Source organism: Meles meles, chromosome 19, assembly GCF_922984935.1.
Source record: "Meles meles chromosome 19, mMelMel3.1 paternal haplotype, whole genome shotgun sequence".
Classification (NCBI taxonomy): Eukaryota; Metazoa; Chordata; class Mammalia; order Carnivora; family Mustelidae; genus Meles; species Meles meles.
The window spans coordinates 58016703-58077650 of record NC_060084.1 but is presented as its reverse complement, the minus strand read 5'-3'; the positions used below and the strand labels follow the sequence as shown (position 1 = coordinate 58077650).

General features: G+C 45.4%; 5 protein-coding genes across 5 annotated transcripts; 3 read left to right on the top strand and 2 right to left on the bottom strand.

Moving 5' to 3' along the window:
• Positions 1–9506: 9506 nt before the first annotated feature.
• LOC123930633 (olfactory receptor 10A7-like) lies at positions 9507–10496 on the top strand. The gene has a single exon (XM_045986826.1). It carries the CDS (start codon positions 9507–9509, stop codon positions 10494–10496), a length of 990 nt encoding a protein of 329 aa, XP_045842782.1.
• Positions 10497–18694: 8198 nt separating this feature from the next.
• On the top strand, positions 18695–19633 carry LOC123931002 (olfactory receptor 5-like). The gene has a single exon (XM_045987604.1). It carries the CDS (start codon positions 18695–18697, stop codon positions 19631–19633), a length of 939 nt encoding a protein of 312 aa, XP_045843560.1.
• Positions 19634–31290: 11657 nt separating this feature from the next.
• LOC123931000 (olfactory receptor 5-like) lies at positions 31291–32265 on the top strand. The gene has a single exon (XM_045987603.1). It carries the CDS (start codon positions 31291–31293, stop codon positions 32263–32265), a length of 975 nt encoding a protein of 324 aa, XP_045843559.1.
• Positions 32266–39049: 6784 nt separating this feature from the next.
• LOC123930632 (olfactory receptor 5-like) lies at positions 39050–39994 on the bottom strand. Its single transcript, XM_045986825.1, has one exon. It carries the CDS (start codon positions 39992–39994, stop codon positions 39050–39052), a length of 945 nt encoding a protein of 314 aa, XP_045842781.1.
• A 15643-nt stretch (positions 39995–55637) lies between these two features.
• Positions 55638–56576, bottom strand: LOC123931003 (olfactory receptor 5-like). The gene has a single exon (XM_045987605.1). The coding sequence runs from the start codon at positions 56574–56576 to the stop codon at positions 55638–55640; it is 939 nt and encodes a 312-aa protein (XP_045843561.1).
• Between the last annotated feature and the right edge of the window lie 4372 nt (positions 56577–60948).

Below are 60948 nucleotides of genomic sequence, written 5' to 3'. Positions count from 1 at the left end.
GTACTTATGTTTGGTGAGATGTCCAACTATGACACCATGTCCTCCTTTGGCCAAGGGATGGCTCATCTATTCCTTCTTGTGCCTCAAGGATGGAAAACATTCAGAGTCAACTTATCACAAAGATTCCAGAAGAGAATCCTTTAGTATTCTTGAAATTGTCTCAGTTCTGTGTGTAACGTGATTTGGCTTTTCCACAGATTTTACCAGCTGTTCTGAGGACGGGCGATACTGTAGTGAATGAAGCAGACTAAAGCCCTACCCTCATTCTGGTAGGAGAGTCACACAATGTACAAAATGCATGAAGTACATGGCATGTTTGATGGTGATGAGTGCAATGGAGAGCAGGGTTGGTTTCAGGGATGGCTGAATCTTGCAGCTTCAATGATCCCAGACTATAAAAGCTAGAAAGGGAATAGAGAATGCTTGGGTGTTTTGCCTCTCTGCCCATAGATATGTAAGGGAATTCGAGTCCAAAGAATAAGAAATAGCCCAGGAGACTCGATTTTCATATGCTGAGTGAAAAGGACCCAAGGAATTAAATCCTGTTAGTTTCAAGGCAGAAAGCAATGGCAAAGTTGAGAGTATTAGAGTAGAAAGGGAGAGAAGGGGGAATTCTTAGAAGGAGTGTGCAGATTTTAGGGGGTCGTCCGCTCCTGCTGATACAGACATGGAGGCCTGGACTTCCTTTGCTCTTGACAGAGTTGGTTGCTGTTGCTTGCAACTGAAGACTTCTAACAGACACACACCTGTGCTGTGCCAGGCTCTGTGCTGGGCACCGAGGACACTGAAATAAATCAGACACAGACCCTGTCCCCAAGAAACTCCCAGCCTAGAGGAGGAGCTAGCCAGTGACATGTCAACCACGACTCGCAGGGCATCCACTGTGTGCCAACCCCAGTGACACATTTCATCTATGTCACTTTTTAAATTCTCATCCTAAGCTTCATGAAAGGAACTCAGAATGAACCTAAATAGATCATGTCCCTTGCTGAATTAAAATTCTGCAGTCATCTCCCATTGTAACAGAAATAAAATCCCCCCAAATACAGACACTTTGCCACAGCTCCTGACCTTATTTCCTGCGAATGCCCTCCGTCCTCAGGATCCTGGAAAAGTAATAGCAAAATCCTGATAATGACCATCATCACCATCCCCACCACCACGACCACCATCATCCTCACCATCACCACAAACACCATTGTCATCACTATCATCCTTATCATTATCGCCATCATCATCCCCATCATGATCACCGTCATCACCATCATCATCATCATCTCCATCACCATCATCATCTCCATCATCATCATCTCCACATCTTCTCCAGCATTTGTTATCTCCTTTTCCCCCCTTCTTTTTGATAGTAAACATCGTAACAGGTGTGAGATGCATCAGGGAAGGCAGGCTTTCATTTCCCGTCTGTCTGCTCACCCACCAGCATGGCTGTGTCAGTTGGGGCACCTGCCAGAGGAATAGTAGCTAGAAACAGACCTGTTTGTTCACACCCTTGCCAACATCAAGCCCCCTTGCCATGGAACTGGGTTTTTGCACTGTGGAGAGGTATATTGCTTTTCAGCTGTGTCAGAGAAGGGGTGGATAGAAAGCAAGGGCCATGTCCCCACTGCTTGTGAATGAGCCCTGATTCTGAGGTCTTCAGGGAGAATGACAGCCTCAAGGTCCCTGGCCAGAAGTTTATATCTCGTTGAGCCTGCCTTCAGCCAAGTTTCTGAGCGGTGGAAATACTGGTTGCAGAGAGTCTTCTTGGCAAGTAGAGCATCATTTTGTTATTCAGGGAGGAAAAGATGGTTCTCTGAGGATCTGATGGGGGCGCAGGAGGTATGGATACCCCCAGTTTGCTTTCTGAGTTGGTGAAGTTCTTTGAGCTTCTGTTTCCTGCTTCATCCATCATCTGAAGATAACCCTACAGAACAGGATGACAGTAGGAGCATGGGGGTGGGGCGAAGGGACCACTGGGTCATGTAGGCAGACTGACCCTCTCTGAGCTTCACCTTTTCTGTCCCAAAGTGATGGGCATTGGCTGATCTTCTAGAAAACTTTACATCCTGTAACTGTAAAATAATTCTTCTCATCCTCCCACTCTCCTTCCCTTCCTTCCCTCTGTCCCCCCTATCCTGTTTCCTCCTTCATCCCTCCATGCATCCTCATTCTCTCAACACTTTTTTACCATAACTCATTTAAAAAGACAAAACAATCTCCACACTTACCCAAAAAGATATCCATTGTGGCATTCTCTAAAGTTCTAAAAAAATCGAATACAACTTGATCACAGAGCAATGATGATAAGACAGCACACATCAAATGTTCTCCATATGTTAAATTAACGGGTTAATTAACAGGTTAAATTCTTAACCCGTGTTAAGAATTTTGATGTGTGAGCTCCATTTGTTCCTACCACAACCTCGAGGTAACTACTTTTACTCACTTCATTTGACTGGAAACAAAACTTCCTCATGTCACTTATGTAAATTAGACTTCTTTAAATATTATTTGCCAACATCATATGACAAGATATTGTGACTAATTAAAATCATGATCATGAATATTTTTATTAATATGGAAAAATCTTCCATGGACATGCTAAAATGTAAAATGTGATTGAACATTAATTTCATTTTCAAAATGAAATCTGTATCTATGTATGTAATGCATTGAAAATCCATGGGGATGATCTTTTTAGAATTACAGGTCAATTTTCATAACCCTAATTTTTTTCTGATTCTGAAGTGTTAAATGAAATCATATAAAACATTTCATGTACATAAAAATCTGAAGGCTCCAAGGCCAGATTATAAATCCTGGTTATTACTTCGATATGGGCACTGGTTTCTGGGAAATGCTCTGTTTGTTTTGTACATACTTGTGTTATTTCAAATGTATTTAATTTTTTTATTTTATTAAATTGTGGTAAAATACACATAACATAAATTTACCATCTTTACCATTTTAAGTGTACAGTTCTGTAGTTAAGTATGTTCACATTGTACAACCAACTTCCAGAACTTTCTCATCTTGCAAATTAAAATTCTGTGCCCCTTAAGCAACTCCCCATATCTCCTTCCCCCAGCCCCTGGCACCCACCATTCTACTTTTGGCCTCCATGATTTCGACTCCCCTGGATACCTACTATAAGTGGATCAAATGTTTTTATAGCAAATATGTTTGTTTGTGAAGGCTTTCATTCCTTCTTGTCTAATGTCTAAAATTTCTGCAGAAGCAAAATTTTTCTAAGCAAAATACATACCCACGGATGAAGTTTAAAATGTCCCAAGGATGTAAGATGACAAATATCTCTTGCGTCTCTGACTCCCAGTGAGACTCCCCAGAGGCAGCCCCTGTTAGCAGAATCTTTCATGTCTTTCCAGAAATATCTGTTGCATATATATGTACATATGTGTGTGTTTGTATGCATAACTTCTCCTGCCGTTCTAGAAAGGATAGCATAGCCTGCAGGGCTGTGCACCTGCTTCTACACGCTAACGCCGCTCATGCGGGCGGACTGTGGAGTTGGGCACTGTAAGCATCCAATACAGTGCATACCCCAGGCCCATCAAGGGACATTAGGTTCTTTTCAGTCTTCAGTTCTTCAAAACAGCTCAGCTCTAACTAACCTCACACACAGACCTTTGTGTGCATACGCACATCTATCAGTAGGAAACATTCCTAGAAGTAGAATTGCGGGGCCAGGAGGTTTCCTGAGTGTTAACATGGGCAGATATTGTCACTGTGCCCTTCAAAGAATCTGTTCCAGCTTCCACTGCGGCCAACCATATATGTGAATGCTGCTGGGAAGGTCTTTGTGATCATTCTCAAAGTCTAGGGATGGGGGGGGCTGTCATGAGAGGTGATCAGTTCCCTGTCACGAGAGAGATGTAAGCAAAGGCTCAACGAGCACTTGGTGGGGATGTTGTGTTAGTCACGGCTCTAGAATCACAGAATGGAAGTGAGAGAAGTCGCTTGAAGGAACCTAAGATTCTTTAACCAGGAACCCTCTCCATGCTGCAGGAAGTGTGGTTCACAACCCGCCAAATGCTTCCTGAGTTCCCACCCTCAACACGTTTGTGCGCGAAAGGGCGAAAGGCCAGAGACCGGGTACCAGGCCTCTCTCGGACTTTCCCAGCGTCCAGAGGAATGTCAGGACTCACGTCTGACAAGTGCCCGCATATCCGCAGAAACGAAACCTTGCCCTGCCCACGTGGAATCTTAGATCTTCTTAGCCCAGTTTGCTTGTGTGGCGGCAGAGGCTCCGTGAGGGACAAAACTGCCCACAGCTGCGCAGTTCGGAGGGCACGGGGGGTGATTCTGTGTAACAGTAACACGGTCACTGCCGCTCTGGCTCTTACTGGGGGCCAGGTGCTGCCGTACTGATTAATCTAGGGTAAAAACCACCATCATCCCCACTTTACAGAAGGCAAAACTGAGGGATATAGTAATAGTGTATGAACACATGTTCCTTGAAAATATTCAATTTTTGTAGTGCAGCGAGCTTCTCATTTCGCTACAACCTGCATGTGTCTTGTCGGCCGTTACTTGGTGCTGTGTTTTTCTAAGCTGGGTTTTACAGGTGTTGTTGTCTCTGACATGGAACCTCATCGGATTCCCATGACCCTGCAGATGGGTCTTTTTAAAAAAATTTTTTTTTCTCCCAGTTTCTTTACTAGGGAGTGGACATTCAGAGAGGCAAAGGTCCCTGCCCATGCTCACGTGGTCAGAAGAAGGTGGGGCTTGGATTCGAACCCTGCTCTGTCCGAGCTCGGCTCATGATCTCGTGGTTCCAGGGGAGCAGAGGCCCTCCTTCTCAGCGCAAGTGTGAGTACTCCACGGCTGCCTTCATCCTCCAGGACTGAGGGAGGCGAGAGGAGGGGTGCTCTGCGTGGGCTTGCGGTAAACAGGGCAAGCATGCGGGAGGAGACTAAGGTGTTCCTTTATAAACTGTAGTCTGCGGCGTGTAGAGGCTGCATGGGACAGAGCTCATCCCACAGACAGACACCGGGCTCAGGTCCATGCTTGTCCATTCACCTAGGCAAGCTCACTTAACATCTCTGGCCTCAGTTTCCCCACATGGGAAACAAGGAAGATAGGACAACAGCAATTCACATAGTTGAAGTGAGTGCCCAGGTAAGGGGAGCAAGTCCCATGCCCTCCCCCTACTGCAGAGGAGGAGATGGAAATCGGAGAAATTACCTCAACATCTCCCCAAGTAAGCTCATTCAATCCATGATGGGACGTTCTCTCTGTCCTGATGCTCAGATGCCCTGAAGCTCTCATCTGAACCCCAGACCTGCAAACCCAGCGGTCTCCATGACAACCCCACTAGGGGCTCCTGCAGAGCTCTCATGCTCCCGTCGGGGTGGAGTGTGGACCGGGTAGACAGAAGGGCTTGAAGGGGAACATCTGGTCAGCGGCTTAATGGCGGTGGGACTTCGGGGAAGTTGTTCGGTGTAAAGAGTGCTGGTTTCCTCTTGACTTTGGGCAGAACAGTTATGTTCTTCAGTCTTAGTTTTCTTTCGTTTTTTTTTCTGCTTTGTTTTATGGATTTTTTCCAGGTTTATTAAGACATAATTGATAAATAAGATTGTATATCTTGAAAGTGTACAAGGTGATAATTTGATCCAGGTCTATACTGTGGAATGATCACCAAATTAAGTTAACACATCCGTCATCACCCTCAATTACACTTGTGGGGGTACACTGTAAGGACACTTAAGGTTTACTCTCTTAGCAAATTCAAAATAATACAGTACAGTGTTATTAACTATAGCCACCACGCTGTGCACTCGATCCTCAGAAGTTATCCATGTCTAAGAGGAAGTTTGTACCCTTGGCCAACATCTCATTCCTTTTAATTAACTAATTAATTTGAGAGAGAGAGCGAGACGAGCAGGGGGAGGGGCAGAGGGAGAGGGAGACGCAGGCTCCCTGCTGAGAGGGGAGCCCATCACAGGGCTCTGTCCCAGGACCCCGGGCACATGGCCTGAGCTGCAAACAGCCACACAACTGACTGAACCACCCACGTGCCCCCAACATCTCATTTCTGCATGCTCCAGCCTCTGACACCCACCGCTCCACTCTGTTTTGATGCATTCAACTTTTTTTTTTAAGATTCCATATATGGGACACTTGGGGGGCTCAGTCCATGAAGCCTCTACCTCTGGCTCAGGTCATGATCCCAGGGTCCTGGGATCGAGCCCCTCATTGGGCTCCCTGCTCGGCGGGGAGCCTGTGTCTCCCTCTCCCTCTGTCACTCCCCCTGCTTGTGCTCTTTCTCTGTCAAATAAATAAATACTTTTAGAAAATAAACACTGTCTCTGAGGGATGTCCCGCAGTATTTGTATTCCTCTAACTTACGCACAAGATGCTCTAGCTTTGTCGTGGTGCCCCAAGTGCCAGATTTTCCTTTGATTTTTTTATGGCTGAATAATCTCGCATTGCATATGGAATACATACATTCTGTGGGATTTGTGCTCTATGTACCACATTACATATATGCGTACATTGTTTCATATATAATATGTGTTTTATGGATGTTATTTTATATATGTGTGTCCCATTCTCTTGGTCCACTTGTCAGTCCGTGGACACTCAGGCTGCTTGCGCGTCGGGGCCACGGTGAGCGATGCCGCCATGGGGAACGTTGTCTGTGCGTGCAGATGGCTGGGAGAGAGTGGTTTCACTGACTTCAGGGCACTTCGGTTTCTGGGTTTTATGCCTGTCACCCACGGCCCTGAGTCAGGTTTCTGAATAGAAAAGCCACCTATAGCTGAGACGACGAGGCTCAGAGGGAGAGAGTCGTCTTACTGGAATGGCGAGACCAAGAGATGGCACACGTCGAGCTTCGACACCTGTTCCCCAGCCAGCCCTGCGCCCGTCAGTCAGATGCCACGCGGTCTGAGCTTGGCACGATTTGGGGCTGCGTGGACACGCGTGGGGACGGCCAGCGTGAGGCTGGATGTGCGTGCCGTGAGTGAGCACCCGGGGGCGGGGGGGGTCAGAGGAGTGTGCTTAAGTGCAGGGATGTGGTGAGAACTGATAACACATCCTCTCCTTAGCTATTCAACAGAAGTTTTTTAAAGTTTTATTTATTTGTGTTTCAGAGAGAGAGAGAGCACAAGCAGGGGGAGCAGTAGGCAGAGGGGGAAGCAGGCTCCCCACTGAGCAGAGAGCCCGATGCAGGCCTTGATCCCAGGACCCTGAGATCATGACCTGAGCTGAAGGCAGATGCTCAGCTGACTGAGCCCCCCAGGCGCCCCTCAACAGCTGTGTCTGAGCCACTTCTGTGTGTGTGTCAGACCCTGACGTACGTCCTGGAGAACGTAACTGTATGAGGTAGATGTTCGCCACTCGGGCTTCATGTTAGGTGCCGGGAGAGAATCGTGGGCAAGGCAGACGTTCTTGCAGAAAATGCTGAGGGACTCTGAAAAACAACCAGAGGGTTTTGAAGGGGTGGGGGGGGGGGTGGGAGATTGAGGAACCAGGTGGTGGGTAATAGGGAGGGCACGTACTGCATGGAGCACTGGGTGTGGTGCAAAAACAATGAACACTGTTACGCTGAAAATAAACAAAAACAAAAAAAAAGAAAATGCTGAGGGAGCATCTGATGGGAGCGAGGCGGGATGCCAGGTGTCGAGCTGCCGTTCCAGAAAAGTCTCATCTCCTTCTTCTCCCTTTTTATTTAAATGCAGTTAGCCAACACATAGTACATTGTTAGCTTTTAATGCAGTGGTCTACGGCTCATTTGTTGAGTGTAACACCCAGTGCTCATCACAACACGTGCCCTCCTCAGCCCCCCATCACCTGCTTGCCCCTCCCCCACTCACCTCCCTCTCCGCAGCCCTCACGTTGTTTCCTGGAGGCCGAAGTCTCTCATGGCTTGTCTCCCTCTCTGATTTCTTCCCACTCAGTTTCCCCTCCCTTCCTCTGCAGTCCTCTGCTCTATTCCTTATGTCCCACATACAAGTGAAACCCTATGATCATTGTCTTTCTCTGCCTGACTCAATTCACTCAGCATAATCCCCTCTAGTCCCGTCCATGTCATGCAGACGGTGGGTGTCCATCCTTCCTGATGGCTGAGGATACTCCATAGTGTATATGGACCACATCTTCCTTATCCATTCGTCTGCTGAAGGGCATCTTGGCTCTTTCCACAGTTTGGCACCTGTAGCCATTGCTGCTATGAACACTTGGGTACAGATGGCCCTTCTTTTTACTACATCTGTATCTTTGGGGCAAATACCCAGTAGTGCAATTGCAGGGTCATAGGGAAGCTCTGTTTTTAATTTCTTAAGGGATCTCCACACTGTTTTCCAAAGTGGCTGCGCCAACTTGCATTCCCATCAATGGTGTAAGGGGGTTCCCCTTTCTCTACATCCTCACTTCTGCGGAAGGCATCCTTCTGTTCCCCCAAGGAAGCACGATGTCAGGGAACAGGCCTGATTTTCCTGTTCATCCCCAGATCCCAGCTCAGTGCATACTACAGTGGCCGGTGTGGGGAATTCTCTCAGGCTAAAGAATCAATGTGGGAGCCGTGCCTCAAGGGAGCTTGAAATGCCGGGACAACATATTTAAGCTTCATGTTGTATGTAACAGGAGCATAAAAACAGCTGCATGATGTGGGTTAATCTGGATTCATGTAACGAACACGGATGCCTGTGGACTCACTATGTGACTGCCCCAGTGCCCAGACGTCTATGTACTATGTCATTTGTTCTTCACAAAAACCCTGTGTGAGAGAGAGGTTATCACACTATATAATGGAGAATAAATTGAGCTGGGCATTAAATGGAAAGGTGTCTACTCTCATGATGCTCACAGTCTATGGAAGGAAATAGATTATTGAAGAAAAAGTAAAGTCAATTTAATTCCAAACTATGTATAGTGAAGGAGGTGGCTGGTTATATTATTTCTGGCCCTTCAGGTAGGGGATCTTGAACGGTGATATCTGAGTGGAGACCTGCCTGATGAGAAAGGTCCAACTATAGCCACAGCTGGGGGGGAACTAATTGTGCAAGTGCAAAGGTCCTGGGGTGAGAGGGAGGTCTTTGAAGCTGGACTTAGAGAGTGAGAAGATCAGAAGAAGATGGGGATGGAGAGGTAGCCAAGAACCAATCCTCACAGACCCTGGAAAAGAAAACCAGTGATACAAACATTCAGGGAACAGCATCTCAAAGGGCGGGGATGGCAAGTGCAAAGGCCCTGAGGCAGGACCAGGCATTGTGGATGCAGCTCCATGGAGAAGAGGTCAGAAGGTGGGAGGGCCAGGCCAGTCAGGGCCTCGTGGGCCTCCTGAGGCCCTGGATCTCCTCCCAGGCTCATGGAGGGCATTCAAGGAGGACCTGTGTGTGGCCCGCGCTGATTTGCCTTTGGACAGATGCCTCCCCTGCTCTGTGCAGCGCACTTTGGGGAGACAGAGCCCGCGTAGGCCCAGCTCTGCCCTTCACGGCCTCTCCTTACCTCTTCTCCTCCCAGAGCTGCTGCGCCCACCCAGGTCCATGCCAACCACCGGGGCTCCCCAGGACACCCCCGAAGCCCCACCCTGCGCCAACCGGAGCTGTGCGCCCCACGACCTGGTCCTGCTGGGCTTCGCGCACGTGCCGGCGCTGCGGCCGCTGCTCGCGGCGCTCTTCCTGGCCATGTTCCTGTTCACGCTGCTGGGCAACGCGCTTATCGTGCTGCTGAGCGCCCTGGACCCCGCCCTGCGTGCGCCCATGTACTTCTTCCTGCGCCACCTGGCCCTGCTGGAGATCTGCTTCTCGCTGGACATCGTGCCCCGGCTGCTGGTGACCCTGCTGCGGCCCGGGCGGGGCGTGTCCCCCGCAGGCTGCGCCCTGCAGCTGCTCCTGGTGCTGTCGTGCGTCACGTCCGAGTGCTTCCTCCTGACCGCCATGGCCTGGGACCGCCACGTGGCCATCTGCAGGCCCCTGCACTACGGTGCCCTGGTGAGCCCCCGGCTCTGCCGCCTGCTGGCTGCCACGTGCTGGCTGGCTGGAGTCCCCGTGTCGCTGGTCTTCACCGTCTGGCTGTTCAGCTTCCCCTTCTGTGGGCCCCATGGCATCCGCCACTTCTTCTGTGACATAGCCCCCCTGCTCAGCCTGGTGTGTGGGGACACCAGCGTCTTCGAGGCCAATGTGTTGGCGGCCACGGTGCTGGTCATCATGGTTCCCTTCTGTCTGATAGCCACGTCCTACGGCAAGATCCTGGCCACCGTGCTCCACATGCCATCTGCCACTGGGCGCCGCAAGGCCCTGTCCACGTGCGCCTCCCACCTCATGGTGGTGGTTCTGTTCTACGGCACCACGGGGGTCATCCACCTGCGTCCCAAGGCCAGCTACTCCCCCGAGAGCAAGCAGGTGGTGTCCCTGTCCTACACCCTGGTGACCCCCATGCTCAACCCCCTCATCTACAGCCTGCGGAACAAGGAGGTGAAGGCCGCCCTGGGGCGCGTGTGTTGCCGTCGCCAGGAATCTGGACCCCGTGAATGACCTCTTCAGAAATTGTTGATGGAGGTTTGACAAGGGTATGTATGCAAATATGTGGTACAGTACTCTGACTTTTTTCTGGGAAACTGTATCTTTTTCCTCTTGCAGTCATGGTGGTGCTGGTTCTTAGAAAGGCTCCTGACAGAGAATTCAGTCCCTGATTACAATTATTTGGTAGTGGCGGACAAATGAGCCTAATTTGGGTCAACTAGGGTGTATTAGGTAGGAAGTGCCCCAAGAATGCTAGTATGTAGTGTGTGAAAGCATATCATTTAGTCCCGTGAATCTTCGATCAACTAAGGGTTAGCTAATCTAGGTTGAGGTCTTCTGGGTGGTTCTTCTGATCTGGGGTAGGCTTGATCATGCAAATGCGTGTTGACTGTCATACACTTGGTTTAGTTAGTTTGGGCCACACGTTTCCCATCCTTCTCCTGGGTCCAGAGTTCTGGCATGATTTTTCTCATTACAGTCACTGAGTGAGAAGGCCCAGTTTTTTAACTGATTTTCAAAGCTTTGGCCATGCCACACCTAAGAAGATGGCATTAACCAATGCAAGTCACATGGCCATATCCATAGTCACCGGGTAAGAAAATACACTCTGTCTCTTTGTGGGAGGAACCATGAGGTTATATGACAAACGATACTGAAAAAGGGAGGAGTGGGCCTTTAGAACTTCCTTTAGAGAGCCAGACACTGAGATTTCTGTTCCAACTTCTCTTTGTTCATAGCTGTGAAGGATGTAAGCTTGTAGATGCCATCAACTATCTGGTCTTTAACAGGGGAGTTCCTGCTTGATAATGGCATTATTGCAAAGAAAATCAGAACCAGTAGTGGTAGATGGGGGGAAAGATGTAGTTCTTATGATTTTGTTGAGTTCAGCCATGCTTGAAGACTGTTCTGCCCTTGGAGATTCCTACTAGATGAGCCAGTAAATTTGTCTTTTACTTAAGCCATTTGGTTTGGTGTTCTGTCCCTCTCAGTGCCCTGATTTACTCATCTCTCCTCTAATAATTAACCTGGTATGTGAGTGACATCATTTCTTCTCCCAAGCTCAGTAAGAATATTTTTTTGAATATAGGTAAGTGTATCAGAGAAGAGGTTGCTTCCCTTTAATTTATGGTCTACGTTTGAAGGCACCTGGTTTTCCTAGAAGACAAATCTGGATGTGAATTGTCACTCTTTATTTTCTAGGTTGTACAATCTAGGACTTGACTTCTTTGAGCCTCAGTCTTCTCATCTGTGAAGTGGGAATAGTAACCATACTTACCACACTGGATTGTTACTATTCAACAAGGGGATATGTGGAAGCACCCGCATGGTGCTTGGAACACAGTTGGTGCTCAGTGATCCTCATTCATTATTCCCATAGCTGTCCACATAGATTAGAAGCCCAAAGCTCTATCTTCAGGAGGAAACATCCTATAATATTCCCAGGAGGCTGGATTTGGCACTGGGGGACTTGGAGTTCAAGTATGGAATGAAATCCTTCAATATAGGTTGTTAGACAAGTCTCTCTGAGGCTCAGTCTCACCCTGACTAAATGGGAAAGGGTTTGAGGAAGAACACCTGCCCTTCCTCCACCCAGGATTATGGTGGCGATCAATGACACAACCGGTCTAAAAGCACAACTACTGCACGAGGCTGAATGAGTTCCTGTTCTTTGTTATCAGACCAGTTCTGCCAATGTTTCCACATTGGCAACAAATGTGTATCGAACACCAACTATGTGTCAGGCACCTCTTGAGGCTCTTGGGACACTGTGACGAACAGGACAGCATTGTCTGGGCCCTCATGATCTTTCAGGAATGTGCAGAATTTTCCTAAGATGTGGTTCAGAAATGCCTGGGGCGATCATTAAGCACGGAGATGTCTCACCCAATGTGGGCCCCACCCCGATCTACCAAATCAGAAACTTCGAGAGCACATCCCAGAAATATGTATTCATGAAAAGTGCCCTGGGCGATTGCAATGTAGAGCTGTGGATATGATAGCCTAGCAGATCCCTCCTAAAAGGGAGAGGATAAGGAAGGCCACACATCAATCCCGAAGCAAACACTAAAGGGAAAGTGGTCTACAATCTAACCAAACTCTCTTTCCTACCTTGAAACTCCGAGGTCTTCACCACTGAAATCCACTCAACCTACTTCTGTGGAGAGTTATGACCAAGAACCTCAGTTCTACTATCACGTAGAATATGGAAGTGGTCACTGGGCCATCAACCCCATGCGCAGTACAGCTGAGAAGGGGAGGAGGTAAAAGGCTGGGCCTCCTGGTATGCGATAAACCACCAATTTAGTCAGCCATAGGGCATCTCTCATGACATCTGTTGATTCTCCTGTTGTGCACTCATTCACCCTTCTTCCCATAACCGTAGTTGGACTTGTCTTTGGGAAGCTATATGTACCCTATTCCTTACAGTCTTTTGTCTTTGACAGTTTGATGGAAGTCTTTCCCTCTGCCCTCACCACATATAGGGTGTTGGCTTGGTGTCCCCAAACTAAGTCACTCCCACACTTTCTCCCTGGAATTGGGTCACTGAGCGAAGCAAGGACTGAATATGGAACCAACTCTTCTCTGTGGTTGGCCTGGTACTTCTTATCTAGTTTGCCAAAACTGTCCTGGTCCGTGATCCTGGCAAAATATGGCCCTTCAACAATCCCACAGTCTCCAACCACTTCCTTGACTTAAGTGACCCAAAGTTAGCTTCTCTTTTTAGTAACCAAAGGACTTAAAATGATACAGCCTTGGCCCCAGTTTCCCTGCCTGACACTGCAATTATGTGTTCGGCCTGGCCCCAGCTGTTGCCAAGGTCACTTTACAATGCTCTTCTCAAGATGTCCTTGGGTTTTTTGTCCTTCTCACCATTTTTTTGGGCTCTTCTTGGAAACATGACCCAATGGGTACTGGATTTAAGAACCTCACGGCCTCATAAACCCTGAGTTTTAAGTCCTAGTCTCTAATTCAGACCTTCCGACAACCAAAGAACCCAACAAAACCTTGGGACATTTAGTTCCAGGCCACCATTCTCCCAGATCCCTCCTCTTTCCTCCTGTCTCCTCTATCCCTGAATGGATCATGAGAAAGCCTTCTGAAGTCAAACCTCTATTTTATGAGACCCAGAACTTTCTAGGAAGTGAGAAGCAGACCTCTAGTTTTACCCTACCCATGCGCCATCATCAAACATCCCCAAAGTATGCACTGTGAGTCAAAACCTGTGCTTGCCTCTGTGGATACAGAAAGAAAAGACAAATTTCTTCTTCTGAAATAAATCTTTGTAGTTGAGGACACAGAAAAAATTTTTTTAAAAGTTGTAATTCAGTGTGAGGGGTGTTGTAGTAGCACACTGGGTCATTATTTTGAACATTGAGATGGAGATGAGCTAGTATGTATTGAGTATCTACTAAGTATCAATTACCACACTGAACATGGGACACATACTTGCTAATATAATTTTCCAAGATGTCTTGGTTTCATACCTGTCTCATGGCAATATTATGGCATCTAGGTGCGGAGTATATTTGCACTGAGCTCAGAGACTTACATGCATTAAATACTTTTATCCCCTCAATGACCCTGGCAGGCAGGAAGGGTTATCTTATTTTATAGGGAGGTTCAGAGACAGAATAAGTCATGAAGGTTCTGCAGCTGTTGAGATTTGGGTCAAGAGCTGAATGTCATGTATCAGGCTCCAACTCTGCAGAATATTCCTAATAACACGGAGGACATGGAAAGATGGAGAGGAGAAGGGAGTTGGAGGAAATTGGAGGGGGAGACGAACCATGAGAGACTGTGGACTCTGAGAAACAAACTGAGGGTTTTGGAGGGGAGAGGGGTGGGAGGCTGGATGAACCTGGTGGTGGGTATTAAGGAGGGCACGGATTGCATGGAGCACTGGGTGTGGTGCAAAAACAATGAATTCTGGAACACTGAAAAGAAATTTTAAAAATAAATTAATTCATTAAAAAAACAAAGCAAAACAAAACAAAAAAAGAATATTCCTACAACCTCATTTGGAGCGTGAATGTTTAACCAACACTGACCAATTGCCTACCATGGTCGCAGAAGTAATCACATCACCATGCTATTTTATCAGAGAAGGGAACTAATTCTGTGAGGCTAGAGAAAAGAGAGGGTTCATAAATATTTTTTGGAGACTGAAGTTTCCTGTGAAGTGTAAAGGGTTGAATTGGATTTCATTGGGAGGAAAGGCAATGTCTTAGCAGAAAGAATAGTTTGGAAGGTTCCTCAGGAGTCAATGTACTTTAGACCTCCAGATGTTTGTGTGAGCAAGGATAAAGGTGTGGAAAGAGTCACACAAATGTCTTGAGGTTGGATATAGAGGTTATAGTGATTCCAATTGTGGAAAAATGTATGTAACACCAAATTTGCCCTTGTTAACCATCTTTAGGTGAACAGTTCTCTGGCAGTAAATACAATCACAGTGTTGTGTAACCATCGCTGCCATCCATCTCCAGAAGGCTTCGTCTGGAAGAATGGGCGCTCAGTACCCATTAAACACTAATTCCCCTTTCCTCTCTCCTCCAGCTACCATTCTACACTCTTTTTCTAGGAATTTGACTACTCTAGGCACCTCATATAAATGACACCACACAACATCTTTTTGTGACCAGTTTATTTCACTTAGCATAATGTCTTCAAGGTTCACTGTGCAGTAGCGTGCATCAGAATTTCCGTCCTTGTTATGGAGAGCTAAATTTCATTCTATGTATATGCCGCAGTTTGGTTGTCATTGCCTCCATCCACGTACACTTGGGTGACTCCCATCTTTTGTCTGTTGTGAATGACACTGATGTGAACACGGAGGTGCGATACCCACACCTGCCACCACTTTCAATGGGCAGCACTGTCTTAGCCTCCAGTCTCTCCTGGCAAATCCTCTCCTGGCAAATCCCGTCCTCAGATGCATTTGCTCTTCTCAGAACAAGTTATGAACACGTGTTTCCATAACCAAACTTATCAACCAAAGGCAAGAACGATTTTACCACTCATCCCTATACCTCAAGACGCAAACACAAGACCAGGCATTCGGGAGCAAGTCAGTCAATGCATGATGGCTCCTTCTCCCCTTGAGGCTCCACAGAGTATCAGTAAAAGTGTTTTTCACACCAACTCTTCTCCAAATCTGCAGAGACCATGGAAGGTCTCTAAGGTCCAGAGCTCCAATTTAAGCCAGCCTCCCTGCCTCCTTCTTACTGTGAGGAGAGTCAACTCGGCAACTTAGAGCATCCAGAACCACGAAGAGAAACGAGGGTGGGAGAAGTGGGTGCCTCATTCAGAACCAGGAACAGCTTCTTCCAACATGGACTGAACTACTCTTCAGTATCTCCTCTGGACAGGAGCTGAGTGCATCTGAGCATCTTCTAGGAGCGGCATCAGCCAGAACAGATCTGAAGCTGTTGTCCTTCAACCGTCACAGGAGGAGACCAGATGTTCGTCTTGGGGGGTGAGGACAAGGAACAACAGAGAGAGACAGTCTTTTATAGAATATCCAAAGCATCCCAGGTACTGACTCTGAATACTTTGGAAATATTAATGATCTAACCCTCCCTTAGTACTTATCCACATATTGTATGTTAATTTATAGGCAGGATTAAATGGATTGAGTGACTTTCCCAGAGTTCCACTGCTTGAACGTTCTCGAACACTTGGAGGCTAAAACCAGTTTGGTTCGTGCCCATGTGGCTGTCATTTTGGCGCACTGCTTCTTTGCACAAAGCTCCTTGCTTAATAAATAATGATCGCTAAAGACTTCACCAGCCAAGGGTCTGTCTTCTGAGTTTCATTTAGAACAACAGAAGCGAAACCCACTTCTGTATAAATCTGAGCTCAGGATTTAACCACTACACTATGTCACCCCTGTCCTGAAAGTGGGGACACTGTACAGTTCAGAGGAGAGGTGGTTATCTATTCTTTTGAATAACATACGACTGAAGTTAAGTAGAGTGCTTGAGATGGCAGATAAAAAAACCGTGGCCCAGACTGCTCTGGGGACCACACCGCCACAGCTCCCTTGAACCTAGCACAGCTCTTAGTGAAGAAGTCATGAATGACAATGAGTTTTGGGATGGAATAGTGTCTGAATATCTAGTTTTGGGATTCGGGATGCTGCTGTGGCCTCCAGGGCTGCTCTCACTGGTCTTGCTGCACATTATCCAGGGGTCTCTTGGTTCATCTGAAGTCCTAGATTAGGAAAGGCAACTCAGGAAAGGATTGGCGGAGGAGTATTGAGTGGGTACGGATGAGAAGATAATGACGATCAGAGCCAGAACCAAAAAGATGAGGAGCGAGAAATCTCAGTTGGGGGGAAGGACTGAGGTGGACGGGAAATGGAAGGTGAGTGGACTCCTGTCCAGGAAGTGCTTACTGGGGTGCAAGCTCCACTTGACAGCTGTGAAGTGGGTGGTGGTCACAGCTCTGAGCCACGGCTGCCCCATCTGTGTTTGTGCAGTAACATACATAACACCTGTATGTCCTGGGCATTGAATTAGCTTGTGCTCCTTGTGCCTTTGCAAAGAACCTTAGGATCTACAAATCTGTCCTCTCGGAAGACTCTGGCGTTCTGCAGCTAGGAGAAAACTTAGAGCAACAAATTCTTTCATGCAGGAAGTTCTCCCAGGTTCCTGCTAACATAGCTTGAGAGGATGACTCTCAGGACACCTCTCTTCCCTAACATTGCTGTGCAGAGGAGACATCTTATGAAAGCTTGGCAGATGCTGACCTCTATCACAAGTTCATCCTCAATTATTTTTGCTTGTATAGCCTTGAATACCAACCTCACGGCCCCCTCTAATTGGAAATGGATTTTTTTTTTTTAAGATTTATTTATTTGACAGATAGAGATGACAAGTAGGCAGAGAGGCAGGCAGAGAGAGAGAGAAGAGGAAGCAGGCTCCCAGCCAAGCAGAGAGCCCGATGCGGGGCTCGATCCCAGGACCCTGGGATCATGACCTGAGCTGAAGGCATAGGCTTTAACCCGCTGAGCCACCCAGGCGCCCCGGGAATGGTTTTTTTTAATTGTTTTGTGTGTTTCATTGACTCTTTCTCCTAGGAAATCAGTGGCCACAGATTGGACTATATGTGTCTTCTTCACCCATGTACTCCCAACACCTAGCATACAAAGGGAAGTTTAATGAGTGCCATCAAGTGAAGTCTGTGAATGACAGCGTAGAGTCAGAAGGATTCTCTAGTTGGGTCACTTGTCACTTCTTTACTCCCCATGTCCCAAGTGAAGACTTTACAGGCTTGATAGTGAAGATGAAATGTAATGGAGTTGGCACAGCATAGACGTCTGGCCCAGCTGTGTGTCTTTCTTTGTGTTGTTGCGTCTGGCTGTATGGTCTCGGGCAAGTGAATTTATCTGTTTGGGCTCCACATCTGTGTTATGGCATAAAACCAATGAATATAAGTAGGTTTTATGGCAAAGTTACTAATGCATCTGAGGGCCTCAATGAGTTATGGAAGTTTCCATTATGAGATCGTATGTTCCAGGGCATAGTAACAATTTTTTCAGTCAGCCTCAGCTTCTTGAAATGGATCAGGGGGAAATAATGCCCATGTGTATTTGTGATAACACACACATTGCTACAATAAATGATATTTCCAATGTCAGTCTTTTGGGGGATTCCTCCCTCTTCGCTCTTCTTGAACATCATCATTGGTGACCTACAGCCTAGTACGATTCTCAAAATAAATTTGCATTGAGAAGAGGACCACTTTCAAGCAAAAGGGCTGACCATCTTGCTCTACTCCAGATTTATAGACTACTTCCAAAGTCCTACACAGATTACACAAAGAAAGGAAAAATATAACCTACAATAATCACATTTTTGGAACAGAAATAATAACAATCCCAATTTCTTATTTGGTATACCAATTCCCATCCATTCCTTTTTTATTAAAACAAGCTCATGGGAAGCCAATGATTCTCTCCCAATTTTCAGGAGGTCTGATTGTATAAGGACACAGACTTAGTAAGGCCAGTCCGAGTAATGACTGTGATCTCATGCTCAGAGTTTGGCTCACAGATTCTACTCAGCACTTGTCTGTAACAGTCAGTTTCCAACAGAAGCTGGCTAACCCATTCCTAGGGTCTCCATGCACTGTGAACAATTTCCTAATTTTTTCTTAACTACTGTGTCTCTGAAGAAACCAGGATGTCAACAAACTTTGTCTCTCCTCAGATGGAGAGGTCTCTGGAGTCGGGCAACATGACCAGAGTCCAGGAGTTTATCTTGCTGGGCTTGTCCACCAGGGCAGACATAAGGGATGTCCTGTTTGCCGTCTTCCTGACCCTCTACGTGCTGACCCTCCTGGAGAACACGCTCATCATCTACCTCGTGTGCAGTCACAGCGAGCTCCGCAAGCCCATGTACTTCTTCCTGGGCAACCTCAGCTGCCTGGAGATATGCTACGTGTCAGTGACCGTGCCCAGCCTGCTCGTGGGGCTGAGGACTGGACCCTGCCATGTGCCCTTCACAACCTGCATGACCCAGCTCTTCTTCTTTATAGTCCTCATCTGCACGGAGTGCACCCTCCTGGCATCCATGGCCTATGACCGCTATGTGGCCATCTGCCGCCCACTCCACTACCCTCTGCTCATGAGGCCCCAGGTCTGCCTGGGCTTGGCCCTGTCCTCATGGCTTGGGGGGCTGCTGGTCTCGGTGGCCAAGACATCGTGCATCGCCAGCCTGTCCTATTGTGGTCCCAACATCCTCAACCAATTTTTCTGTGACGTCTCCCCTCTGCTCAACCTGTCCTGCACCCATGTGGCCCTGACCGAGCTGGTGGACTTCATCTCTGCCATCGTCATCTTCTGTGGGACACTGTTGGTAGCACTGGCTTCCTACTCCGCCATCGGGGTGGCCGTGCTCCGCATGCCGTCAGCCGCAGCCCGGCGCAAGGCCTTTTCCACGTGCGCCTCCCACCTGGTGGTGGTGGGCATCTTCTACTCGGCAGCCCTCTTCATCTACTGCCGTCCCAGCCGCATCAAATCCATGGACCTCAACAAGGTGCTGTCCGTCGTCTACACGGTGCTCACGCCCATGTGCAACCCCGTCATCTACTGTCTGCGGAACAGGGAGGTGCACGCGGCGCTTCGGAAAACTCTCCACTGGCCTTGATCCCAGTCTCGGGTCATGGAACCTCTTGTCTCCAGACTGAGGATTGGCCATGGCCGCGAAATTCCACACAGAATACTGGAAGGTGGAAGAAAAACAGAAGGACTATGTTTCCATCTAATAAATAAGGAGTTCACGTCGATGAAGAACAAAGTCTGAATTACCCATGAGAAAAGTGAACAATGTCTATGAGAAAGCAGTTCATCACAGATGAATGACAAGTGACTGGTAAACTCACATGACAAGATGGTCCACCTTATTAGTAAACCAAGAAATGCAAATTTAACCCCACAAGTAGAGCTAGGTAACAGATATGGAGATATTTATAGCAACTTTGTAAGGAAAAGAGAATGATAAACAACATAATTTCCATCCACGATGGATGGAATAAATATAACATTTGGAGATAAACACTTGGGCTATTAAATAAAAGGAAATAGAATTGTATCTTTAGCATGCTGATATGCTGATATATATATATAGAATAAAAAATTAAGACAGGGCTTTTTCTCAATTCCTTCCCCATTTCTCTGTTACTAGCAATTACTTATCTAGAGTCCCTTTTTAAAGATTCATTTATTTATTTATGAGGAAGTGCATGCACACATGGGCGGGGGAGGGGCAGAGGAAGAGAGAGAAAATCTCAAGCAGATTCCGTGCTGCTTAGCCAACTGAGCCACCCAGATGACCGACCTACCTGTATTCTTAATAGTGCCTTCTTAAAAAGGATTTTATTTATTTATTTGAGAGAGCAAGTGCATGAGCAGGGGCGAAGGACAGAGAGAGAGGGAGAAACAGACTCCCTGCTCAACAGGGAACTGAACACGGAGCCTAATCCCAGACCCCAGGACCACGACCTGAGCTGAAGGCAAATGCTCAACCAACTGAGCTGCCCAGGTGCCCCAATAGTCCCCTTTAATAAAGCTTTCAATTTTGGTGAAGTCTAAATGATCAATATTTAAATTTACAGTTACTACTCTTTATATCCTAACATAATCTGCCTATTTCCTGGTCACATGAAACCATTTCCTAGATGGTTTATAGTTTTAGCTTTCTAATTTGTGTATATGATGCCACTCAAAAAATGTGTGTGTGTGTGTGTGTGTGTGGTGGAAGTTGAGCTTTATTTTTTCCATACATAATCCAGTTTTACCAAAATGATTGTTGGGGGGCACCTGGGTGGCTCAGTGGGTTAAGCCACTGCCTTCGGCTCAGGTCATGATCTCAGGGTCCTGGGATCGAGTCCCGCATTGGGCTCTCTGCTCAGCGGGGAGCCTGCTTCCCTCTCTCTCTCTCTCTCTCTCTGCCTGCCTCTCTGCCTACTTGTGATCTCTCTCTGTCAAATAAATAAATAAAATCTTAAAAAAAAGTCTAAAAAAATGATTGTTGGAAAGACCCTCCCATTAAATTGCATTGGCAATTTTGTAAAAAATCAGATTAAGTATAAAATGTGGCTCTATTTCTTTTTAAAATATTTTATATGTTAACATATAGTATTAGTTTCAGGAATGGAATTTAATGATTCATCAGGTGCATATAACACCCAGTGGTCATCACATCACGTGCCCTCCTTCATGCCCATCCCCCAGTTACCCCATCTCCCCCCCCCCACCTCTCCTCCAGCAACCCTGTTTCCTAGAGCTAAGAGTCTCTTAGAGTTTCCCTGCCTCTTTATTTCATCTTATTTTATTTTCCTTCCCTTCCCCTCCGTTCATCTGTTTTGTTCCTTAAATTCCACATACAAGCTAAATCATATGATAATTGTCTTTTTCTGACAGACTTATTTTGCTTAGCCTAATACCCTCTACTTCCATCCATGTCATTGCAAGTGGCAACGTTTCACTCTTTTTGATGGCTGAGTAGTATTCCATTGTGTTTATAGACCACATCTTCTTTATTCATATTAGTGGACACCGGGGCTCTTTCCATAGTTTGGCTATTGTGGACATTGCTGCTGTAAACATTGGGGTGTATTTTTGTATTCTTTGGATAAATACCTAGTAGTGCATTTGGGGCTTTTTTTTGTATCCTTTGGATAAATACCTAGTAGTCCAATTGATAGGTCATAGGGTAGCTCTATTTTTAACTTTTTGAGGGACCTCCATGCTGTTTTCCAGAGTGGTTGCACCAGCTTGCATTCCCACCAACAGTGTAGGAGGGCTCCTCTTTCTCTGCATCCTCTCCAACATCTGTCATTTCCTGACTTGTTAATTTTAGCCATTCTGACTGGTGTGAGGTGGTATCTCATTGTGGTTTTGATTTTTATTTCCCTGATAATGTGGCTCTATTTCTAAACTCCGTATTTATTCCCTATCAATCTATTTGTTTATAATTTCACCACTAAGAGGTTGTCTTCATTACTGCAGTGTTATTGTAAGAATAATGTCAGGAATTTTAAGTTTTCCCACTATGTTCTTTTTCAAGATTGTTTTAGGGGGTGCCTGGGTGGCTCAGTGGGTTGGGCCTCTGCCTTCAGCTCCGGTCATGATCTCGGGTCCTAGGATCGAGCCCTGCCTTGGGCTCTCTGCTCAGCAGGGACCCTGCTTCCCTGTCTCTCTGCCTGCCTCTCTGCCTGCTTGTGATCTCTCTCTCTCTCTCTCTGTCAAGATTGTTTTGGTACTTCTAGGTTCTTTACATTACCATACAAATTTTAGACTCAGTAGTACATTTTTTAAATTTATTTGAGGGAGAGACAGTGAGAGCATGAGAGGGGAGAAAGTCAGAGGGAGCAGACTCCCCATGGAGCAGGGAGCCTGATGCGGGACTCGATCCCAGGGCTCTGGGATCATGACCCAAGCTGAAGGCAGTTGCCCAACAAGCTGAGCCACCCAGATGCCCATCAGCAGTACATTTTTATTTAAAAAATGCCTCCTTCGATTATAATGATGATTGGATTGAATCTAGACATCCTTTTGTGGGAGAACTGACATTTTTGACAACACTGAGTCTTTCAAATCATAAATATGGCCCACCTTTCTATTTATTTAGCACTTAAAATTTTTAAAAATTTTTATTGTGTTATGTAAGTCACCATAAAATACATCATTAGTTTTTGATGCTGTGTTCCAAGATTCATTGTTTATGCCCCACACCCAGTGCTCCATACAATCCGTGCTTTTTTATTTCTTAGATGCCACACAGGGGTGAAGTCATATGGTATTTGTCTTTCTCTGTCTGACTTCTTTCGCTTTGCTTTGTCCCCTCCAGGTCCATCTACGCTGCCATGATCTCATCTTTCCTAATGACTATGTAACATTCCAGTGTGTGTGCGTGCACATGCGTGCATGTACATGTAAACACCACACATGTCCATGTCCATTCATCCGTGGGGGCTCTGTGGTGGCTCCCATATTTAGCACTTTAGCTGTCCTGTCAGCAACGCTTCAGATTTCTTACTGTGGAGCTCACGTGTGTCTTTCCGTCAATTTATTTCCATGTATTTAATGTTTTCAATACTTTTGTGTACTTAATCGTTCTGTAAATTTTATTTTCCCATCGCCGCATCTAGCATTTAGAAAGAAAACTGGTTTGTGTGCATTTGTCCTGATCCTACAATCTTCCTAATCTCAGATACTAGCTCTAATGTGTGCTCCGTAGATTCCTTGGGATTTTCTATCAAAATTGACAAGTTGCCTACAAATAGTAATGCTTTTCCTTCTCTTTTCCAACTTCTATACCTGTTCCATCCCTCTTCCTGGACTGTGTGCAGTGTACACACCGAGCCCTGGGAGCTGCAACCTCATGGGAACCTACTCAGCACTCGTGCATCCGCAGCTCCCAGGGCTCTGTGTGTGAACTACACACGGTCCAAGAAGAGAGACGGACACGCGTGCAGACCCACGAGGGCTGAGTGGGTTCCCGTGGCGCTGCTTCTGGTCCTGTTGGACACAGCCGGGGCATAGCCTGGAGGTGTTGTGCTCTCCAGTCACCCTGTGTGCGGCTCATCAGAGTCTGGAGCAGGGGCACGCTGGTTTGTGTCTTGCCTGTGCCATGAGTCCGTGCAGCTTGCCAAGGGGTGCCCTCCCTCCTGCAGCTGCCCAGGGACCCAGGGTCTTTCCTTATAGCACCCGTTATCCTCCAGAGCCTTGGGGCTCCCACTTAAACTCTGATCTGTAGACAGGCAGGGAAAGACAGAGGGAGAGGCAATGAGAAGGAGGCATCACCCGAGGTCTGCAGGGCCAGCTCTGGCAGTTATAGGTGTCACTGCTGCCCACACGTCATTGGCCAGGAAGGAGTCACATGGTCATACCACCGTGCAAGGGACGCTGGGAGATGTAGTTTAGCGGCACGCTCCCGATTCTGCCCCATCACTACTAGACACACAAATGTGCACAGAAAGAATAGTGTCGTTTCTCATCCATGAGTTCTAAAACTGGAGACCATTTAAGAGAGTGAGTGTGACTAAAGGGGTATAAAACGTGCATTCTCAGATGTCTTTGATGGGAGTGTAAATCCATGCAGTATTTTCAGAGAGTAGTTTTAACGTGGATAAAGATGTTGAATGTACATTGACCAGCAGTCCGACTTCCTAATTGTGTATTACAGATCTATTTCTGCGTGTGGGCAGAATGAGCATGCCAGGAGATCTATGGAAGCAAGGTCTGCACTAGCAGAAACTGGACAGCTCTACAAATATCCCCTAATACAGGATTGGAACATACATTAGGGTCCATTACGGGCTATCCCTGTTCCAGACTTTCCTTCTTCCCTCCAGCATTCCCTCTGACCACACATCCCTCATGTTCCATGGTCAAGTATTCCAAAGTTTAAGCAACTGCCTTTAAGAAAATCTTCATCAGGGCGGGGGCCAGATATTAGCCTCCCCCAACCCCCAAATCAACAAACATCTCATTGCCAAGAATACAGAAATAAGAGTCTCTTCTCTGCAATCATTTTAGTGGTGCAAGAAAAAGCAAGGAAGGACTGATAATAAAGCCAATAAGAGCCATCTTAGTGTCAGGAGCTAAGCAGGTTTTAGACTTAAGGGAAAGACTTAACATAAATTGACTGTTGTGTGTCCATGACTGGGCTAGATCTGTATACATCTGTATTAATGTAACTTTAGATCCTCTCTGAGAAGGGCATGTGATCTCCATCTGACAGGTATCAGTAACACAATCAATGACTACCACTCCTGAGCTCCTAATATGTGCTAGGAACCATCATAGGTGCTCCATGGGCACTGACGAGCTTCATCTTCACGAGAACTCTTCCTGGGGGACCATCATCCTCCCTGTTTCATAGATGGGGACACGGAGACTCAGGGAGGTCCAAGTCACACAACCTCTGGATGATAGATCAGGAATTCAGATTCTCGTGCTCCAAGTTCTAGGACATCTCTCCAGCTGGAGATGGAGCCCAGGCATTCCATCAAATTCCTGGATACCTGCTGGGGACCAAGCCATGTTGACGTTAACACACTTCTCCCTCAGGGGGGAGGAAAGGGTTAATTCCTGGTGTCTGGCACAGGAATCGTGAATGAGAGCTTCTCTAAGCAGGTGAACATGAGCTTGAGAGGAGTTGGATTTCATTTGGAGGGGAAGGAAAAGGAGTCTGGACGGAAGGACCGACACGGGCATAGACCTTAAAATGCATCGTGTGGTGCTTGTGTGTCTAGGATAAAGCTATGCAAGTACTTGCACAAGTAGTTAAAGCATTTTAATCATCATTCCCTTAAAGGATGGGAGGAGCAGAGGACATAGTGGAGAGAACGTGGTCACACATTAGCTCAGAAGTATTTTGTGGTGTTTGTTGACTGCAGCATATGATAGACCAATGGTTTTACGGTTCCTGAAAGAATGCTGTGTTATTGCTATGGGCGCATTACTTTTAAATCTGTCTATGTCATCTGATCACACAAAAGGAGAAAAGAAAAAGGTAAAATTGAATTTGAGAGTTTGCTCTCCAGTTTTGTGTCGTTTTGTATTCCAGGAAAGGAGAGACCTGTTCAGTGGGCGTCCATAGCCTAGAGAGGAAAAGATGTGCTTCAGGCATAGAATGCCTAAGAGTACATGCTAACTCCGGCCGCTAAGATATCCAGCAGGCTGTGGGGAAAGGCTATTTCGACTTTCTCTGTGAGCTGGAAGAATGTTCTGTCTCTCCGTTCCTTGTCCTGTTTCAAGCAGAGTTGATCTTGTAACACTTCTGAGAGACTGAGCTCAGACCTCCCTCCTGCACTGCGGTTCCAAATCTCCAGGTTCCCATCTCTGAACACACACAGTTTGCTCATCTCTCGCTGTGATATGGGTACTTGTCAGTTTCGGGGTCGTTATCTCAGACTCCTGGGAGCAGCTTGAGAGCAGGAATTACGTCTCATTCAGCACTGCCATGCCAGCACCTGCACAAATCCTCACGTCTATTATGGGCTCCATCTGCATGAGAACGGACTTGGAGCCAACCTCAGCGGCGAGCCCCCTCCCAAGCCCCAGTACAATTCATGAAAAGTTTTCTCTTCCATCTTCTCTCTAAATCCACAGAGATCAGGACAGCCCCCTAAGGTCCATCTGTTGGATTTAAACTGTTCCTCCGCTTGCAGCTGGCTGGAAGGACAGAGATCTCCTGGCAGCTCAGAGAACACAGGGGTGCGGACATGGAGAGAGGCGGGTGAAACCATCGCTCAGGACCAGAGACAGTGTCTCCCAAACCTTTCTGATGTCCTTGAATTGACGGGCCAACTTTGCAAGTCACTGGTGTCTTCACTCAAGTTCAGGGGCAGAAGCTGAGTATTTTTGTTCCCCAGAGTCTCCCTTAGAAAAGAAAAGCAGGACCTGCATCATCCTAGCTGAGAGGTAAGAAAACACCATCACTTGATTTGGGAAAGAAAAAAAGAGAAGAGCAGAAAAGTTCTCCCTCCTGCCGGCCACCTGTGGGGTGCTTGGCACTGCTGGTCCCATGGAGACTCCCCAAGATGCAGAGCCCAGGATCGTGTAGACGGTCCCGACTGCAGATGAAGACACAAGGGGCAGAGAGTCAAAGCCCTTGTCTAAGGCAGGGACTGAGCCTGGGCTGGAACCAGTTTCAATCTGATCCCCAAGCCCTTCTCTTAACCCGAATGACAGGATATTTTATACTGAGGCTTCTAAAGGAAATGCATCAGGTTCATACTGGCTGTAAAGACCACACGGCGTGGCACACCTAGCTGGCGGGCCGTGGAGTGTATAGCTCCTGGTCTCGTGTGTGTGAGCTCGCTCCCCGTATTGGGTATAGAGATTACTTTAAAAAAATAAAATCTTAAAAAAATATCCCATGGCACAGAACATGAGAGGAAATATCAAAGGGAATCACATAGGATAAAGGTAAGTGTTCTTTGTTAGGTTTCTGTTTTAAGTGTGTGTGTGGGCGCATGCGTGTGCACACATCATCGCGATGGGTAACAGCGTGAATGTGTTTCTTAGCTGCGACAAGGGTAGAAGCTCATGAGAGCGACCACACTCCATTTTCCTGCGTGTGGATCTTGTGCACATAGAGCGCAGGGAAGAAATGAAAGCCGAGTTCACACAGTATCTTCATTCCCGATGGAAATATTGTTACCATCATGAGTGCAGTTAACTGGGGCTGAGAGAGATTAAGTATCTAGCTCATGGTTACACAGCGAGCAAGCTGCTGGTCGTAAACTTCTCTGCAGGGGTGAGAACCGGGTCAGCCTCAAGGACCTCTCAGGTCCTCAGTATTAGAGATCACAGTTTATCACTTGGGATGTGTGCAGTCTTTTTCCTTTTTTGCTAGTAAAACAGTGTTGCTGTGAATAGCACTTACTCTGGATATATGCTTGGACATGCAATTTCTGGGACATGGTCACACCTTACAACTTACTACGTGATGCCAAGTTGTCTTCTTTTTTTTTTTTTTTGTAAAGATTTTATTTATTTATTTGACAGACAGAGATCACAAGTAGGCAGAGAGGCAGGCAGAGAGACAGGAAGGGAACCAACTCCCTGCTGAGCAGAGAGGCCAATGTGGGGCTTGATCCCAGGGTCCTGGGATCATGACCTGAGCCGAAGGCAGAGTCTTAACCCACTGAGCCACCCAGGTGCCCCACCAAGTTGTCTTCTGAAGAGAGCATGCAAGTCAGATTCCCAGCAATTGTGTATGAGAGTTCTCATTATTAAATTTAATATTTTCCGACATCTATATTTGTTCTAATTCCATGGTTGTGAAGTGGCACCTAATTTTCATTTTAATTTCCATTCCTTGGCTCCTAGGAGATTAGCATATTTCCACATTTCGAGTGATGGAATTCTTTGGTGAGATACACTTGCAGGCCTTTTTCCCCATTTTTTTTTTCTTTCCTTTCTTTCTTTCTTTCTTTTTTTTTTCTTGGAGAGAGGGCCTGAGTGGGTGGTGTGATGTAGGAGCAGAGGAGAGAATCTTAAGCAGGCTCTATGCTCCCGGGGAGACTGATGTGGGATCAATCTCACAACCCTGAGATTAAAATCAGGAGTGAGACACCTGACAGACTGATCCACCAAGGTGCCCCTCCCTAGTTTTCTATGGAAGAGACTGTTTTGCACATTAATTGACCGATTTCTTTGTAGATCCTACATAGGGAACCCTTGTCACTCTTACCTATTGCAGGAATATTTTTCTAGTTTGTCACTTTCCATCTTTTTTGTAATGACCAGATTTCCTTTTGGTGATTAGATCCTTACATTTTAAAGCATCCAAGTGGGGGCACACCGGTGGCTCAGTGGGTTAAAGCCTCTGCCTTTGGCTCAGGTCATGATCCCAGAGTCCTGGGATCAAGCCCCGCATGGGGCTCTCTGCTCAGCAGGGGGCCTGCTTCCTCTTCTCTCTGCCTGCCTCTCTGCCTACTTGTGATCTCTGTCAAATAAACAAAAATCTTAAAAAAAATATAAAGCATTCAAGTGTTGAAATCTTTCCCTAGGCTCTTACGGTTTTCTATACCACCAAGGCCATACAAATATACTTTTATTTCGTTTTTTACAGTTTCAAAGATTTGCACTCTACCCTGATGTTGTCATTCACCTGAAATTGATTTACATCATGTGATGTGATGCATGGCTCCAATTTCTTTTTATTTTTCTACAGAAATAACTAATCACCCAAAACCATTTTTTTTAAGATTTTATTTATTTGGTATATAGAGAGAGATCACAAGTAGATAGAGAGGCAAGTAGAGAGAGAGGGGGAAGCAGGCTCCCTGCTGAGCAGAGAGCCCCATGTGGGGCTTGATCCCAGGACCCTGAGATCATGACCTGAGCCGAAGGCAGAGGCTTAACCCACTGAGCCACTCAGGCGCCCCCCAAAACCATTTTTTGAAGACCCATCTCCTTCCCGCTTATCTTCAGTAAAAGTTCTGTCCTGAGCCGGTGTGTATACAGGTGTGAGCATGTTTCAGGGCTCTGTCCCACCCGGTTACTCTGTGTCGAAGACTTCATTATTTTGCTGGGTGTTTGACCCAGACCCGATGCTGCAGACAGAGTACACGAGGGTGGGGATGAAGCTCCAGGAAGTGGACTTTGCCCAGTGCTTGGTGGGAGGAAAACCACTTTCTTCCCCTCTCATTTCTCTCTTCAGCCATACTGGCTCTTAGTGTCTCTGGCAATGCTAACCTCTCCCTGACTTAACAGCTTTTGCCCTTGCTTTTCCCTGTTCCGCCTCAAATGCTTTTCCATCAGCTCAGTATTCCGCTCGTTCCTCCAGACGTGGCAACAATCCTGTTTTGCTTTCTCTGTCGCATTTACCCGATAAGATTTATTTCTGCATTTGTCCTTTTGTTCGCTTCCTCTATTCCTCAGCACCAAGAATATAAACTTTTCAAGTTCACAACCGTTGGTTTTGTTCACTGTTTGATTTCAGGCACCTTGTGCATAATATATACTCAATAAAGAGTTGCTATTTCATGTATATGATCAATGATAAGTTAGAAATAAATCCAAAGAGCATGTTTTCTGCATGCCAGTCACCTAAAAATCACACTGGTTCCTCAGAATTAATGACAGAGGCAAAGGACCACGACTTCTACAGCTCTGTCCCTTTGGACAAGTTACTTACTACCTATGAGCCTCAGTACAGTTGTGTAGGAATGGGTAAAACCAGGCTCTTTTTTTTTTATTAAATTTATTTATTTTTTTTCAGCATAACAGTATTCATTGTTTTTGCACAACACCCAGTGCTCCATGCAATACGTGCCCTCCCTATTACCCACCACCTGTTCCCCAACCTCCCACCCCCGACCCTTCAAAACCCTCAGGTTGTTTTTCAGAGTCCAGAGTCTCTTATGGTTTGCCTCCCCTTCCAATTTTCTTTTATAAACATATAATGTATTTTTATCCCCAGGGGTACAGGTCTAGATCGCCAGGTTAACACACTTCACAGCACTCACCATAGCACATACCCTACCCAATGTCCATAACCCCCTCCCCCTCTCCCAACCCCACCTCCCCCCAGCAACCCCCAGTTTGTTTGGTGAGATTAAGAGTCATTTATGGTTTGTCTCCCTCCCAATCCCATCTTGTTTCATTTATTCTTCTCCTATCCCCCTACCCCCCCATGTTGCTTCTCCATGTCCTCAGGCTCTTTTTGTAGGATTGTGAACATTCATTGATCTCCATGTGTTTGAAAGTGCTGGGTGTCAGTTAAGTGTCTGCCTTTAGCTCAGGTCATGATCCCAGGGTCCTGGGGTTGAGCCCTGTGTCAGACTCCCTGCTCAGCAGGGAGCCTGCTTCTCCCTCTGCCTGCCACTCCCCCTGCTTGTGTGTGCTCTCTCTGTCAAATAAACAAAATAAAATATTTTTTAAAGATTTTATTTATTTATTTGCTGAGAGATATCACAAGCAGGCAGAGAGGCAGGCGGGGTGGGGGGCAGGCTCTCTGCTGAGCAGAGAACCCAATGCGGGGCTTGATCCCAGGACCCTGGGATCATGACCCGAGCCAAAGGCAGAGCCTTAATGCAGTGAGCCACCCAGGTACCCCCAAATAAAATATCTTTTAAAAATAGAAATTGCACTACAGTATATAGGGGCACATAAGTGATGTTCACACATTACTTATGTGTGATGTTCACACATCACATGTATTTTCTTTCCTTAAAAAAAAAAGAACATGTTTTTAGGAAAAAAAACATTGTTTTTAGAAATATTCACGAAGGAAATTACTCATTGGTTTTTCTTAGAAAAACCGTATTGATGGTACTTTTCTCTAATAAGCAATGGCAAGTTTCCTCCAGAAATCCAACCAGTTAAAAGAGGTATACATCTCAGAACAAAGAAATGGTGGTCCTTCCTGTCTTGAGAACAGTGCAGACAACCATTTAGATCCTGGGAAACTTTTCAAGAAGGAAGGAAGGAAGGAGAAAGAAGGAAGAAGGGAAGAAAGGAGGGAAGGAAGAAATCCAATCTAGAAAAGACCACTTAAAATCATCAAAAGAAAAGAAAGAACGATCAGCGCTCTCGCCTCCATTTTATAGACAAGATAACTGAGGCTCATGAAGGTTGTCTTGCTGAACATCACAGATTTGCTAAGTACAGGTGGAAGTTTTCTGATTCTGGTTTTGCAACGTCCCAGCTCAGCGGTCCTCCTGACAACAGTCAGCCTACAGCACGCGCAGTGGCTCTCGGTGCCCCGATGCTCTTCCTCTTTTACCATTTTGCTCCTGCCTGGATCGCGGTCTCTACTAACCTATTTCTTTCTGCACCCAGATGGAGAGGTCCCTGGAGTCAGGCAACATGTCCAGAGTCCAGGAGTTTGTCTTGCTGGGCTTGTCCACCAGGCAAGGCATAAGGATCGGCCTGTTTGCCATCTTCCTGACCCTCTACGTGCTGACCCTCCTGGAGAACACGCTCATCATCTACCTCGTGTGCAGTCACAGCGAGCTCCGCAAGCCCATGTACTTCTTCCTGGGCAACCTCAGCTGCCTAGAGATGTGCTACGTGTCAGTGACCGTGCCCAGCCTGCTTGTGGGGCTGAGGTCCAGTCCATGCCATGTGCCTTTCACTGCCTGCATAATTCAGCTTTTTCTATTCATAGCTCTCATTAGTACCAAGTGCACCCTCCTGGCATCCATGGCCTATGACCGCTACGTGGCCATCTGCCGCCCACTCCACTACCCCCTGCTTATGAGGCCCCAGGTCTGCCTGGGCTTGGCCATGACTTCATGGCTTGGGGGGCTGCTGGTCTCGGTGGTCAAGACATCTTGCATCGCCAGCCTGTCCTACTGTGGCCCCAACATCCTCAACCACTTCTTCTGTGATGTCTCCCCTCTGCTCAACCTGTCCTGCACCCATGTGGCCCTGACCGAGCTGGTGGACTTCATCTCTGCCATCGTCATCTTCTGTGGTTCGTTACTGGTTGCTCTGGCCTCCTACGTGGCCATTGGGAGGACCATATTTCACATGCCATCCGCAGCCGCCCGCCGCAAAGCCCTCTCCACCTGCGCCTCTCACCTGGTGGTGGTGGGCATCTTCTACGCCGTGGTCCTCTTCATGTATACCCGCCCCAGCCGCATCAGCCCCACAGACCTCAACAAGGTGCTGTCCGTCGTCTACACGATGCTCACGCCCATGTGCAGCCCCGTCATCTACTGCCTGCGGAACAGGGAGGTCCACGCGGTGCTGCAGAGAACTCTCCACTCACGCTGGGTCCCTTCAGCGAGAACTGACCTTGCCCACTCCTGATTTGAAGAGAGCAAATGATGATCACCAGATCGGAGGTGGCTGCGGGGAAGGGTTAAGGAGATGATGGGGAGGAAGGAGGGCACTCGTCATGATGAGCACTGGGTGATGGATGGAAGTGGTGAATCTCTCTGTTGTGCACCAGAAACTATTATTACACTGTGCATTCACTATACTGGAATTCAAATAAAAACTTTAAAAAAACAATAAAACTATCACAACCAAACGCACACACACAAGCTCAAAGGCAAAGAGAAACCCGGAAGAAAATATTTGCTACAAAATGGATAAAGATGTTCTTAAAAGAAATGAGAAAAATAGGAATACTCCAAGAGAAAAGCAAAAGAAAAATGGTCATGAAGAGGAAGGTTAGTCAAGGAAAAAGGTGACTGATGGTCTACCAAAAAAAATGTGCAACCTCTCTGGTAAGTTTAATTCGAGGACAGCAATTTACTCCATGCCTCCTGAAGAATATTGTGAAAAATACTATCATTCAATACATATGTACAAGGAAGTCTATTGCAAACTTGTAACTTTGGAATAAATGTTATTTTATTGGAAATTACTGGAAATAATTCAAATGCCCACCAACATGATATGAGTTAAATATATTACATTGTATCCATACTATGAAATAACACGGATCCATTGAAGAAATTGAACTAAACTACTGATAACTACTAAATACTGTGGTGGGGATGTGGTCTGTTGTTGAGTTAAAGATGGAAGAAGCAATATATGAATATGTCAAAGTTTTGTGAAACAGTGATGATAAAGACACTAATTACAATAGTTATTCATGCTACCACATACCTAGAAAGGTGTCAGAAAGGGTATATACCAAACGGTTTTTAGGCGTGAGACCACAGGAGACCCATATTTTCCATTTTATATATTTAAATATTTAGCAATAAGCTTGTATGACCTTTATAATTGAATAAATAAATGTATCATAGGAGAAAATAGAAATTCAAAGAGTGACCTTCTATGGGATGACTCATCACACTAGCGCATCTGAAATTTATTTTAAACTTATTTTTACCTTTTCCCACATTGTTGAGATATAATTGGCATATAATGTGTAAATTTAAGGTGTACAGTGTGTTGATTTGATCCCCTTATCTATCGTCCATACTTTAATTTTTAATTTAAGTAGTAAAAATTCATGTTGACCATACCTCCGGGGAAGGAGCATGTTCTGCTGTTATTTGTGACTGTATAGACTGGTGCATTGTAAAAGGGCACATTGTTAATAAATACAGAAATTCTTGAGAATCTGAATGCCCTTGCATCCAGCAAGTCCATGTTGAGAATTTATCTTGAAGGAAAAAATGAAGGAAATGAGCAAAATCTGAGCTACAAAGATATCCATTCAGGACTATTTTCACAAAGATGAATAACCTAATATTTTGGGTTTTTAAGTAATAAGAAAGGCCAATAAACCTATGGAATGATACTCAACTTGCATCACTACTTTCATTTCTCGTGAAAATCAAAGTAACCGCAGAGCAAATTAAAAATTATTTGAGAAAACCCATTGTTGGTCGATGGGGGGGTGGGGAGGCACTCCCTGAGACACTGTAGGACTGTGGATTGAGGCAGTGTCTTTGTAGAAAAATTGGCCAATAGTAATCAAAGTTAAAATTCACATACACTTGGAGACAGCAATTGCCGTTTTATCTTTGTGCTATAGATACTGAGATAGTGGTTAATGCTCTTCATCAGTGATTCCAGCCCACCACCTGCCGGGGACATGTAAGATGGCACTTTCTGGGCTCTTGGTGTATGAGTGCCATCATGTGAATTCTTCGGGCCAACAAACAATTACGTCACTTACAGGCCAAATCACTGAATTCCTCCTGATCTCTCTGTTCTGTCTTGCACGGTGATGCATTAGTTGCGTATAACACCCAGTGCCTGTCACAACTTGTGTCCCCCCAGTACCCACCACCTTGATGCCCCCTCTCCCTGCCCCCCCCCCACATGAAACCCTGTTTGTTCCCTGGATTCCATAGTCTTTCATGGTTTGTCTTCTGCTCCGATTTCCTCCCTTCAGTTTTCCCTCCCTTCCCCTAATGTCCTCCGTGTTATTCCTTACATTCCACATATGACTGAAACCATATGATAATTGTCTTTCTCTGACTTATTTCACTCAGCATAATCTCCTCCAGTCCCATCCATGTCCTTGTAACTGGTGGGTATTCATTCTTTCTGATGACTGAGTAATATTCCACTGCATATATGGACCACATCTTCTTTATCCATTCATCTGTTGAAGGGCATCTCGGTTCCTTCCACAGTTTGGCTATTGTGGACATTGCTGCTATGAACATTGGGGTGCATGTGTCCCTTCTTTTCACTACATCTGTATCTTTGGGGTAAATACTTAGTAGTGCCATTGCTGGGTCATAGGGTAGCTCTATTTTTAACATCTTGAGGAACCTCCATACTGTTTTCCAGAGTGGTTGCACCAGCTTGCATTCCCACCAAGAGTGGAAGAGGATTCCCCTTTCTCCACATCCTCGCCAACACTTGTTGTTTCCTGTTTTGTTAATTTTTGCCATTCTAACTGGTGTGAGATGGGATCTCATTGTAGTTTTGATTTGGATCTCCCTGATTGTTAGTGATATTGAGCATTTTTTCATGTATCTGTTAGTCATTTGTATATCTTCTTTGGAGAACTGTGTGTTCATGTCTTCTGCCCATTTTTTGACCAGTTTATTTGTTTTTTGAGTGTTGACTTTGAGAAGTTCTTTATAGATCTTGGATACCAAGTATCCAAGTATCATCTGCAAATATCTTCTCCCATTCTGTAGGTTGCCTCTTAGTTTCGTTGACTGTTTCCTTTGCTGTGCAGAAGCTTTTTATCTTGATGAAGTCCCAAAAGTTCATTTTTGCCTTTGTTTCCCTTGCCTTTGGAGACATGTCTTGAAAACCTTTAAAATGGTCATGGAAATTCTCTGTGTGTCACACGGGCATTGCTAAGTGACAGAAGTAGTATGTTAAGTAGTATGACCTGTGAAATGAGACGATTTAGTTCAAATAGTTTGGAAAATATGTAGTATCAGTTGATACAACTTCCTCCCTCCCTTTAGCTGATGCAAACCACTCTGTAACTTTTACCTCATCGGATATATCAGTCAACATGGGGTAGGTAGATGACGATTCCCAATTAGCAATGAGGAAGCCAACATTCAGAGAATTGTGGTAAGTGGCTCAAGGTCACCCAGGCAGCAGCTGTAATGACACAACTTCTTTTGTGCCCATTTGACTCAGGTACCTTGTGGTCCTGGATGCTCATGATCTTGGCTTGCCTGGAGAATTGAGCCTCCTTAGCTAGGGATAGGCACCAGATCTCTGCTCCCTAAAAGGATACCATGCAGTGTCTTTCTGTGTCTGGCTGATTTCACTTACCATAATGTTCTCCAGGTTCATCATGTTGTTGCAAATGGCAAGAATTCCCTGTTTTTGGCAGGGAGGACTAAACAATATTCCATTGTACATATATGTCACATTTTCTTTATCCCTTCATCTGTCAGTGGACATGTAGCTTGTTTCTACATCTTGGCTACTGTGAATAATGCTACAATGAACGTGGGAATGCAGATTTCTCTTTAAGATCCTAGTTTAAAGTCATGTATGTTAATATGTAGGGCTTTTTACATATCAACTGTACCTCAATTAAATGGTTTTTAAAATCTCTTGACGCTAACTTACTTATATAAAATAAAAATAATAAGAATTATTTCAGGTATATTGTATTATTTTCTCACAATTCCTCTACTCACTGCCCTTATCATGACTACTCTGGATAAAACATACTTCCCTGATCCCAATGACTTTTGCATGACCATATAATTCACTTTGGCTAGTGGAATGTGGGTCAGATTGAGAGTTCTGAGCTGATGCCTGAAGAAGGACTACCTGAGGCACCTGTGTGGCTCAGTCAGTTAAGCAGCTGACTCTTGGTTTCAGCTCAGGTCACGATCTCAGGGCCCTGGCATTGAACCCTGTGTGGGGCTCTGTGCTCCGTGGGGACTCTGAGCTTTTGGATTCTCTCTCTCCCTGTCTCTCTGCCCCTTCCCCTGCTCATGCTCTCTCTTTAATATATATGTGTGTATATACACACACACACACATATATATATACACACACATATATATATACACACATATATATATCTTTAAAAATATATATATATATTTTTAAAGAAGCATTAACTGTACCTACTGCCTTCTGCTTCTTGGCTTGAAAAGAGCATATCCGACTTCTGTGATAGGAAACAAGTGGAACAGAACTAAACCTGACCCACAGCCTGAAGCAGAACACCACCAGTCAGCCACAGATCCACAATCCAGGGGAAAATGTGTGCTATTGAAGCCACTGAACATTGTTCTGGATTGTTGTTATACAGCAGTATTGTAGCAATAACTGACTAATACAGTATCATATCAGTTAGGTGATGGGTTCAGCCAAAAAATAATTGCTTAAGCAGAATGGAACTAATTTCTCATCAATGTCACAGCATTATTTTGGGGTTGATAAGACAGTCCAAAATGTCAAAGAACCTGAGTCCCCCTATCTCTTGCTCTACCATTCTCAGCATGAAACTTCCAGGTCAGGATCCAAGACAGCAGCTCCAGTTCCAGCCGTCATGTCTATATTCCAATCAGAAGAGAAGGAGAGCAAAGGAAGTACAAGGAAAGTGTCTTTCCTCTAAAGAGCATAACATAAAACTTCGTCCAGCGCATGCTCATATGACCCCATGTAAGGACAAGAGAAGAGCTGGGAAACATTGTTTTCTGGTGGCTGTGTTTGCGGCTGAAATCTGGTGGCTTTATTACTAAAAGCAGAAGGAAGGACTGATGTTGGGAGATGACAACACTCTCTGTCACACATACCTCCCTCACAGTGTGGCTCTAAGGCTTAAAATGTGACTGATCTGTATATGGGGTTTTGCATAGGGCCTGGAATTAAGCAAATTCCCTCAAGCAGCAGGTATTATAATAGTCATGAATCTTTGAAAGGATGGAGAGCGTGAAGAGTTTATCTTTCTTCAATGAATTGTTCACTTATTTACTGGACCAAATTCACTGAGCAGTTAACACATACCAGGCATTTTTCCGAGCGCTGGCATCACTGAACGAGAGCGATGGGGTCCTGCTTTTGCAGCGCTCTGGTTGTGGTCTGTATATTCTCCCTTGTGTGAAGCAGGAGCCACAGAAAAATGGAAAGAGGAGAGACACATTCGTGCCTCAGTATCAGAGCCATTAGGGAACACTCCATAACAAAGGGACCCGGAAGCCAGATTTGAAGGTGTCAGCATGCACAGGGAGGACAAGGAAGATCCTAGCATTCAGATGGAACAGCTTGCCCAAAGGCATAGATGTGACAGACTTGAAATGTCTGTGTAATGTTGAGTCTAGTGTGGCTGAAACCAGGACAGAATGGGATCTCAAATTTCTGGTTAAGGAGGTCCAGCTCTGTCTTATGGCCACAAGAGACAGAGATTAAAGTGACTTTTTCATTGAAAAATACATTTTTATGACAAAAGAAATGCATGCTTGCCACAGAAAAATTGACAAAATACAACACAATGAAAATGAAAGCAAAGCCCTCCCAACATCTCTCACATAGTGGCAATTACCATAAACATTTATATAGAATTGATTTTCACATTCTCTCCTATATCCCTATGTACACACACTGCATTTAGACATTAGAATGTAGTTATTTGGTAACCCGAATTTTCCACATTACAGTGTGTAATTGACATTGGTCATGGAAGTAAATGTCCTTACAGGAGTTATTTTTCATGACACCTTAGGATTCCATTGTGTGGCTGTGCTGCGATTTATTTTGACTACTCCTGCATTGTCAAATATAATTTTCTCCCAATACTTATCAATTAAGAGCACATAGAGGGCTGCCTGGGTGGCTCAGTGGGTCGAGCATCTGATTCTTGATCTCAGCTCAGGTCTTGATCTCAGGGTGGTGAGTTCAAGCCCTGCCTTGGGCTCCGTACCAGGCAAGGAGCCTACTTTTAAAAAATTAATATAAAAAAACAAAAGCATAAAATTCATTGCTGCAAGCATCCTAACTTATTTTCTTGGCAAAAGCTTCTTAACAGGTATGCTGTCAAAGCCCACGCACATTCAAGATTTTGATGCATATTGCCAAATTGGCCTCCAGAAGCATTGTACCAATTTCAGTTAGTAACTTGTATTAATCTTGAAATTTGCAGTAAGTGTTTTTACTCTTTGAGAATTCTTGTCTTTAAATTTTAAAAATTTAAAGATTTATTGGGGCACCTGGCTGGCTCAGTCAGTAGAGTATGCAACTCTTATTTTAATTTCTTTTTTTAAACAATTTTTTAATAATGTTAAGGTAGTCACCATAGAGTACATCATTAGTTTTTGATGCAGTGTTCCATAGTTCATTGTTTGTGTTACCATCCAGTGCTCCCTGCAATCCGTGGCCTCCTTAATAACCATCAGATAGCAGCAATGTCTACAATTGCCAAACTGTGGAAGGAGCCAAGATGTCCTTCAACAGATGAATGGATAAAGAAGATGTGGTCCATATATACAATGGAATATCACTCAGGCATCAGAAAGGATGAACACCCAATATTTACATCAATATGATGGGCACACAACCTTGTGAATATACTAAAACCCACTGAATTGCACATTTTAAAAGGTGAAGTATATGAGATGTGAATTATATCTCAATAAAATTGAAAAGTATTGATAACCTGAGATCTCCCCATGCCCTGCTCAGTTGGTCAGCTTCGGGACCTGTGTAGGGTTCTACGGAACGCTGCCTGCACCTCCCTGTTCCGCAGGCAGTAGATGATGGGGTTGCACATGGGCGTGAGCACCGTGTAGATGACGGACAGCATCTTGTTGAGGTCCATGGCTTCTATGCGGCTGGGACGGGCATAGATGAAGAGAGTGGCTGAGTAGAAGATGCCCACCACCACCAGGTGGGAGGCACAGGTGGAGAGGGCTTTGTGCCGGGCAGCAGCTGACGGCATGCGGAGCACAGCCCTCCCGATGGCCACATAGGTGGCTATGGCCACAAGGAGGGAACCCCAGAGGATGACGATGGCAGAGATGAAGTCCACCAGCTCGGTCAGGGCCACATGGGTGCAAGACAGGTTGAGCAGAGGGGAGACGTCACAGAAGAAGTGGTTGAGGACGTTGGGGCCACAGTAGGACAGGCTGGCGATGCAAGATGTCTTGACCACTGAGACCAGCAGCCCCCCAAGCCATGAAGTCATGGCCAAGCCCAGGCAGACCTGGGGCCTCATGAGCAGGGGGTAGTGGAGTGGGCAGCAGATGGCCACGTAGCGGTCATAGGCCATGGATGCCAGGAGGGTGCACTCTGTGCAGATGAGGGAGATGAAGAAGAAGAGCTGGGTCATGCAGACTGTGAAGGGCACGTGGCAGGGTCCCGTCCTCAGCCCCACGAGCAGGCTGGGCACGGTCACTGACACGTAGCATATCTCCAGGCAGCTGAGGTTGCCCAGGAAGAAGTACATGGGCTTGTGGAGCTCACTGTGACTGCACACGAGGTAGATGATGAGCGTGTTCTCCAGGAGGGTCAGCACGTAGAGGGTCAGGAAGACAGCAAACAGGACATCCCTTATGTCTGCCCTGGTGGACAAGCCCAGCAAGACAAACTCCTGGACTCTGGTCATGTTGCCCAACTCCAGGGACCTCTCCATCTGGGTGCAGAAAGAAATAGGTTAGTGGAGCCTGTGATCCAGGCAGGAGAAAAACAGTAAAAGAGGAAGAGCATCAAGGGCACTGAGAGCCACTGTATGTGCTGTAGGCTGACCGTTGTCAGGAGGACCACTGAGCTGGGAAGTTGCAAAACCGAAATCGAGAAACTTCCACAGTTTTGCTTAGCAAATCTGTGGTGTTCAGCAAGACAACCTTCCTGAGCCTCAGTTATCTTGTTTGTAAAATGGAGGTGAGAGCGCTGATTGTTCTTTCTTTTCTTTTGATGACTTTAAGTGGTCTTTTCTAGGTTGGATTTCTTTTTTCAAGCTCCACATTGAGTGTAAAGATCTCTTCAATAAATAAACTTTAAAATTTTTTTAAAAATAAAATACAAAAGTCAAATCATCAAAAGAAAATTTGATCACCAGAAAACAATGAGAAGTCACAAACTGGAAAAATATTTCTGCAATACCAATGAGTAACAAGGATCCCTATGTAGGATATATGAAGAAATCGGTCAATTAATATGCAAAATAGCTTATTTCCACTGGAAATTGGGGGAAAAGTCCTGAAAGTATACCTCACCAAAGAATAATTCATCACTCGAACCATGGAAAAATGCTCATCTCATTAGGAGCCAAAGAAATGGAAAATCAAAACCAAAATTAGATACCCCTTCACATCCACGGAATTGGCATAAACATAAATGTTTGAAAATATTAAGTTTAATAATGAGAACTTCCGTACACAATTGCTGGGAGTCTGAATTGTATACTCACTTCAGAGAACAATTTGGCATCAGGTAGAAAGTTTTAAGATGTGACCATGTCCCAGAAATTTTATGTCCAAGCACATATCTGGAGTTAAGTGCTGTTCACAACAATGCTGCTTTACTGGCAAAAAAGAGAAAAGGAGACTGCACACATCCCAAGTGTCCAGTAGTAGAATTGATAAATAAATTATGGTCTTGTTATATAATGGAATACTATTCTATAAATAAATGAGTGAATCAGAACCACATCAATGTTATGAATAAATCAATCTCAGAGATGTTGTATTGAACCAAAAAGGAAAAGTTACATAAGTGTGCAAACACTCACAATTCCTTTTATATAGAAATCAAACTGTGCAACAATTTTAAAGAAATACATTGTTTAAGGATACAAAGTCATGTGGCAAAATAAAATAGGAGAATAATGAGCCCAAAATTCGGGAAGGATACATCTTACCAGGGAGGAGTGGTCTAGGAAGAGGACACAGGGCCTTCAAAGATAAACAGTCATGTTCTTACAATAGCTAATGTGTACAAGGGAGTCATCATGTCCTTATTTTATTCTATTATTTTATTCGTTAGGTAAATTCAAATATAGTTAACATACAGTGTTATATTAGCTTCAGGTGTACAATATGCTGATTTGTGGAAGCAGCCCAAGTGTCCATTGACTGATGAATGAATAAAGATGTGCTATAGATACACAAAGGAATATTATGTAGCCACACAAAAGAAAGAAATCTTGCCATTAGCAACAACACGGAACGAACAAGAAGGTATAATGCTAAGTGAAATAAGTCTGTCAGAGAAAGACAAAAGCAGCAATGCTGGTGCTCATAGGACTTTTCAGACCAGCTTCTGACTGGGGTGGACGTTCTTAGCTCTGAACAAGTCCACCTGGCCTTTTGGGCTGTTCTTGGTCCTGAACAAGGGCTGAGCAGCTAATAGGGGGGCAGGGTCCTGTCCTTGGTTCTGAAAATGAATTGCTGATACAGTCTTTGGCCATGGACTTCCTCTTCTCTGCTGGACTTCCTTCTCTGCCCACTCTGCTGTACCCTGGTCCTGCTTTGCCCGTCTTTCCCTTCTACCTGTTCCAATCTTACCTTCAGTTTGTCTTGAAGGCTGCTTGAGGCTCTCTTGCCTCTCTGATGACATTAGGAGCTCTAGAACGCCCTTGATTAATCTTCTGAAGAATGGGGACATATACCGGAGAAGGAGCCGGACTCCCGGGGATGATTCAAACATTTCTGGCACATTGCATGCACATTTGTCACACCTCGGTTGCACCAAGGATCTGAGAGGTCCTTGTGGCTGACCCAGTTCTCATCCCTGCAGAGAAGTTTATGACCAGCACCTTGCTTACTGTGTAACCATGAGCTAGATACTTAATCTCTCTCAGCCCGAGTTAACTACACTGACGATGGTAACAATATTTCCATCAGGAATGAAGAACATACTGTGTGAACACGACTTTCATTTCTTCCCTGAACTCTATGTGCACAAGATCCACACGCAGGGAAATGGAGTGCAGTCGCTCTCATGAGTTTCTACCCTTGTTGCAGCTAAGAAACACATTCACGCTGTTACCCATCACGATGACGTGTGCACGCGCGTGCACACACACACGTAAAACAGAAATCTAACAAAGAACACTTAACGTTTATACGATGTGATTCCCTTTGATATTTCCTCTCATGTTCTGTGCCATGGGATTTTTTTTTTTTTAGATTTTATTTTTTTAAAGTAATCTCTATACCCAACATGGAGTGCGAACTCACACACCCGAGACCAGGAGTCGAACACTCCACGGCCCGCTAGCTAGGTGTGCCACGCTGTGTGGTCTTTACTGCAAGTATGGACCTGACACATTTTCTTTAGAAGCCTCAGTTTAAAATATCCTGTCATTCAGGTTAAGAGAAGGACTTGGGGATCAGACAGAAACTGGTTCCAGCCCAGGCTCAGTCCCCGCCCTAGACCAGGGCTCTGACTCTCTTCCCCTCATGTCTTCATCTGCAGTCAGGACCATCTACACGGTCCTGGGCTCTGAATCTTGGGGAGTCTCCATGGGACCAGCAGTGCCAAGCACCCCACTGGTGGCCGGCAGGAGGGAGAACTTTTCTGCTCTTCTCTTTTTTTCTTTCCCAAATCAAGTGATGGTGTTTTCTTACCTCTCAGCTAGGATGATGCAGGTCCTGCTTTTCTTTTCTAAGGGAGACTCTGGGGAACAAAAATACTCAGCTTCTGCCCCTGAACTTGAGTGAAGACACCAGTGACTTGCAAAGTTGGCCCGTCAATTCAAGAACATCAGAAAGGTTTGGGAGACACTGTCTCTGGTCCTGAGCGATGGTTTCACCCGCCTCTCTCCATGTCCGCACCCCTGTGTTCTCTGAGCTGCCAGGAGATCTCTGTCCTTCCAGCCAGCTGCAAGCGGAGGAACAGTTTAAATCCAACAGATGGACCTTAGGGGGCTGTCCTGATCTCTGTGGATTTAGAGAGAAGATGGAAGAGAAAACTTTTCATGAATTGTACTGGGGCTTGGGAGGGGGCTCGCCGCTGAGGTTGGCTCCAAGTCCGTTCTCATGCAGATGGAGCCCATAATAGACGTGAGGATTTGTGCAGGTGCTGGCATGGCAGTGCTGAATGAGACGTAATTCCTGCTCTCAAGCTGCTCCCAGGAGTCTGAGATAACGACCCCGAAACTGACAAGTACCCATATCACAGCGAGAGATGAGCAAACTGTGTGTGTTCAGAGATGGGAACCTGGAGATTTGGAACCGCAGTGCAGGAGGGAGGTCTGAGCTCAGTCTCTCAGAAGTGTTACAAGATCAACTCTGCTTGAAACAGGACAAGGAACGGAGAGACAGAACATTCTTCCAGCTCACAGAGAAAGTCGAAATAGCCTTTCCCCACAGCCTGCTGGATATCTTAGCGGCCGGAGTTAGCATGTACTCTTAGGCATTCTATGCCTGAAGCACATCTTTTCCTCTCTAGGCTATGGACGCCCACTGAACAGGTCTCTCCTTTCCTGGAATACAAAACGACACAAAACTGGAGAGCAAACTCTCAAATTCAATTTTACCTTTTTCTTTTCTCCTTTTGTGTGATCAGATGACATAGACAGATTTAAAAGTAATGCGCCCATAGCAATAACACAGCATTCTTTCAGGAACCGTAAAACCATTGGTCTATCATATGCTGCAGTCAACAAACACCACAAAATACTTCTGAGCTAATGTGTGACCACGTTCTCTCCACTATGTCCTCTGCTCCTCCCATCCTTTAAGGGAATGATGATTAAAATGCTTTAACTACTTGTGCAAGTACTTGCATAGCTTTATCCTAGACACACAAGCACCACACGATGCATTTTAAGGTCTATGCCCATGTCGGTCCTTCCGTCCAGACTCCTTTTCCTTCCCCTCCAAATGAAATCCAACTCCTCTCAAGCTCATGTTCACCTGCTTAGAGAAGCTCTCATTCACGATTCCTGTGCCAGACACCAGGAATTAACCCTTTCCTCCCCCCTGAGGGAGAAGTGTGTTAACGTCAACATGGCTTGGTCCCCAGCAGGTATCCAGGAATTTGATGGAATGCCTGGGCTCCATCTCCAGCTGGAGAGATGTCCTAGAACTTGGAGCACGAGAATCTGAATTCCTGATCTATCATCCAGAGGTTGTGTGACTTGGACCTCCCTGAGTCTCCGTGTCCCCATCTATGAAACAGGGAGGATGATGGTCCCCCAGGAAGAGTTCTCGTGAAGATGAAGCTCATCAGTGCCCATGGAGCACCTATGATGGTTCCTAGCACATATTAGGAGCTCAGGAGTGGTAGTCATTGATTGTGTTACTGATACCTGTCAGATGGAGATCACATGCCCTTCTCAGGGAGGATCTAAAGTTACATTAATACAGATGTATACAGATCTAGCCCAGTAATGGACACACAACAGTCAATTTTTTTTTCCATTTTATTTATTTTTTCAGCATAACAGTATTCATTCTTTTTGCACAACACCTAGTGCTCCATGCAAAACGTGCCCTCCGCATTACCCACCACCTGTTCCCCCAACCTCCCACCCCTGACCCTTCAAAACCCTCAGGTTGTTTTTCAGAGTCCATAGTCTCTTATGGTTCGCCTCCCCTTCCAAATTTTTTTTTTAATAAACATATAATGTATTTTTATCCCCAGGGGTACAGGTCTGTGAATCGCCAGGTTTACACACTTCACAGCACTCACGATAGCACTTACCCTCCCCAATGTCCATAGCCCCCTCCCCCTATCCCAATCCCACCTCCCCCCAGCAACCCCCAGTTTGTTTTGTGAGATTAAGAGTCATTAATGGTTTGTCTCCCTCCCAATCCCATCTTGTTTCATTTATTCTTCTCCTATCCCCCTACCCCCCCATGTTGCTTCTCCATGTCCTCATATCAGGGAGATCATATGATAGTTGTCTTTCTCCAATTGACTTATTTCACTAAGCATGATACGCTCTAGTTCCATCCACGTCGTCGCAAATGGCATGATTTCATTTCTTTTGATGGCTGCATAGTATTCCATTGTGTATATATACCACATCTTCTTTATCCATTCATCTGTTGATGAACATCTAGGTTCTTTCCATAGTCTGGCTATTGTAGACATTGCTGCTATAAACATTTGGGTACACGTGCCCCTTCGGATCACTACGTTTGTATCTTTAGGGTAAATACCCAGTAGTGCAATTGCTGGGTCATAGGGTAGTTCTATTTTCAACATTTTGAGGAACCTCCATGCTGTTTTCCAGAGTGGTTGCACCAGCTTGCATTCCCACCAACAGTGGAGGAAGGTTCCCCTTTCTCCACATCCTCTCCAGCATCTGTCATTTCCTGACTTGTGAATTTTAGCCATTCTGACTGGTGTGAGGTGATATCTCATTGTGGTTTTGATTTGTATTTCCCTGATGCCAAGTGACGTGGAGCACTTTTTCATGTGTCTGTTGGCCATCTGGATGTCTTCTTTGCAGAAATGTCTGTTCATGTCCTCTGCCCATTTCTTGATTGGATTGTTTGTTCTTTGGGTGTTGAGTTTGCTAAGTTCCTTATAGATTTTGGATACTAGCCCTTTATCTGATATGTCGTTTGCAAATATCTCCTCCCATTCTGTCAGTTGTCTTTTGGTTTTGTTAACTGTTTCCTTTGCTGTGCAAAAGCTTTTGATCTTGATGAAATCCCAATAGTTCATTTTTGCCCTTGCTTCCCTTGCCTTTGCCTTTGTTCCTAGGAAGATGTTGCTATGGCTGAGGTTGAAGAGGTTGCTGCCTGCATTCTCCTCAAGGATTTTGATGGATTCCTTTCTCACATTGAGGTCCTTCATCCATTTGGAGGCCATTTTCGTGTGTGGTGTAAGGAAGTGGTCCAATTTCATTTTTCTGCACGTGGCTGTCCAATTTTCCCAGCACCATTTATTGAAGAGGCTGTCTTTTTTCCATTGGACATTCTTTCCTGCTTTGTCGAAGATTAGTTGACCATAGAGTTGAGGGTCGATTTCTGGGCTCTCTATTCTGTTCCACTGATCTATGTGTCTGTTTTTGTGCCAGTACCATGCTGTCTTGATGACGACAGCTTTGTAATAGAGCTTGAAGTCCAGAATTGTGATGCCACCAACTTTGGCTTTCTTTTTCAATATTCCTTTGGCTATTCGAGGTCTTTTCTGGTTCCATATAAATTTTAGGATTATTTGTTCCATTTCTTTGAAAAAAATGGATGGTATTTTGATAGGGATTGCATTAAATGTGTAGATTGCTTTAGGTAGCATAGACATTTTCACAATATTTATTCTTCCAATCCAGGAGCATGGAACATTTTTCCATTTTTTTGTGTCTTCCTCAATTTCTTTCATGAGTACTTTATAATTTTCTATGTATAGATTCTTAGTCTCTTTGGTTAGGTTTATTCCTAGGTATCTTATAGTTTTGGGTACAATTGTAAATGGGATTGACTCCTTAATTTCTCTTTCTTCAGTCTTGTTGTTGGTGTACAGAAATGCAACTGATTTCTGTGCATTGATTTTATATCCTGACACTTTACTGAATTCCTGTACAAGTTCTAGCAGTTTTGGAGTGGAGTCTTTTGGGTTTTCCACATATAATATCATATCATCTGCGAAGAGTGATAGTTTGACTTCTTCTTTACCAATTTGGATGCCTTTAATTTCTTTTTGTTGTCTGATTGCTGAGGCTAGGACTTCTAGTACTATGTTGAATAGCAGTGGTGATAATGGACATCCCTGCCGTGTTCCTGACCTTAGTGGAAAAGCTTTCAGTTTTTCTCCATTGAGAATGATATTTGCGGTGGGCTTTTCATAGATGGCTTTGATAATATTGAGGTATGTGCCCTCTATCCCTACACTTTGAAGAGTTTTGATCAGGAAGGGATGCTGTACTTTGTCAAATGCTTTTTCAGTATCTATTGAGAGTATCATATGGTTCTTGTTCTTTCTTTTATTAATGTGTTCTATCACATTGATTGATTTGCACATGTTGAACCAACCCTGCAGCCCTGGAATAAATCCCACTTGATCGTGGTGAATAATCCTTTTAATGTACTGTTGAACCCTATTGGCTAGTATTTTGGCGAGAATTTTTGCGTCTGTGTTCATCAAGGATATTGGTCTGTAGTTCTCTTTTTTGGTGGGATCCTTGTCTGGTTTTGGGATCAAGGTGATGCTGGCCTCATAAAATGAGTTTGGAAGTTTTCCTTCCATTTCTATTTTTTGGAACAGTTTCAGGAGAATAGGAATTAGTTCTTCTTTAAATGTTTGGTAGAATTCCCCTGGGAAGCCGTCTGGCCCTGGGCTTTTGTTTGTTTGGAGAGTTTTGATGACTGTTTCAATCTCCTTACTGGTTATGGGCCTGTTCAGGTTTTCTATTTCTTCCTGGTTCAGTTGTGGTAGTTTATATGTCTCTAGGAATGCATCCATTTCTTCCAGATTGTCAAATTTGTTGGCGTAGAGTTGCTCATAGTATGTTCTTATAATTGTCTGTATTTCTTTGATGTTAGTTGTGATCTCTCCTCTTTCATTCATGATATTATTGATTTGGGTCCTTTCTCTTTTCTTTTTGATGAGTCTGGCCAGGGGTTTATCAATCTTATTGATTCTTTCAAAGAACCAGCTCCTAGTTTCATTGATTTTTTCTATTGTTTTTTTTTTTTTTTGGTTTCTATTTCATTGATTTCTGCTCTGATCTTTATGATTTCTCTTCTCCTGCTGGGTTTAGGGCTTCTTTCTTGTTCTTTCTCCAGCTCCTTTACGTGTAGGGTTAGGTTGTGTACTTGAGACCTTTCTTGTTTCTTGAGAAAGGCTTGTACCGCTATATATTTTCCTCTCAGGACTGCCTTTGCTGTGTCCCACAGATTTTGAACTGTTGTGTTTTCATTATCATTTGTTTCCATGAATTTTTTCAATTCTTCTTTAATTTCCTGGTTGACCCATTCATTCTTTAGAAGGATGCTGTTTAGTCTCCATGTATTTGGGTTCTTTCCAGCTTTCCTCTTGTGATTGAGTTCTAGCTTCAGAGCATTGTGGTCTGAAAATATGCAGGGAATAATCCTAATCTTTTGATACCGGTTGAGACCTGATTTGTGACCCAGGATGTGATCTATTCTGGAGAAGGTTCCATGTGCACTAGAGAAGAATGTGTATTCTGTTGCTTTGGGATGAAATGTTCTGAATATATCTGTGATGTCCATCTGGTCCAGTGTGTCATTTAAGGCCTTTATTTCCTTGTTGATCTTTTGCTTGGATGATCTGTCCATTTCAGTGAGGGGAGTGTTAAAGTCCCCTACTATTATTGTATTATTATTGATGTGTTTCTTTAATTTTGTTATTAATTGGTTGATATAGTTGGCTGCTCCCACGTTAGGGGCATAGATATTTAAAATTGTTAGATCTTCTTGTTGGACAGACCCTTTGAGTAGGATATAGTGTCCTTCCTCATCTCTTATTATAGTCTTTGGCTTAAAATCTAATTGATCTGATAGAAGGATTGCCACCCCAGCTTTCTTCTGATGCCCATTAGCATGGTAAATTGTTTTCCACCCCCTCACTTTAAATCTGGAGGTGTCTTCGCGTCTAAAATGAGTTTCTTGTAGGCAACATACTGATGGGTTTTGTTTTTTTATCCATTCTGATACCCTGTGTCTTTTGATTGGGGCATTTAGCCCATTAACATTCAGGGTAACTATTGAGAGATATGAATTTAGTGCCATTATTAGCCTGTAAGGTGACTGTTACTGTATATTGTCTCTGTACCTTTCTGATCTACTACTTTTAGGCTCTCTCTTTGCTTAGAGGACCCCTTTCAATATTTCCTGTAGAGCTGGTTTGGTGTTTGCAAATTCTTTCAGTTTTTGTTTGTCCTGGAAGCTTTTGATCTCTCCTTCTATTTTCAATGATAGCCTAGCTGGATAGAGTATTCTTGGCTGCATGTTTTTCTCGTCTAGTGCTCTGAATATATCATGCCAGCTCTTCCTGGCCTGCCAGGTCTCTGTGGATAAGTCTGCCGCCAATCTAATATTTTTACCATTGTATGTTACAGACTTCTTTTCTCGGGCTGCTTTCAGGATTTTCTCTTTGTCGCTAAGACTTGTAAATTTTACTATTAGGTGACGGGGTGTGGACCTATTCTTGTTGACTTTGAGGGGGGTTCTCTGAATCTCCTGGATTTTGATGCTTGTTCCCTTTGCCATATTAGGGAAATTCTCTCCAATGATTCTCTCCAATAGACCTTCTGCTCCCCTCTCTGTTTCTTCTTCTTCTGGAATCCCAATTATTCTAATGTTGTTTCGTCTTATGGTGTCACTTATCTCTCGAATTCTCCCCTCATGGTCCAGTAGCTGTTTGTCCCTCTTTTGCTCGGCTTCCTTATTCTCTGTCATTTGGTCTTCTATATCACTAATTCTTTCTTCTGCCTCATTGATCCTAGCAGTGAGAGCCTCCATTTTTTATTGCACCTCATTAATAGCTTTTCTGATTTCAACTTGGTTAGATTTTAGTTCTTTAATTTCTCCAGAAAGGGCTTTAATATCTCCAGAGAGGGTTTCTCTAATATCTTCCATGCCTTTTTGGAGCCCGGCTAGAATGTTCAGAATCGTCATTCTGAACTCTTGATCTGACATATTACCCATGTCTGTGTTGATTAGGTCCCTAGCCTTCGGTACTGTCTCTTGTTCTTTTGTTTGTGGTGATTTTTTCCGCCTTGTCATTTTGTCCAGATAAGAGGATATGAAGGAGCAAATAAACTACTAAAAGGGTGGCAAAGACCCCAGAAAAATGCGCTGTAACCAAATCAGAAGAGACCCCTAATTGTGGGGGGGGAGAAAAAAAGGAAAAAAAAAAGAAAAAAATTTAAAAAATAAAACAAATTAAAAAAATATTAAAAAGAAAGAAAAAATATATATATTTAGATGAACTAGTCAAAAAACGTTAAAAAAGAAAAGGGTAAAAGTTTTAAAAAATTTAGCAGAAGAAGAAAAAAGAAAAAAGAAAAAAAAATTGAAAAAAGAAAAACAAAAAAAATTGAAGTAGCCGCAAGACTAAAGAATCATGGGGAGAAAGCCATGAGTTCCGTGCTTTGCTTTCTCCTCCTCTGGAATTGCTCTGCTGTCTTAGGAATTGAACCTGCTTTCTCCTTGATAGATGAACTTCGTCCTGGCTGGATATTTTGTTGATCTTCTGGGGGAGGGGCCTGTTGTAGTGACTCTCAAGTGTCTTTGCCCGAGGCGGGATTGCACCACCCTTACCGGCGGCCGGACTAAGTAATCGGCTCGGGTTCGCTTTTGGGAGCTTCTGTTCCCTGGACGCTTTCCGTAGAGTTCCGGAGGAGGGGAATGAAAATGGCGGCCTCCCAGTCTCCGGCCCGGAGGAGCCGAGAGCCTGGGGCCCCACTCCTCAGTGCGCCCCCAGAGGACAGCACCCAATCACTCCCGTATCCCCAGCCTCTAGCCGCGCTCGGAGCTCACCCAGCCCGCGACCAGTTCAAGGTAACCCCGAGCTGAGAGTTCAGTCCTCGGCTCTGTCTCTGCAGCTGGCTTCTCCGTTCTAATACCTGCGAGCTCTCCGACTCTCTGACACCCCCGATCCTTCTGTGACCCTGCGGGGCCTGGGGCCACGCTGACCCCGCGTGGGCTTCACCCTGGTTTAGCCTCTGGAGCAATGTCCCTCAGTGGAACAGACTTTTAAAAGTCCTGATTTTGTGCTCCGTTCCTCCGCCGCTTGCCGGGAGCCGGCCCCTCCCCCCGCGGTCTATCTTCCCGTCGTTTTAGATTCACTTCTCCGCCAGTCCTACCTTTCAGAAAGTGGTTGATTTTCTGTTTCTAGAGTTGCTGTTCTTCTTCTCTTCGCTCTCCCGTTGGATTTGTAGGTGTTTGCAATGTTTAGATAAGCTATTGAGCTGATCTCCTGCTACCTGATGCAGTCTCAGGCTGCTACTTCTCCGCCATCTTGACTCCTCCTCCAAGGAAACCTATTTTTCACACAAAATCTTCGGCAGAATCTCAGCATATACAATAGTTCAGACTTTTGCTGCTGTATGTTAACTATCCTGGAATTAAAATAAAAAATCAGAGCAGCAACAACAAATACAACAAAGTTATGCTGCTCTGGCTTAAGTGAAGTCTTGCCACTCAGTCTCTCCCATAGACACTCTCACACCTTTTTCATTACCCTTTTCCCCAAGTTCCAGGTGATAAAATCAGCCCCTTCCATCTCTGACCTTTTCAGCTCAGACATTAGGGTACTGATCTACTCAGTACAAGCACCTAAAAGAGACACAACCGTCAATTTATGTTGTCTTTCCCTTAAGTCTAAAACCTGCTTAGCTCCTGACACTAAGATGGCTCTTATTGGCTTTATTATCAGTCCTTCCTTGCTTTTTCTTGCACCACTAAAATGTGATCTCACGCAGAGAAGAGACTCTTATTTCTGTATTCTTGGCAATGAGATGTTTGTTGATTTGGGGGTTGGGGGAGGCTAATATCTGGCCCCCGCCCTGATGAAGATTTTCTTAAAGGCAGTTGCTTAAACTTTGGAATACTTGACCATGAAACATGAAGGATGTGTGGTCAGAGGGAATGCTGGAGGGAAGAAGGAAAGTCTGGAACGGGTATGGCCCATAATGGACCCTAATGTATGTTCCAATCCTGTATTAGGGGATATTTGTAGAGCTGTCCAGTTTCTGCTAGTGCAGACCTTGCTTCCATAGATCTCCTGGCATGCTCATTCTGCCCACACGCAGAAATAGATCTGTAATACACAATTAGGAAGTCGGACTGCTGGTCAATGTACATTCAACATCTTTATCCACGTTAAAACTACTCTCTGAAAATACTGCATGGATTTACACTCCCATCAAAGACATCTGAGAATGCACGTTTTATACCCCTTTAGTCACACTCACTCTCTTAAATGGTCTCCAGTTTTAGAACTCATGGATGAGAAACTATTCTTTCTGTGCACATTTGTGTGTCTAGTAGTGATGGGGCAGAATCGGGAGCGTGCCGCTAAACTACATCTCCCAGCGTCCCTTGCACGGTGGTATGACCATGTGACTCCTTCCTGGCCAATGACGTGTGGGCAGCAGTGACACCTATAACTGCCAGAGCTGGCCCTGCAGACCTCGGGTGATGCCTCCTTCTCATTGCCTCTCCCTCTGTCTTTCCCTGCCTGTCTACAGATCAGAGTTTAAGTGGGAGCCCCAAGGCTCTGGAGGATAACGGGTGCTATAAGGAAAGATCCTGGGTCCCTGGGCAGCTGCAGGAGGGAGGGCACCCCTTGGCAAGCTGCACGGACTCATGGCACAGGCAAGACACAAACCAGCGTGCCCCTGCTCCAGACTCTGATGAGCCGCACACAGGGTGACTGGAGAGCACAACACCTCCAGGCTATGCCCCGGCTGTGTCCAACAGGACCAGAAGCAGCGCCACGGGAACCCACTCAGCCCTCGTGGGTCTGCACGCGTGTCCGTCTCTCTTCTTGGACCGTGTGTAGTTCACACACAGAGCCCTGGGAGCTGCGGATGCACGAGTGCTGAGTAGGTTCCCATGGGGTTGCAGCTCCCAGGGCTCGGTGTGTACACTGCACACAGTCCAGGCAGAGGGATGGAACAGGTATAGAAGTTGGAAAAGAGAAGGAAAAGCATTACTATTTGTAGGCAACTTGTCAATTTTGATAGAAAATCCCAAGGAATCTACGGAGCACACATTAGAGCTAGTATCTGAGATTAGGAAGATTGTAGGATCAGGACAAATGCACACAAACCAGTTTTCTTTCTAAATGCTAGATGCGGCGATGGGAAAATAAAATTTACAGAACGATTAAGTACACAAAAGTATTGAAATCATTAAATACATGGAAATAAATTGACGGAAAGACACACGTGAGCTCCACAGTAAGAAATCTGAAGCGTTGCTGACAGGACAGCTAAAGTGCTAAATATGGGAGCCACCACAGAGCCCCTACGGATGAATGGACATGGACATGTGTGGTGTTTACATGTACATGCACGCATGTGCACGCACACACACTGGAATGTTACATAGCCATTAGGAAAGATGAGATCATGGCCGCGTAGATGGACCTGGAGGGGACAAAGCAAAGCGAAAGAAGTCAGACAGAGAAAGACAAATACCATATGACTTCACCCCTGTGTGGCATCTAAGAAATAAAAAGGATAAATAAACAATCAAAAAGCGGAATCAGACCTGCAAACCCAGAGAACAAATTGATGGTTTCCAGAAGGAAGGTGTGGGGGATGGGCTAACCCGGTGACAAGGAGCAGGAGGCACAGGCTTCTGGTGATGGATGGATACGTAAGGGGGATGAAAGGTACAGCATGGGGGTATGGTCAGTGATATGGGAATCGGTTGTACGGGGACAGGGGTCAGCGACACTCGTGGTGAGCACAGCACAGTGTTTGAACTTGTGGAGTCACCCTGTTGTACACCTGAAACTAATGAAACATGGATCAGCCACACCCAACAAAAATTTTAAGTGCTACGTAAATGGAAAGGTGTGCCATATTTATGATCTGAAAGACTTGATGTTGTCAAAAAATGTCAGTTCTCCTCAAAAGATCTGTAGACTCAAAGCAGTCATCTTTATAATTTAAGGAGGCATTTTTTTTAAGATTTTTATTTATTTATTTGACAGAGATCACAAGTAGGCAGAGAAGCAGGCAGAGAGAGAGGAGGAAGCAGGCTCCCTGCGGAGCAGAGAGCCCGATGCGGGGCTCGATCCCAGGACCCTGGGATCATGACCTGAGCCGAAGGCAGCGGCTTAATCCACTGAGCCACCCAGGTGCCCCTAAGGAGGCATTTTTATAGAAACAAATATCTGAGTCTAAAGTTTGTACGATAATGTAAAGAACCTAGAAGAGTGAAAACTATCTTGAAAAAGAACTAAGCAGGAGGACTTAAAATTCCTGACAGTAATTCTTGCAATAAAGCTCCGGTAATCAAGACAATGTCACACTGGTGAAACAATAGAGCAATGGATTCACAGAGAATAGAAGAGTCTAAAAGTAGGGCCACACTGTGATGCTCAGTCTGATGTGTGACAAGGATGCCAATATAGTTCAACGGGAGGTCTTTCCAGCAATCATTTTGGTAAAAACGGCTTATGTATGGAAAAAATAAAGCTCAACTTCTACCTCACACACACACACATTTTTGAGTGACACCTTACACACAAGTTAGAAAGCTAAAACTATAAACCATCTAGGACAATGTGACCAAGAAAATAGGCAGAATTTTGTTAGGATGTAAAAATAATACCTGTATGGTTAAATATCATCATTCAGACTTCACCGGAATTGAAAGCTTCTGTTATTAAAAGGCACTACTGAGGCATCTGGGTGGCTCACTTGGCTAAGTGTCTGCCTTCAGCCCAGGTTGTGGCCCCAGTGTCTGGGATGGGGCCCCAGTTCAGGGTCCCTCCTCAGTGGGGAGTCTGCTTCTCACTCTACCCCTCCTCTCATGCCCTCTCTCTCTCAAATAAAAAAAAATTAAATCTCTTTTAAAAAGGCATTACTAAGAATATAGATAGGTTGGACACCTGAGTGACTCCGTTGGCTAAGCATCCAACTCTCGACTTGAGCTCAAGTCATGATCTCAAGGTGGTGAGGTTGGGCTCCACGGTCAGTGTGAAGTCTACTTTGTTTTCTCTCTCTATTCCTCCCCCCCACTTGTACATGCACACATACTCTTAAATAAATAAAAAAATAAATATATACTTTAAAAAATATATAGATAGATAATAACTAGTCCAAAGGGATTAACATAAAAGCCTTGCCTTAATTTTTTATTTAACATATATGTATCAGCATATCACCATGTCAAACATATAAATCTATTTCCTTTTATTTACTAACCCCAGTGTTTATCTCTGAATGAATGTAACGTATTTATTCCATCCATTGTGGATGGATATTAGGCTGTTTCTGATTCTCTTTTCATTACAAAGATGCTATAAATATCTCCATATCTGTGACCTAGCTCTACTTGTGGGGATACATAGAAACATCTGTAAGCATTTTTCATTCTAGGAATGAAATGATGAGGTTAAAATTGCATTTCTTGGTTTACTAATAAGGTGGACCATCTTGGGTGAGTTTACCAGTCACTTGTCATTCATCTGTGATGACCTGCTTTCTCATAGACATTGTTCACTTTTCCCGTGGGTAATTCAGACTTTGTTCTTCATCGACGTGAACTCCTTGTTTATTAGATGGAAACATAGTCCTTCTGTTTTTCTTCTGCCTTCTGGTATTCTGTGTGGAATTTCGCGGCCATGGCCAATCTTCAGTCTGGAGACAAGAGGTTCCATGACCCGAGACTGTATCAAGGCCAGTGGAGAGTTTTCCGAAGCGCCACGTGCACCTCCCTGTTCCGCAGGCAGTAGATGACGGGGTTGCACATGGGCGTGAGCACCGTGTAGACGACGGACAGCACCTTGTTGAGGTCCATGGATTTGATGCGGCTGGGACGGCAGTAGATGAAGAGGGCTGCCGAGTAGAAGATGCCCACCACCACCAGGTGGGAGGCGCACGTGGAAAAGGCCTTGCGCCGGGCTGCGGCTGACGGCATGCGGAGCACGGCCACCCCGATGGCGGAGTAGGAAGCCAGTGCTACCAACAGTGTCCCACAGAAGATGACGATGGCAGAGATGAAGTCCACCAGCTCGGTCAGGGCCACATGGGTGCAGGACAGGTTGAGCAGAGGGGAGACGTCACAGAAAAATTGGTTGAGGATGTTGGGACCACAATAGGACAGGCTGGCGATGCACGATGTCTTGATCACTGAGACCAGCAGCCCCCCAAGCCATGAGGACAGGGCCAAGCCCAGGCAGACCTGGGGCCTCATGAGCAGAGGGTAGTGGAGTGGGCGGCAGATGGCCACGTAGCGGTCATAGGCCATGGACGCCAGGAGGGTGCACTCTGTGCAGATGAGGGAGACGAAGAAGAAGAGCTGGGTCATGCAGGCTGTGAAGGGCACGTGGCAGGGTCCAGTCCTCAGCCCCACGAGCAGGCTGGGCACGGTCACTGACACGTAGCATATCTCCAGGCAGCTGAGGTTGCCCAGGAAGAAGTACATGGGCTTGTGGAGCTCACTGTGACTGCACACGAGGTAGATGATGAGCGTGTTCTCCAGGAGGGTCAGCACGTAGAGGGTCAGGAAGATGGCAAACAGGACATCCCTTATGTCTGCCCTGGTGGACAAGCCCAGCAAGACAAACTCCCGGACTCTGGTCATGTTGCCCGACTCCAGGGACCTCTCCATCTGAGAACAAACACATCTATGATATTTTTTGCACATCCTTCTCTTTACAGCTTGCCTTACTATAGATCCAAACCTTTATACCACCAAGTAAATAAAATGAACTCGTGTCTCATTTCTCTCCCTCCGCTCTTTCTCCATCTCTGCACAGCTGCTGGGGGGTGTGATTTCAAAATCATCGATCATGAAGGGTTACTCCACTGCTTAAAGCTCTTGACACATTCCCATTATCCTTAGAATAAACATCAATGACCTACCATGGCTCTCAAGCCCCCAATTTTCTGTTCCTTGCCAATTACTTCAGTTTTAACTCATGCCATGGCTCCTTTTCTGGAGCCCATAGGTGCCCCATAGGTACCTTTTACTTCCTCAAATACTCCAACATCCTTCCAGCCTGAAATAATTCCCACATGAAGTCCCTTCTTTCTGAAACAAGCTTCTCTCCATTCTTGGTTTTCCCATTTCGGGGAACCCTTGACATCCTTGGCACGAGTTTTTCAATGTCTTATCCTTAGAAAATCTCCTATCAGACCCGATGTCATTATTCATTACCCCTGCAACCCCTTACTTCCTTCCAGAGTGATTGTTGTTCATTTCATTTATTTTAAATTATTTGCACAAACTGGAGGTTGTAGGGACAGGAGAAATAGGTGAAGGGAATTCAGGAGTGGACTTGTGACGAGCACTGAGTAATGTAGAGAAGTGTTGAATATTGTATGCCTGAGACAAATCTAACACTGGGTATTGTTGATACTGGGATTTGAATGAGTGAATGAATGAATGAATGAAATTACTTGCATGTTTGTTCAGTTGTGCAATGTCTCTCCAACTAGACTGTAATCCCCTTGAGGAAAGAGGTGGGGTCTATCTCACTCGGGGCTCTAACCTCGGAACCTAGCAAAGGAGTACACTGCCGAATTCATCACAGGCTCTCCACGTGCTCATTCAAAGCACGGAACACCAGAGGGGACTTTCAGGCACCACGCTCCTCAGCATGCACTGGGAACCAGACGATGACCGGACCACCAGCCCCAGGGTCGACGAGTCCAGGGAGGCCTCGGAAGAAAACACAAACCCCACAGGGGAATGGAACGGGCAGGGAGACCTTTTAAAATCCCACCCTCAAATAAACCAGAGGAAGATAGCCATTTCTTTTTTCATCGTATTACTTTTGTCTTTGTGTTGCTGGTTCTGCGTTACCTATCACAACAAAAGGAAGATTTTCCTTCTGGTTCACAGCAGGAAATGGTCTTTGTTCTGAAACAGTGGACTGTCACCGTCTAGTCCAGAATGTTACTGCACGGTGCCTTCTTCTCAGAAGATCGCTGAGGTTCTCTGGGGCTATGAGCACAAAGTGAGGACACTGGGATTTTTTTTAAACCAGTTCTGCCTGATTTTACCACCTACTGGTGCCCCATCTGAGGCTGCTCTGTTTAGGAAACATGCCCCTGGTCTGTTTGAGAGCTCCGTGAGTCCCATTCTATCCCAAAACCTTCCCTGGAACTATCCCAAATTCACAGCACAGATGACCTTTAGGCCAATCCTACTCTGGCTTTCGCCATTTACAGGGATCTCCACACGCTGAGAAGTGTGTTGCCAATTTTCACATCTTTCAGATTTGAAAACTAAAGATCAGAGTCCGTTTGTTTCCCAAGGCCTCCCAGTAGGAAGTGGTAGAATACAGACTCAACTTCCCAGGTAGGCTGACGCCATGACTCATACTGTATTCTCCTTCTCCTGGAATTTGGGGTGACATTTTCATTTTACTTGTTTGGAAACATGCTGGCAAAGAGGAAAAGGAAATTATTCTTCTACTCTAGGAAGGGAAAGTTAAGACTGGAAGGACCATTTGAACGTTCTCAGTTTGACAGCCTCATTTTTTATGGGAGGCAACGGATTACCTACCCAGGTGAAGGACTGTGGTCGATGTCGTGATCGTCTGGTTAAAATGGGCTTGAGGGGCGCCTGGGTGGCTCAGTCAGTTAAGCGTCTGCCTTTGGCTCAGGTCATGATCCCGGGATCCTGGGATCGAGCCCTGCGTCGGGCTCCCTGCTCTGCAGAGAGCCTGCTTCTCCCTCTCCCTCTGCTGCTCCCCTCCCCGTCAAATACAGAGATAAAAATCTTTTAAAAAATGAATTTGAGTTTCCCACAATACCAGATGTCAAGTGGCTGTGGCTGGATGGTCTCGGGTTCCCAGACAAAGACTCTGCAGGCAGGGTCCTGTGTCACCGTGGCACTCACCCGCGGAGGAAGCTTTTCTAGCCCTGTTACTGATGAGGAATCAGAGGTGTAGACAGTATAAGGCAGTGCTGAACTTATGTCAGTCGGTTGCAGAGGTGGCCCCCAGTTCAGCTGGGCTCACAGATGAAGATCTGCATTCTGGAGCAATCGTCACCCAGTCCTTTCACCACGCGGGGTCCCGAGTCCCCTGATTGCACTTCTAACCTCAGAGAGGGTTGAAAGCAGCAACGAGGTGAACACAGTCACTGCTCACGTGAAGGCTGTGTGCTTGGCTCTAACAGTGGTTGGAGCTGTGCCCAGTCCTGACACGGGCACCCCAGGTCCGCCCACAGCGTCCCCGCACCCAGGAAGCTCCCCGGGGTCCTGAGTGGGAGTCTCCAGCCAGGCCCATCCAGCCTAGGGGACAGCAGAGCTCCGGCTGGTGTGAAGCAAGAGCCCCCCGACTGCCCTCTTCTCCTCCTGTCCGTCCGGGTTTCCTCTGTGTGACGCCCCTGCTCTGCGCTCCCGCTTTGTTTACAGTCCCTCCCTTTGTCCCTGTGCCAGACTTGCCCAGGCTGTGAAGTGTCCCATGGGTCAGACGTCACAGCCGGCACCTTAGATGCCAAGAGGTTTGGTTTGGTTTGTTTGTTTTTGTTTTATTTTTTTTTGCTTATCATACATAAGAACAAGTTGATTAAATTTCAAAGGTCGCTTTGGAATTCTTCAGGCCAGAATCAGAGTGCAAAGTAACTATTTAGGACTTGTGTTTCATCCCAAAAACATTTAGCAAGCATCGGCAATGCAGTGTGCACGGGGCTAGGCACACCAGGGACGTGGAGGCAAACAGGGTCTGCCCCGCCCTGAGGAGTTTCCTATCTGATTCTTATCCGCTCGAGGTGGACAAGTGACTTAGCCTGTCTGGCAGTCAATAGCCTTTTTTTTTTTTTAGCATATTTTTTTTATATTTATTTTTATTTGTTTATTTACAGCATAACAGTGTTCATTGTTTTTGCACCACACCCAGTGCTCCATGCAGTACGTGCCCTCCCTATTACCCACCACCTGGTTCCTCAACCTCCCACCCACCCACCCCTTCAAAACCCTCTGGTTGTTTTTCAGAGTCCATAGTCTCTCATGGTTCATCTCCCCTTCCAGTTTCCCTCAACTCCCTTCTCCTCTCCATCTCCTCATGTCCTCTATGTTATTTGTTATGCTCCACAAATAAGTGAGACCATATGATACTTGACTCTCTCTGCTTGACTTATTTCGCTCAGCATAATCTCTTCCAGTCCCGTCCATGTAAAAAAGGATGTAATTATCTCCATCTCAAACTATGACTGCTACGTAAGAAAGACAGTTACCGTACGATTGCGCTGACATGGGGAATATAAAAATAAAACAAATGAATCAGCAAACCAAAAGCAGACCCATAAGTACAGCGAACAAACGGGTGGTGGCCAGAGAGGCGGGGGGAGGGGAGGGGAGGATGGGCAAAAGGGGCGAAGGGGAGCGGGAAGTGCAGGCTTCCCAGGATGGAGTCCGTCAGTCATGGGAATAAAAGGGCCCATCCCACAAACTATAGTCACTGATATGGTGCGAGTGCTGTGTGGCGACAGACCATGACTGTAGAGAAGTTGACTCCCTATACTGTGCACCTGCCACTAACGGAACACTGTGTGTCAACTATACACGGATAAAAACATTATCCATTCATCCGTTGAAGGGCATCTTGGTTCTTCCCACAGTTTGGCGACCGTGGCCATTGCTGCTATGAACATTGGGGTACAGATGGCCCTTCTCTTCACTACATCTGTATCTTTGGGGTAAATACCCAGTAGTGCAATTGCAGGGTCATAGGGAAGCTCTATTTTTAATTTCTTGAGTAATCTCCACACTTTTCCAAAGTGGCTGCACCAACTTGCATTCCCACCAACAGTGTAAGAGGGTTCCCCTTTCTCTACATCCTCTCCAACGCACATTGATTATTGTCTTGTTAATTTTGGTCATTCTAACTGGTATAAGGTGGTATCTCAATGTGGTTTTAATTTGAATCTCACTGATGGCTAGTGATGATGAACATTTTTTCATGTCTGTTAGCCATTTGTATGTCTTCATTGGAGAAGTGTCTGTTCATGTCTTCTGCCCATTTTAATAA

Bases quoted from the DNA above. Each gene is read 5' to 3' on its own strand.
- LOC123930633 (XM_045986826.1), top strand. From the start codon at position 9,507: ATGCCAACCACCGGGGCTCCCCAGGACACCCCCGAAGCCCCACCCTGC.
- LOC123931002 (XM_045987604.1), top strand. From the start codon at position 18,695: ATGGAGAGGTCTCTGGAGTCGGGCAACATGACCAGAGTCCAGGAGTTT.
- LOC123931000 (XM_045987603.1), top strand. From the start codon at position 31,291: ATGGAGAGGTCCCTGGAGTCAGGCAACATGTCCAGAGTCCAGGAGTTT.
- LOC123930632 (XM_045986825.1), bottom strand. From the start codon at position 39,994: ATGGAGAGGTCCCTGGAGTTGGGCAACATGACCAGAGTCCAGGAGTTT.
- LOC123931003 (XM_045987605.1), bottom strand. From the start codon at position 56,576: ATGGAGAGGTCCCTGGAGTCGGGCAACATGACCAGAGTCCGGGAGTTT.